Genomic DNA, 70,615 nt, shown 5'->3' on the forward strand with positions numbered 1-70,615 from the left:
TCCCTGTGTCTCACTGTCTCTCCTGCTCTCATTAAGCTTCTGTGGCAAGTTGAGGGCTTTAATCTTTTAATTTATTTCCCATGATGAGATGAAATGAAATGCTTCCATAGCTATGAATTCACTTGGGTCATATCTTCTCTACACGATAACAGTAGTTACTGCAGTTCTCCATCTTCTTCTTTCTCCCGCCTCTTGCTTCAGTCAACAACAGCGTTCGGATTCCACTAGGGTAAGCAGACAGACCCTTGCTCTCTCTCCCCTCCCTCTCCCTCTCTCATTTGTTTAACGGACAAGAATACAACTGGGCGTTGTGCAGGGCTTGTTATTTGAGGAAAAAACGAGGTTGGGGTCGACTCCTCCGAGCTGCCATAACAAGTGCAACGAGTGCCACCCTTGCATGGCGGTGCAAGTACCCACCCTTCCTAGTCACAGCGGACCCCGGCTGGGTTTAACCGCCACCGTTCCCATGGAGTTTTTCGAGTCATCGCCTTCAACCGCAGCTAACAGGTACTCCAATTACAAGCCACTGGGTTGGAAATGCCATTGTGGTGACCACTTTTTCAACCCTTAGAAGTTAGAACAACCTCTAGTGGAGATTTCATCCCAAAACGGAGATGGCTTCAAGACGTTATATAGATGGTTATGATTGTGAACTATATTTGTTCTTTTCTTTCTTTTTTTCTCTTTCCAAAATTTTCTTTTTGAGGGTCCCTGGGATTCTTTAGAGACAAAGAGATGTATATTGATGGTGCAACCATTTATTATATATATATATACATTCAAATTCAAACAATGTACAGAAGTTGTAACAGACCTTATGAGTCTGATTTTCACTGTTGCTCATGCATGGTAAATTTTCTTTTCTATGTTACTTGCGTCCGCATTGCCTCATTAGATTCTCATATTCTTCACTCCCCTCTCCTTATCATCTCGGGATTTACAGTCCATCACCCATCTGAATCTCTCCCTATGTGGGGTTACTGTAGCAACGTCCACGATAAAATGACCAAAATACCAGGACATGATACTAGTTGCCTCACACATTTCGAGGTTATTATGGTGATTTACAACCCCCGGACCCCAGTGATGATCAGAGATAAAATGGAGGGATGGTAGAGTCCGGGGTCTGAGCACTGTTCCTTTGTCTTGTTAAAAATCAGAGAGGAATCACATGCAGCAGAAGAAATAGCAGTGAAGCAGTCATGTAATCTTGTTCTCATCCGTACTGGATCCCCACATCTTGTGTTGTGCCCACTTTGCAGCAATATTGTTGCCTAGAAATGGACCCTTGTTAACACCCAAAAGTGTTTGCTCATTCTAACTTCTAAGGTGTTCTTTTTGACCAATATTGTGAACCTATGCCACAGAGTTTGGTCAATTTATGGTTAAACAATTGATTAACGAGCCTCCAAATTTGGGATCAAAGGATGGTGATTCAGCATCAAATGGGTCTCACTGAAAAGTTTGGTCTTGAAAAGGAACAGTTTCTAGTACCTTGGTTGTAATCATTGATGGCGTGGTTGGTGTTTGTATTGATGACTTTAACACTGCCTCTCCATCCGCTTTTATCACATGTATGATGTATCAGCCTTGTAAACCAGAGTCGTACGGACAGATTAAGCATTGTCGAAGGCTATTACTGGAGTGAGTTGAGTTCCAACTCTTTGACCGCTGGGCTTCGCAGGAGGAGGTTGTGCCTTCCCTTATGGATTCTCCCGTCTTCATTGGAGAGGTGGTCTCTTTAACATTTCCATGCAAATAACAGACTCATTCTTTTAAGGAAACAAAAAGAGAATAAATTAGATGTATTTTGTGATGGTAAATGGAATGGAAATGGAAGCTACTATTGGATGGGCTCATGGGCTCAAATTTTGGATGGGCCGTGGGGAGATTATGGGCTAGACATGTATGGCCCAAAAAGTGGGTAAATTTTAATTTAAAACCGTTGAAAGGTGGAAGGTCCGAAGGAGCCACACGAAGTGGATGAGTCGATCCGTTGGCGTGTTCACCAATGGCGGGCTGCTGTTGGATGGTGTCACAGCATCTTCTGCTCTCACCGCCTCCCAATCACGTGCCTCTGAATTTTTCTTCGGCCCTAATCTCTTCCGCCCCGCTCTCCTTTTCTCTCGGAAGCGGAAGCAGGAGCAGAGTCAGAGGCAGAGCTAGTGCCAGAGCCAGAGCCAGAGCCACTCGTACCTCCAACGCACTGTCAGTCTCAGCTTCGTCGACTCTCCAAGCTCTCATCTTCGACTGCGATGGCGTCATTCTGGAGTCGGAAGACCTGCATCGCCGAGCCTACAACGATGCCTTCTCTCACTTCAATGTGCGCTGCCCTTCCTCTCCCTCCCAGCACCCTCTCAACTGGGACAGTCATTTCTATGACCAGCTCCAGAACCGGATTGGCGGTGGCAAGCCCAAGATGCGCTGGTTCTCGTCCTTCTCTTTTCAACTTTCTCTCTCTTCATTTTCGGTTTATGTATTGATTGGTCGTGCTTTTATTTGATTAGGTACTTTAAGGAGTACGGCTGGCCTTCGTCCACCGTCTTTGACACCCCCCCGGAGGATGATGGCGATAGAGCCAAGTTGATCGATATTCTTCAGGTTCCTTTTTTTTTATTCCTCTGATGATTTAGGTTCTATTTGGTTGCTGATTAACTGCAGGAAAGGAAACTATAATTTTTTGGAGCTGGGATATTCATTCTAACACAAAATGTAATGTCCTTGTTTTATTTTCTTCCATTTCCCTAAATTCTCTTGGTAACCAAACAGAAGGTCAGGTATTGAGAGAGTGATTCTCACATATATGATTTGACAGATATATTTCTGTTCTTCTATTTCAAAAAGGAAAGGTGTAGTAAAAATGGGATCAATCTTGATGTTTGAGTTTATAAGCTGTTGCTATTTCACTTCCATTTTATAAGAATTTAAGAGCTCTGCATATGCATTTTCAATTTGATGATTGAATGATTTTGCAGGACTGGAAAACTGAAAGGTACAAAGAAATAATCAAATCTGGAACTGTAAGGACGTGTTATTATATTATGCCCATTTTTTATTCTGCTGAATTATTTATATTTTTGAAGAATTTCAATATGGGATGACACCATGTTGAGCAGGTGGAGACTAGACCAGGTGTTTTGAGATTGATGGATGAGACTAAGGCCGCTGTAAGATACGCATTTTCCTTGAAATTGCATTTTGTCCGTGATGTTACTTGAATTTCACTTATTCTATCTGTATTTCTTTACCAATAACTGGATTGGGGTGTAAGAAATCTGATCACTTTCTATGGATTCGTTTATTATATGGTATTAGTTTTTATTCAGTTGGTAATGGTTGCTTAAATGTGCTCGTAACTTTTTTTTTTTCTTTTTGAATTTTAGGGAATAAAACTAGCTGTTTGCTCAGCAGCAACTAAAAGTTCCGTCATACTGTGTCTTGAAAATCTTATAGGAATTGTAAGCCCCTCTATGATATTGCTTCTTATGATTAGTGGTTTTCATTTTTCTGCTTCAACACTGTTTTGTGTTTTCATTATTTTATTTTTCTTTAGGAGCGGTTTCAAGGTCTAGACTGTTTCCTTGCAGGTATACTGCCTACTTACTAAATGTGATGTTTCCATATCTAGTTCATTAACATGATGTGTGGGACACATTTACCATTTTTAGAATTTGGATATTTACATGCCTATTCTACTATTATTTGCCTTACATTGAGTAAAAGCATTTAGATTTTACATTTTGGTCATGGTAATCATGAATTATTATTCTCTCCCACACATGAATTTTAATTCCGGTCAGATTCTGAATTTTAATTAAGCAAAGGATCGTAACCCAACTCTCCCCACAATTTTGCAATGGACATTGAACAAGTAATAGCTTTCCATATATTTGGTTGATATTATAGTATATAGAGGCTCTATAGCATATCAAGATTTGAATATCCAACACTCTAGTTCATACTTTATCTTCAAGATTCATGAAGTTGATGTATGGAGATGTAAGGAATTTCTTGCATAGGTGATGAAGAAAGAACAAAATAGAAATTTGATATATGATATTTATGACTTAAATCGGTGTTTGGTGATGAAAAAGGTTATAGATGTCATAGGTGAATTAAGAATTTAATGAATAAAAACATCTTACAGATTGCAGATATAGCTAGTGTTTGACCCATTGAACCCACAATAAGCAGTGACATACCATTTTAATACCCAAATATTGTTGTTCCTTTTCTCTTGAAGGTGATGATGTGAAGGAAAAAAAGCCGGATCCATCAATATATCAAACAGCTGTGAAGGTAGATAAAAGAAATTTAAATTTTTGTGTGCAAGCTACTTATTTCTGTATTTACTTGGCAACTGTCATGATCTGATCTTTAAGCTTTTGTACCTCTCAGAGGCTAGGAGTGTCGGAGAAAGATTGTTTGGTGGTGGAGGATAGTGTTATCGGGTTACAGGTAGATTTTGTTTCTGTGAGATTATTAGTTAATCTTTATACTTTGGATTAAAGAGTTTCAAGAGCATGAATAAAACTGAAAAAAAAAAAAAGAAAAAAAAAGAAAAGTTTGCACAGTTGTGTATGTCTTGCAACTTTTGCAAGATAAAGGATGTTTATGCTCTCTCTGTTAGCAGAAGCAATTTGTGGAATCTTATGGGAAAACTTAGGCATTACTCGGTTGCAAATAATCTTAGATTCACAGCATACTGAAAAGAGTTGATTATGTAAATTTATTCAAATGATATATCAGAAAATTGATTTAACTGTGAGAATGCCCTGATCATGTTGGTACCATATACTATGTGTTTGGTTTGGTTTGTTGCACATGGAACAAAGTCCATAAACCATGATTCAGATTTGAAAACTCAAGGCAAACAAATTTACATCTGTAGGCAGCTACAGGAGCTGGGATGTCGTGTGTGATCACCTACACATCTTCGACAGCTGACCAGGTAAGGTTCTTCTCTGAGCAACTATCTTTGAAATGCAATAATTGAAATCATCATCTAGAAAGTTGCATTGTGGAATGACTGTTGTTTGACTGATTATAGGATTTTAAAGATGCAATAGCAATCTATCCTGACTTGAGTAATGTAAGGTATGGTAGTCATTTAACTTCTACATGTTATAAATTAGATTTTTTTGGTAACTTTACATTGATACCTGAAGTTTGTACCATTAATCCAGGTTGAAAGACTTGGAGTTGTTGCTTCAAAATGTTGTCCCTGCCAAGTAGTGAACTCATCACATCCCTTGAAATTGGTTAGCTGTGTAAATTATATTGAAGTTTGGCTGCTTTCCATTGTCAAAGATATCTTTCATCTATGTCTGTCTTTTTGTTAAGATGATCAGTTTGATTTGCCAAATTGGTGAAAGAAAAGGGTCAATTTTTATGTTCCTATATCTTGTATTCACTTTACTCCTTGTAATGGAAGGAGAAATTTAAGCATCAAATGATTTGATTGTAAAACATAATAAATTGTTCTCCCCCTCTCTCTCTCATGAGAATTGGTATGCAGCTAACATGGTACTCCTTATTTGCAATGAGAAGTAGAAAAGCTAGCTTATGCCTGAGTAAGGTTGATGTATGGGTTACTAACTTAAGTTGTCATGGACTGTCCTTGCATAAAAGGGCCAATGTGAGTAAGCTGCGCCATATGACTGGTGGGTGTCCTTAACATTGACTTACTAACCATTTCGGTTTTGGGAAAGTTAAAACAGATTAATCTATAGTTAGTATACTGTTTGAGTTGAAATTCTCAGCATTTTCAATGTTTGACTACATCGTTAGTTTGGATAAATCGTGTTAATCACATAGGATGACTAATGTTTGCAAGCACCTGATCTTTCTTACGTTGTTCGTCATAAAGTGCTGGGCTGTCTCCAGTAGTATTTAGCGCTGCCCTGTCCACTCTACTGCCACTCCTTGTGAATTATTCATTTTTTTTATTTATTTCTAATCCAAATAATCTGCTCAAGGTGTGATACGCCACCCCCTGACTATTGAGGATGCTGAGGCGTCAAGAGTCAGTAATTAGCTTGAAATTAGTTTTAGAGTTAGCGTTTAATGCATTGATATTGTTATGATAAAGCCTGTTGTTAAAAGGCTTCTTCAACACTCTTCTAGAAGTAATCAGTCTCTTTAAATGTCAATGAAAATCTCGAAGCTAAACTGAATTTTTCATTTCCATCCTCTGTTCTTCAATTTCTCATTTGGTATTGAAGTCATTCTAACCTGTGTCCAAACCTTTCCCCTTTGGATCCTCTTGTTCTTTATCAAAGTTCCTTTCTTAATCTTCAATGACATCTTCTTCAATCATTGGTTCTATGGCCTATGTATCGTCCGGTCTCCTTTGCAAGCATGATCAACAATTTCACAAGTTTTTGCATTTTCCTCGAAGTCTAAATCCTGCAACCTTGAGGCTTGATTGACACAACTATTGTTACAGGCGATCTTAGGTTCTTCTAGCTGTAAGAGCTTATAATCCTCCACCAGGTTAGCTAATTTGATGAATCTAGAGACGTTAACATGAGAATGAAAAATTCAAAAGACTAGTAGCAAGAACATGGTAATGTTATGACTTTCTTTATGTTTCAAAGATTGATCCAGTAAGAATAAATCCTTTGTTAGTTCACCTTAGAATCTAAGGTACAAAACTCAAGAAGTTAGGAATCCAAGCTTCCAAACGGTGCACACATCAAAATTAAAGTGAGGGGCTGTTTTTACAATTTGATTGTTATTTTGAGTTATGTATCCAAATGACTTTTTTTTTTCTTTCCTTTATGTACATTAGCTCCTGCTAATTGATTATGAAAATATTAGTAAAATCTCATCATACAACCATATTAGAATGATCACTACCTGCTAATTATTTATGACCTTATTTACACATTTCTATCCTTATTTATATCCCTCCAAAAGCTAACACTTTATCTCGTTATTGCAACCCATCATTAAAAATGAGCTAAGGGAAACGTAGAGGAATTAAGAAAAATGTATGACAAATATTAATTTTGATTATTTTTTTATATTAGATATTTATTTGGGTTAAATTTTATCTATTACAAATTTAACAAATATTAATTTCACGTTCACTTAAACTGCACAGGAGTTGAACTTGGTTGATAAAATGCTTAACTAGGGTTATGTGAATTTAAAGGCTAATTAATTTAGAAAAACACCGAGAGGGGGAATGGATTGAGTTTTGGATTTTATTTTATTTATAAAACACCAATTTTAAGAAAATTAAAGAGCAATAAATAAAATGATAGAGATGGAGAAAACAAACACTATATTTTATAGTAGTTCGACAATCGTTACCTATGTCCACTCTCTTTAAACTCCAATTGAGTGAAGGTTCCACTAATATAAAAGTTTCAACCAAGCTTCCAATATTTTATACTTGGATTTTCGACTCCAATGTGCACCACAAGTTCCCTTCAAGTATACCTTAATGTAAAGTTTTTAACCCTTAAAATTTTACTTCAATGACAATGAATGAAAACATTCTTAATTTAGCTCAATGAATGAACAAGTATAATGGAATTTAGGATGAATTAAATGGGTGCACTATGAAAGATTTGTAAGGAATGGTTTGATCCACTAAAAGAAAAGTTGAATGCAAGTGTTCTCTATCTAATAAATGAAATGAAATTCACAATTTATAGATTTTTAGTCTTGAACACAAAAAAGAATACAAACTAGCTTTTTTTAATCAATTTTCAATTCAACTGATTGACTAGCTGTTGGGAATTAATTGCATAATAGGTGATTGTTGGAACCTAATCAAACCTCGATCAGAAAGAGCTTCCCCTCAATTGGGAAAGGTCCCTCATCAATTGGGAATACATAGCTACTGGATGAGAGAAAATAAAATTTGCACTCATCAACCAGTCGTCGATGACTTAATCGAGCGACTAATTCCCTGATCAATTGAGCAGCTCCCTAGTCATTCTTCCTAATTCAAGAATGGGGAGTCTTTTAACCAAATATCCCTTATTAGTAAAAAAAAAAAAAAAAAGTAACATGTTTCTATAAATAGTTTATTAAATGATCTTAAAATTTGAATAAATCTTTTGAAAAGAAGGCTAGATCAGTTGCACTTGAGAAAAGTGAAGCAAATTATTTGATAGACTATAAAACAATACGCCATCCAAGAGATGAGTGGTGTATGAAGTGACTTTGATAAAGTAAAAAAGGGTGTTTTTGACAAGGAAAGACAATGATTTTCGAAAGAGGCATTCACCTAATACTTGCAAGTGATATTTTTTTGTTTAAATTTTAGAAGTAGGTTTCAAAACTTTATAAAACAGGAGTCCAACTTTTATAAAAATGAAAAATAATTTCCAAGTGCATTATTGTAGCAGGAAATGGCCCATTCACATATCTTTTTCTATGGTCCACAATTTCCATGAAGCAAGCTGGATGAGTTTGGTGAACCCCAAAATAAGAGGAGGGGGGGCTTGATGTTTAACTCTCAGATTCCTGAGGAAGAAAAGGGAACATATGATGATAAAAGTGTCCACCATGCGTGTATTATTGGTGCACAGCATGCCTTCCCCAGACACCTCATTTCTTGTTCCACTATTTGGAAATGATAATAATAAAAAAGCCAAAGTCTAACTTGGTCCCCTTCTGTCATTTCTAGTAGGCCTATTCCATAATGTTTCCCAACACCCATCTCCAAAATTGGGCTTTATTTATTTATTTATATATAATATAAAAAGTTTTTGAAGAATTGTTGGTATTTTTAATTATTTATTAGAAGTATTGTAAAAGAAAATCTAAAATAATCTTAAATCTCTTCTAAATAATTGCCTTTGATTTTTTAAATATTTAAGTGGTATTTGGAATACATTTTTTATTTTTTATTTTTAAGGTTGGAAAATAATAGTAATTTTTTATATAAGATACCATAATTCTTCTAAATTTGAAAAATGAATAGTTTTAAACACTATTTCAAAAGTATTTTGGCTCTATTCGATAATTCTTTTCAAAAACTGTTTTTGAAAACTGTTTTATAATATTTTATAAAACAAATATATATTTGGGAACTTGAAGTATTTTTAACATATTTTAAATATTTTTTAAAATAATTTTTATATTATGTGTTTTATTTTTAATCATTCTACATGTTTATATAATTATTTTCTAAAACAGTCCTAAGAAAATAATAGAAAACAACTAAAAATATTTTTTGAAAATATTTTATTTCTTGTTTTTAATAATGAAAAATCAAAAACAATTTTTTGATGATCAAAAATGTTTTTCTATTTTTTTTTAGAAAACAAAAAACTATTCGAAAACAATTACCAAACCAACCTTTTACTATCATAAATTTATTAAACATATTTTTAAATTAGAAAAATTGTTTTGTGTTATTTTTTTAAAAAGGGTAATTACAAGAAATTTTAGTTTTTTTTTTTTTTTTTAGGGGATTTCCTATGACACAAAAAGTTACTTTTGAGTACCATAAGTAAAGTAGCAATTAATAAAAGATGGTCACATGTCCTAGTAGGTCTCCAAAGTAGGGTCTAGCTTTAAAACATTTGGTATTTATTTTAACATTACCAAATATAATGTCATATTATTTTTATATTTTTTTGTACATTTAGTTAAAGAGCAGGTGTTGCCAACTCATAAAGTCGGTGTGGGCTTTAATTTGACTGTCCTGTCTCTATCCCCAGCCTCCATGCCTGCTTTTATGACTTCATTTCACTCAGATGTACCTCAAAATTTTGAGATCAGGTCCCTCAAAATTTTAATTTCTTTTCTATATTATTGAATTAAAATTTATAAAGTTAAAAACATCAAAAGGCAATTTTGAAGATAATTAAAACTTTTACATAAAATGTAATAAATCTTATATAAAAAATCTAGACTTATGTATTTAAAAATTATTTTCAAAATTTTAAAATTTAGGGTAATAAAGATTTTTTAATTCTTCACTTTTAATTTTTTTAAAGATTGTTATATTTTTTTTTAAAAAATAATATTATATTTTATATAGGAATCACTATCATTTTTTTTTTAAATTAATTAAAATTTTAAATTTAAACATAAAAGTTAGAAACATGTAAAAATATTTTTATGAATTTAAAATCTTAAAAAGGTCAAATTTGGGTGAAATAAATTTTTAGTGTTTCTTAATTATCACAACACCATCTTAACATGACGCCACCCATCCCAATCAAAAGCTAAATATTATGCATGTTATATGAAAGAATTATCTTATATATATAAATGGTTAAGCTTTATATTAATAATGAGCTTATTTTCAATTGGGTTATTAAAAAAAAGAATAAAAAAAGAAAATTAGAACTATTTGGTCCACATATTGCTTGGATAGTGGTACGCTACGATCGAATTCACCCTAAATCTTTGGTATATTAAATTCAACATTTTACTTCATAAACTTATTAGAAATTAATACTTTGATTTAAAACTATGTTAAAAAGACGATGAACAGAAAAATTATGTGAATAAACTTGAATGCAGAAAATAAACATATGATGTTTATATTCAAAATTATTATACTTCGTAGTTGTACGTTAAAAATACGAATAGCTATAAATATATTTCTTTAAAACCGAAACCTGAAATTAATGATTGATATAGTTTAAAAACATTTAAAAAATCTTATGTTAAAGTTATTAATTCAAAGTTGAAAATGCCTAAATTCAAAATAGTATTGAACTATGGAGCGTGAAAATGAATAAGAATTTCTAACCGAAGATATGGAAGATGAAGAAGTATTATTAGGTTTTCAATTGAAATACAGAAAAAAAAAAATTAAAATATATAACCGGGTAAAGATTGAAGTCGGCAGAGTAAAGGCTATTTAACCCTAAGATCATTTGCGCACATTGCCTACTTCCCAAAGAATCGGAATAGGTTGCAAGTGCAATTTGATAAAAGCCTGAGTTGAATGTGACGTGAAATTGAGGGAGTGGGGCGCCAATTCCCCACAGGAAGGACTTATATAGATCAAGAAAGAGACCCAAAGGCCGTGAAGGTAGAGTAGAGAAGCCGGAATTCCAGCAATGGCAACGGCGACGGTAGAAAAACCACACGCAGTGTGCATACCTTATCCAACTCAAGGTCACATCAGTCCCATGCTGAACCTCGCTAAACTCCTTCACCACAGGGGCTTTCACATCACTTTTGTTCACTCCCACTTCAACTATGCCCGTCTCCTCAAATCCAGAGGCCCTTCTTCTCTAGGCGGTCTGCCCGACTTCCGATTTGAGTCCATTCCCGATGGCCTCCCTCCTCCAGATAACCCCGACGCCACCCAGGACATCATCGCCCTCTCTATCTCCACTGCTAACAACTGCTTCATCCCGTTTCGCAACCTATTGGCCAAACTCAACGGTGGGGCGCCGGAGATCCCACCGGTGACTTGTGTGATTTACGATGGGCTGATGAGCTTCGCACTTGAAGCTGCTCAACAAGTGGGAGTCCCTGGAGTCGCATTTTGGACTGTCAGTGCTTGCAGCTTCATCTGCTTGTTACACTTTCCTCATCTCCTGGAAAGAGGTTTTACACCTTTCAAAGGTACGTATATAACTCCAAATATATACATTTTACTTCCCTGTTGCTTTTGTGGGTGACATAACGCATGTGGAATTGTTCAGATGTGAGTTGCTTAACAAAAGGGAATTTGGATACCATTATTGATTGGATACCTGGAATCCCAAAGATCCGTCTAAGGGACATACCATCTTCAACCCGAACAACGGACCCGAATGATGCCTTCCTTGAGTTCATCAAAGGTGAAATATCAAGAGCTTATAAGGCTTCTGCTAGCATCCTCAACACCTTCGATGCCTTGGAACGTGACGTTCTGGATTCCCTTTCCTCCATGTTGAATCGGTTGTACACTATGGGTCCAATGCATCTTCTTCTCAATCAAATCCAGTATGAAGACACCAAGCTTATCGGCTCCAACCTATGGAAAGAAGAACCTGGCTGTTTCCAGTGGCTGGATTCCAAGAAACCCGGATCTGTAGTTTATGTGAACTTCGGTAGCATCACAGTGTTAAGTCCAAAGCAGCTAATTGAGTTTGCATGGGGACTTGCTAATAGCATGCAAACATTCCTATGGATAATCCGACCCGATTTGGTGATGGGTGAGACCGCCTTTCTCCCGCCGGAGTTCCTAACGGAGATCAAAGATAGAGGCATGTTAGCCGGTTGGTGTGCCCAAGAACAAGTCCTGATCCACTCTTCAGTCGGAGGGTTCTTGACGCACTCCGGCTGGAATTCTACGTTGGAAAGCGTGTGTGGCGGCGTGCCAATGATCTGCTGGCCGTTCTTCTCCGATCAGCATACCAACTGCTATTATAGTTGCGAGCATTGGGGGTTTGGGACGGAGATCGCTTACGATGTGAAGAGAGAGGAAGTGGAGAGGGTGGTGAGAGAGTTAATGGAGGGAGAGAAGGGAAAGGGGATGAAGAAGAAGGTAATGAAATGGAAGCGCAAAGCTGAAGAAGCCACCAGCCCATGTGGGGGTTCTTCTTACTCCAATTTGAACAAACTGATTCAGGAAATTCTCCTGCCCAACAAAAGCATCACCTTCAATTAATTTCATACATGGCTATGGATTTCTAATGCTTCCTTATCTTTTGATGAAAAGACACCCGCTTCCTTTTAAGCAATTTATTAGGTGTCTTCTGCATCCACCTTGTTTTGATTTGTATTTTAAAAAAACAGAAAATAATAATATATCTGAAATAGAATAATAATATTTCTAAAATTGTAAAAAAAAAAAAAACATTTAAAATAAATTTACTATCTCAAAATTTAAAAATAATCTTTAATTTTCGAATATCTTTTGAAAGCATGATTTTCCCTAATAATTATAATGAGGCAATTAATTAAGAAATACTTTGTTCATGACCAACTACACCATTGCTTGAAGTTCCCAATTAACTAACGCTCATAATTCAAATTTGCTATCCACTATCTATTTGATTTGCATATTTATTTTTTGGTTACAAACATGCTTTATTTCTATAATCAATTAATATATCTATATTTCTTGGGATAAATATTAAATTTTAATTTAATGGAATTACCATGAGCATAAATTAAACTTGACCATTAGCAATATAGTACCGTAAAACCTTGATAAATGAACTCAAAGTAGTTATTAAGTTAATATTATCTCAATGATATGATCTTATGATTGAGAACACATACAATAAAGTACAGTGAAACTTTGATAAATGAATGCTCGATAAACTAAAAACCTCATTTAAATAATGAATTCTTCTAGTCTCAACTTGGGTCAATGTACTAAATTAATAACCTTGCTAAATGCATAAGATAATAATATTTTAAAAAACCCTTAAGAGTCCAAACAAATATAAATTAATAACTGATGAAGTATTAATTGAAGGTGGAATCAAAGAACCAATTAAATAAACGCCTCGAGGTACTTCAATATGATCGAGATGGGACGTATATGTTAGGTAAGTTTGATTCTTTCCTTAAAAAGTATGAGATTATATCCAATTGAGTGTCTTTGAAACTTCAATGCAGAATAGATAAGCAAAAAAAAACAAATTAAACTCTTATGCATAAGATTGATGATGGGTTTTTCAACCTTCCCACAACTTTTTGGGATATTACTTAGATGCTACTAGATACATTCTTAACCTAGTCTATCTAAGTTAGTAACTTTGACTTCATAGATGCAGATGGGTCATAAACCTAGTTTACACTATGTTTGCATATCCCGAGTGTCAAGCACATGTGTTGAAACCAAAGGTAGATAAGTTGGAACTAAGTTAAGAAGTTTGTTAGTTTGTAGGTTATCCAAAAGGAATTAGCAATTATTACTTTTATAGTCAGGTCAATTAGAATGTGTTTGTTAGTACAAATGTTAGATTTATGGAAGATGATTATCTGAAAAGAATAAGTTTAGAAGTGAGGTCAATTGGAAAAAACTAGATGAGAATCCAACAATAGCATTAAAAACTATGGATCTAGTACAACCATTTTCGAATCTATAATATAATATATTGATGACTTGTCATAGCAAGAGAGTTGTTAAGGCCATTCTAGAGGAACATGAGATTGATCCTACAAATTATGATGAAATAATGAGTAATGTGGATGTATATTTTTGGCAAAATCTATAGAGGTAGAGTTAGAACCTCATGTATTCTAACAAAGTCTAAGAGCTTGTAGAAGCACTTGAAGGGATAAAACCCATCAAGTGCAAGTGGGGCAATAAGAAGAAAAGAAGAATAGATGGAAAGACTAAGATATATAAGGCTAGACTTGTAGCAAATGGTTATAGTCAAAAACCTAGTTTCAATTACGAGGAGACCTTCTCATCAATTGTCATGCTTAAGTCTATTAGGATATTTCTATTCATTGCAACACATCTTGATTATGAGATATGATAAATGAATGTCAAGATTGCACTTTTTATTGACAATCTTGAGAAAAACATTTATATGATGCAACCAAATGGATTCAAAACAAAAGGCCAAGAACATATTTTAATTTGTTTTTAATATTTTAATTAGTTTAATTTGGGAAAAATCTCAATTCCATCCACTAAGAGAATTTTTCTTTGTGATGCAAATTATGGGGGGAAAAAAAAATTCTAAATAGCCTTTTACATCTCAAAACTCTGAAGAAGTTCATGTTCCCATTCTCTAGGGTTGTGAGAATTTATGCATCCTCTCAAGTGTTGAGGTACAATCAATTAGGAGCACATGTGGTGTTGCACCATGAGTGTGAAGATCAATATAGGTATTAAGACTTAGAAATAATATCTATAAGGTAAAATTATATATTGTTCTTTCAATGGTGGATATGTTTTTTGCCATATCTCACTTTGTGGTTTTACATCTACATAGTCTTAGGGAGATTGTGTTAGTGGTTTTGCATGTAAATTAAGTTCATTATGTCTTGTCAGATTGTGTGTTTTTTTTTTCACTTCTTAATATTATAAAATGAATTAAAAATAAAATAATTTTGGGCTAAAATAAGTAAATACCTATTCACCCCTTCTCTTATTGTATTGTAATCTAGATCTACAAACTTTCAAAGGTATTAAAAAAAAATAGATTGAATTTTTGGTGAGGAAGATTCTATGCAAAATATAAATAACTTTCAAAGGATTTAATCCTATATGTATATATATTTGTAAAATTATGGTACATTATTTGAAAGGCAAAGATTTGTTAATTTTGTTTGAGATAGAGAAAAAATTTATTTTCCGTATAGAAATCCCTGAATAAATTTTTATTCCTTGACCCAAAAATTAAGGAAAAAGGGGAATAGAAGGAAATTTGAGAAATGTTTCCCATTGATTATTATATTTGTTTTTAAATAAATTTGATGAAATCATTTAATTAATTTTTTTTTTTGGTAGATTCAAATTTCTAGGAGTTATTTAATATATATATATATATATATATATATATATATATATATATATTTATAGTTTTAATATTTTATTACAATTGAGAATTTGTTTTATAAATTATTAGATTCAATTCATATATAAGCATAACTAAAGTTTTAATGAATTTGATCTGATAATGGTCTCTAATACTAAATTAGACGGTAATATTACATATGAGGGATTAAATATTTATTTCATAAATAAATAATTAATTATAAAAGAAATATTTTTGTGATTGTGAAATGATGAGAGAGAAAAAATTATTAATGGTTAAAATACTTGTGTACTGATTTTGAGAATTTAGATGGCAAAAGGTGTTTGTTTGTTTGTTTTTGTTTTTGTTTTTTTTTTTTTAATTTTAAGGAAAACATAATTTAGTGATGAATTAATAATAGCAAAGAAACAAGTATAAAATGAAGAAAAAAAATGATTAATTAATAATAACAAAGAAACAAGTATAAAATGAAAAACATTAGGAAAGGAAAAAAATAGTTAAGAAAAAAACTATTTTTCTAAGGAAGTAATGAAAAATATGTTTAATGATTTAGATTCATATATTCTTGTTTATTAGATTGAACATAATGGAATATATTATGGTAATCCTTATGATGATTCATTTCTTAATAAGTTAATTTTAAGATAGGTATATATTGAGATAGTTTGGACTATATAAATATATTTGAAAAAAAACTTATCTATATAGTGAAGTGAGAATCATTTTGTATAAATGAAAGTAGGTAGGTAGCTTGGCTGGTTTGCCCGAGAGGTTAAGGGGGAAGACTTAAGATCTTCTGCACATAAGTGCGCGTGGGTTCGAACCCCACAGCCAGCATATATGATTTATTAGTTAATTTTTTTAATTGTTATTTATAAAGTTTTAAACTTTGTAAGGAATTATTGGGAATTAGATATTTAAAAATTTTAAAACTTTTATTATTTGAAAATAGGTATATATATATATACCTTCTCAAGGTTGATATTTATTAACTTTGACACAAACTTAATATTTTTTCAAGATTGAGAGTCCATGTAGATAGTAACTTGATGAATCATGATAATTGATAGTCTTACGTCATAATTCATTGTAGATCTTGTCTAATGTGTATTACATATACTAATGCACTCACCATGAAAAAGTCATCCTGATGATTAAGGCAAATCATCTCTCCAATTAAGAGGTAGTATACTACAATCTTAGATGAATTGCCTAAATCCATGAATTAGTTATGAACTACTCATCACATTGTAAGAAACCCATGATTTGGATTTTCTATGTAACTTTTAATACACTCAAGTTATGTACAATGCAAGTAACGTGAGGAGTGTATACTTAAATAACCAATTAATGTAAAATGGAATTATAAAGGAAAGCAAAGAAACATAAATAAATAAATTTATAAATGAATTTTTATTTATTACATTATGTCATGTTTTCTAATGCTCAATCCCAAAAAGAAGCATACTCTATTGAAGAACAAGTTACGAGATTAGCTAAGTTTCTTAAAGAACTTGCAAAACGCAATTAAGAATAAAATGTCAAGATCAATGCAATTTTCCATAAACTTGGGCTTATAGTAGGACTAATAAACAACACCACACATCCATGTCAAGATGTATTTTAACACGATCTTCAAATTTGTTATAAAAGAAAAGATGTCACAAAAGCATTCAAGTTTCTTCCCACGAGCTTGTTCCCACAAATCAATTGAAAAACTTCATTTTATAGACGATAAACAAAGCATTAGATAGTAGATTTCATATTTCTCTCACTGGTATAAAACCATATACATAAAGAATTGTGTTACTAAAAATGCAAATAAATTACAAACCACTAAAATTTCTATATTTTGATGGAATAGAAATCTAAAGTAACATGTGGCTCACTCTGATGAAACATGTAATGATACTGGAATGAAGGGAGACCTTTTATTTAGCTGTAATGATACTGAAGTAGCACAAAAATTATAAATTTAGCTGTAAATGGGTGTCACTCGTAAAGATTAATGTCTCCCATGTATAACTGGTAGATCATAGATTTTGGCTATTTACAAAAGAATAGTGTTCCTCTGTCATTTAATTTCTTTCATCTTCATGAGACCAAGCTTCTGGAAATCCACCTCAGATCTTCCGTATCTTCGTCTCTTAGAAAGATGCTCTAGCATGCACGAATTGAAGCAGATTTACGCTCATGTCATCACTCTTGGTCTGGCTCGTTTTACTTATATCACCAGCAGAGTGTTATCTTTCTGCGCAGTATCCGAAACTGGTGATTTGAGCTATGCGGAGACCGTGTTCAACAAAATTGTGGCACCCACCATCTTTGATTTCAATTCCATGATAACGGGTTTCTTGAATCGTTCCGAATTTGAAAAGGGTCTCTCTGTTTACGCCCAAATGCGAACCTTAGGCGTGGAGCCGAATGCTCGCACTCTCACTGTTATGATAAAAGCATTTCTCCGTTTATCTTCGATTAATCAGGTTCATTGTCAGATAATGAAGTTTGGGCATGGATCTGATCTTTATGCAATCAGCCTGCTAATAACCAGGTATTCGACATGTGGAGCGATGGAGCTTGCTCGCCAAGTGTTCAACGAAAGCTCGAACAGAAATATAGTTTGTTGGACAGGCCTCATTAGTGGGTATTGTAGTAACGGATTCGTTGATGAAGCTCGTTGTGTGTTTGATGCGATGCCGGAGAGAAACGATGTTTCTTATAGTGCAATGGCATCTGGGTATGTTAGGAATGATTGTTTCAACGAGGCGATTGAGTTATTTCGTGAATTGAAGAGTTGTGCTGCCGTGAAGCCGAATGTTTCTCTTTTGGTGAGTGTTCTTGATGCTTGTGCAGCTGTTGGTGCATTTGAGGAAGGAAAATGGATTCATTCCTATATAGATGAGAACGGTTTAGACTATGATCTTAAAATGGGCACTGCACTAATAGATTTTTATGCAAAATGTGGGTGCATAAAGACTGCTGAGGAATATTTGACAAGATGCCATTGAAAGATGTAACAGCCTGGAGTTCCATGATCTTGGGATTAGCCATCAATGGTAATAATGGGATGGGGCTTGAGCTTTTCCATGAGATGGAAACGAGGGGGCCTAGACCGAATGCTATTACTTTTATTGGTGTTTTTACTGCTTGTAATCACAAAACCTTAGTGAATGAAGCCTTGCGGTTGCTTGGACGCATGAGCAAAGTTTATGGTATCTTTCCCTTGATTGAGCACTACGGGTGCATGGTTGATCTCTTGGCTCGGACTGGACAAGTGAAAGAGGCAGAGATATTAATAAATACCATGCCAATGAAACCAGATGGAGCCATTTGGGGATCTTTGCTTAATGGGTGTCTGATGCATGGTCATATGAAGTTGGGGGAGAGGGTGGGGAAGCTTCTAATCCAATTAGAGCCTCAACATAGCGGAAGGTATGTCCTCCTGGCAAACATGTATGCCACTATGGGTAGCTGGGAAGGTGTTATGAGGCTTAGGAAAATGATGAAAGAGAGGGGCGTACTTACAGTTCCTGCTTGGAGTTTTATCGAAATTAATGGAGTTGTTCATAAATTTCTAGTTGACGATAAGTGCCATCCTCAATGGAGATATATCTATAGTGTTTTAAATCAACTTGGAAGAGAACTTGACACTTTTAATGTTATGAATGATGCACGCTCATGAGAAAAAACATAGCAGAAAAGTGAATACTATGTTTTTCAAGAGCCATCCAGTTCCACATCTTGTCTTGGATTCTAAAGATTGTTCGAGCTGGTGTAAAAAAGATCTTTCAGCTCAAACATACCAATTCAAACTCCCTGACTGGTTGTTGAAATTTCTCAACCATCTTCTTGGGTAGTCAAGTATTTGCCCTATATTTGACTTTGATGAATTTGGATACGATGCACCAACATTTTTTGTTTATCAGTAGATGGCGGCTGACTGAGGCAAGCATGGTTGGATGCATCTCTATGCCAGCAAAGCATTTTTCTTACGCAAGCAAACAAGATGAGTGAGGACTCGTCACTGTTATTTAACAAAAAGGGGAAAGGATATATGCTTCCAATAATAGAGGTGGAATATGCTGTAAATCATGCATCTTGAAGATTTGAAATCAATATCAACTGCTTGAATTGAAAGAGAGAATCACATCAAACATTACTTTTTCAAATGATTGATCAATTCTGGGTAGACTGACTGATGAAAGATATTTAATATCATCCTGTCTGGGTTCTCCATTCAATGTTAAGGAATGAAACATCTCTTCTTTAATTAGCACAGTACCAGGTAAGCTTTTCCAAACTTTGAAGATGGGAGAAGATGCAGCTAGAAAGCCTCATGCTGTGTGTGTTCCTTATCCATCCCAAGGTCATGTGACCCCTTTGATGCAGCTGGCCAAGCTTGTGCACTCAAGAGGCTTCCACATCACGTTTGTGAACACTGAGTTCAACCATAGGCGCCTGATCCGATCTGCAGGACCAGATTCTGTTAGGGGTTTAGTGGATTTCCGGTTTGAAGCCATTCCAGACGGGTTACCTCCATCAGATCTTGACGCCACCCAAGATGTTCCTGCACTTTGTGATTCGACCAGGAAGAACTGTTTAGCCCCATTCAGAGACCTATTATCTAGGCTAAATTCATCATCGGATGTGCCTCCTGTTTCATGCATAATTTCAGATGGAGTCATGAGCTTTGCCATACAAGCTGCTGAAGAATTAGGTATTCCAGAGGTTCAATTTTGGACTGCCTCAGCATGTAGTTTCATGGGATATCTACACTACCGCGAATTCATCAGAAGGGGCATTTTTCCATTCAAAGGTACATCTTTTTGTTTTTGGTGGTTTATATTTTGGTGAGTAATTTTTGCGTTTACAGTTGCTTAACTTACTAGTTGCTAAAATCCCCTCTCAATTATGAGAAGAAATTAATGCCTTTGGTGGATTGGGTAATTAGAAGGTGCATGTTGACTAAATCTTATCATATAATTCATTTAATCTCATTAAAAAATGATGCAGTTCTCATCATCGAAACTATTTCATGAGGAAGAACCTTTACTCTGTTGGGTTCCATTTTTCTCATCAGAAAAAGTAGTAATAATAATAATAAAATGTTAAAAAATGAAAATAAAAAACATTCTCCGGAGAAAGACATCTCAGAATAGATGCTACATGTTGGGATTGGGCTTCATAGTTTTGGGTGGTATGAACTGGGCTGGATTGGGATCGTAGTATTCAGAGGAGTCCGACAGTGGGGAAAAGGGCTTATGCTTGGCTGTGCCGTCACTGACTCACTATGGCAGGTATATGAATACCTTGGTGGCCCAAGCACATTTAGATATGTCATATGTACCTTTTGTTTGGCAAAAACCTTGATGGCTTTATTCACTAATGTATGAAACCATAAAGTCTTATATTCAAGCACAATTTCATCCTTGGTGTGCCTCAGATGAAAGCTTCCGGAGTGATGGCACTCTTGATACACATATTGATTGGATCCCTGGTATGCCAAACATTCGGCTCAGGGACATCCCAAGCCATATACAAACCACTGATCCCAACAGCATCATGTTTGATTTCATGGGAGAGGAAGCACAGAATTGCCTAAATTCTCCAGCCATCATTTTCAACACATTCGATGCCTTTGAAGATGAAGTGCTACAAGCAATTGCACAAAAGTTCCCTCGCATTTACACTGCGGGGCCACTTCCATTGCTTGAGCGCCACATGCTCGATGGCCAAGTAAAGTCGCTGAGATCAAGCTTATGGAAGGAAGACTCTACATGTCTTGAATGGCTTGATCAAAGAGAACCCAACTCAGTTGTGTATGTGAACTATGGGAGCGTGACAGTGATGACTGACAGGCACTTGAAGGAGTTTGCATGGGGACTTGCCAATAGCAAATACTCATTTCTATGGATCATTCGACCCGATATTGTGATGGGGGATTCTGCAGTCTTGCCTGAAGAGTTTCTTAAGGAGACCAAGGATAGAGGATTACTAGTGAGTTGGTGTCCACAAGAGCAGGTGCTCTCCCACCCATCTGTAGGCGTTTTTCTAACGCATTGTGGCTGGAACTCTATGCTAGAAGCCATTTGTGGAGGTGTGCCTGTGATTTGCTGGCCATTCTTCGCAGACCAACAAACCAATTGTCGGTATGCCTGCACCACTTGGGGGATAGGGGTGGAGGTGGATCATGACGTTAAACGCGATGAAATTGAAGAGCTTGTTAAGGAAATGATGGGAGGGGATAAAGGGAAGCAAATGAGGAAGAAGGCGCAGGAATGGAAAATGAAAGCAGAAGAAGGTACTGATGTAGGAGGCTCATCCTACACTAACTTCGATAAATTCATTAAGGAGACTCTCCATACTCCATAGTAGGGAGTGAGTGGCAAACTATCCAAATGCATTCAGTCTTGTCTGTTTATTGAAGGTATTAGAGCACATACAAGAAGTATAAAAACCTTCAGCAATATCCTACAATACTCAAATTTAGTTGGTTTGAAATGTAATATGCAGAGAGACATTTCAAAATGTGTTGGTTGGAAATGGTTAACATGCAATCTATTCCAAATTATTTTCAAACATATATATATATATGTTTTGAAAAGGAAAGAAAGAAAGAGAAAAGGATGCTGACTATGCTGAATTTGTCGTTTTATTTAATTAAGATCTTTGTGGCCTTCAACTCAATAATTGAAGGGAGAATAATACTTTAAGGCACGTGGGATTGAAAATTGAGAAAATTAATGTGAAGTGTTAGAAAAACTTATAAAATTGCCGAGTAGTTGGAAAGTTTGTCTCTGAAGGATATCAGTCATAAATGCCTAAAATACCCTTAAAAGCATCTTTTTTTTTTTAAAAAAAAAAAAAACATGGAGTTAATGTTTATTTTTATTTTTTTGGAAGCTAGCTAGCCATTTTTTGAGGGTAGCAAGCCACTAGTCCCACTAGTCAAACTCCACTTACATTGGTCCTAATTTGGGCCCACGTATCTAAGAAATTGGAAAAAAAACTATAATAAAATGAAAAATGAAATCTAAGTTTGAAAATTTGAATAAATCAACCTACCTATGAAATAATAAGATAATTTGTAAGGTAGTGCATACAGGGTGTTTATGTATAAAAAAGGTTACCTCTAATCAATATATCAAACATAAAAAATACCCATGTGAAAATATTTTACAGCTCTTCTATATTAAAAATACCTTCCAACAATATATTAAATAATTTATTTATATTTTTTATTAGGATATATTCTTTATAAGGGATTTTGTATTATTTTGTATCTTTAATAGTTAATAAATTAATTTCTCATATATATTTGTTTATGTTTTACTTTTTATATTATCTTTTTATTTTGACTTTCATATTAATAACTAAATAATTAGTTTTTTATAAGAAATATTTTCATGTGATGAAAAAAAATATTTGTTCTTTCTCATGATTGAAATATTGGAAATTGGGAGAACTATAGGTGGCAATCACGTTTTTTTTTTTGTTAGGTTTTATTTTTATTTTTTTTGTTTTTTATTCTTATAAATATATATATTTTTTACATTGTGATTTATGTGGTTTTAGTGTTGTGTTTTTATAAGTACTAGTCTAAAAACACGTGCATTGCACATGGTAATAAAATATCATTTTTTTAGCCTTTTAGAAAATATAATGAAAAGAATTAAGTAAAAGAGCTTATAAATAAATTTATATTTATATATCTTTGCATACTTTTTATAGATGTTGAAGGATTAAAAAATATATAGTATATTTTAAATTTAGGATGCTTATTTATTTACATAATATTAATACTTATGAACATGAATTTATAGTTAAACAAGTAACTTTAATTTATATTCAATCCCCTTTGTACCATTAGTATATTTACTTTATATAGTTAATGTGATACAGTGACACAAATTCTATACACCTCCTACTTAATATGTGTCCGTAGGTTAGCCATGTTTTTATTGATTTGATTTACAAAACAGTGGAATAATTTAAAATAATTTTTTTTCTCAAACATCATTAGTGGGATAAAGATTCAATTTGTTATGTGCAAATTAAATAAAATGTATGAGATAAGTGTGCGGTGGAGGAATATGTGACATGAAAATGTGCAATCCCTTCAATGATAAAAAAATTTTAAAAATTAAAAATCGATTCAAAATCCTTAACAAAGGGTAGTCTTATACACTCTTTGTCAAATTAGTATATTTGTTTTATACGAATAATATAACACCATTGTATATTGATGAAAATTTCATCTATATTGAAACTAATTGCAAAATAATCTCAAGATTGAGATGGAAAAGTTTAGTTAACCATAAAAAATATAAATAAAAGATATGTTAAAAATAGAATTTAGTCTAAACTTATTTTATTTTTCTTACAAAGAAAAAAAGAATAAAAACTTTATTTAATCATAAAAAACAAGGCATACTAATTTGCATAAAAAAATTTAGCCATAAAAAATATAAATATAAAATATGTTAGAAAATAGAAATTACTTTAAATTTATTTTTTTATTTTATTTTATTTTTTGTTATGAGAAAAAATAATTTTTTTTAATATGTGTTATTGATATAAAAATGACGGAAGATGTATCCCCAAGTCAATTTTTTTTAACGTGTTTCATTTATATAAAAATTATATAATGGTGTTTTCAAGTTACACGTTTAAAAGTGACAAAAAGGGACTTAGATTCTGAAATAATTTTATTTTAAAAAATTAATTTTAAATTTATCAAAAATCCACCCACGCTCCCCACTTGGCTTTAATGATAAGACAGAATAGCCCAGCATTCGGTCCCCTTCTTCCATGTGCCGAGAGGTTTCTTACCCCAAGGAGATTCCCAGCTAGCTGTGGATTTGTCTTTCATAATGGAAGAGCTTGGGACCGTCCATCTCTCACATCGAGATTGGGATGGGATAGTGTGGAAACACGTCATAGGGCCAAGTGGATGATAATTTAATGTGTTCAGTACTCCAGATTACTCACATACAGATACCACCACCGTACAGGCACCAGATAAAACAATACTGTAACCCATGTGACTGATCTGGCTTTTTTCACAGCAGAGAGTCAGATACACATATTCGAGGATTACAAAGACAGATAAAAAGATTCCACACATATTCTAACATTGAACACCGAGGCAACAAGACAAACCACTACAATATTGACATCCACCATCTTTCTGAAGTTCAGGATACTTGAGCATATTCCATAATCTTGCCGATCAACCCTTGTTCCATCCTCCAGCCTGCCGGGTCGTGGTATTATTTGTTTACATACTTTATTGAAATTAAATTCTGTCAGCATGTCACCGTACACCGTCCCTTCTCGTCTCTCTCATTGCAAGACCGATTCTAATTATTTTTGGTTTTTAAATACTAGTGACAACGATGGATGAGAGTCATGTGTAATACTATAATAAAGTAATAATTACAAGACCAAATCAATCTCAACCTTGTAATTGAAAGAGCAGGGAATAGAAAACGAATTCACAAGGGGTTGGGTTGATGACAGAAAACTAGTACCGAGGACCAACCCCACATGAGGATATCTCAATTATTCAATGGTCAGGAATCAGGATAAAAAGAAGATTTCCATAAGCACCAAAAAATATGGGAAGCCTTCACCATCCTTGATTTCCTAGCTGGCCCATTTCAATACCTTTGCTGAAAACATTGATGGACTCCATTAATGGAGCTAGAAAGCCTCATGCAGTCTGTGTTCCATATCCAACACAAGGCCATGTGACCCCTATGCTGCAATTGACCAAGCTCCTACATACAAGAGGTTTCCACATAACCTTTGTCAACACTGAGTACAACCATAGGCGCTTGCTGCGGTCCCGGGGACCAAATGCCGTTAAGGGCTTACCAGATTTTCGATTCGAGACCATACCGGATGGACTGCCACAATCAGACCGTGATGCATCACAAGATATTCCATCACTTTGTGATTCGACCCGGAAGACTTGTTTGCCACCATTTAAAGATCTATTAGCTAAGATCGCTTCATCCTCGGAAGTGCCTCCAGTTACATGCATAATTTCAGATGGAGTGATGAGCTTTGCCATAAAAGCAGCCAAGGAATTGGGCATTCCGGGGTTCCAACTTTGGACTGCCTCTGCATGTGGCTTCATGGGATATCTAAGCTATCGTGAGCTCATTAGAAGAGGAATTGTTCCATTCAAAGGTACTTCTTCTGGTCCATTTTTTGGGTCTATTATAAACCTATCATAACTATATTTATCATGAAGCAAAATAAGTTTTTGACAGTATATATGTAAATGGATATATGTTGAACCCATCCCAAGTTTTCCTTTTTAGGTAGGATTTTAATTGATAACTATCTTTCAAATGCCGACAAATGAAAACCAAAAGGGAAAGAGAGGATTTTGCCTATGGACTCGATAATGGAAAACGACCATATTTTCAGCAAGCTCATTAATTTCATAATTTGAGAGATTTTTAATAAGATTTGGCATACAAATATTTGTAAAAAATTATCATTTTCCTTTCTAAATTCGATGTGTCCAGATGAGAGCTATGCTACTGATGGCACTCTGGATGCGCCTATTGATTGGATTCCGGGTATGCCCAACATGCTGCTCAAGGACATACCAACCTTTCTCAGGACCACTGATCTCAATGACATCATGTTCGATTTCTTGGGAGAGGAAGCTCAAAATTGCTTAAAGGCAACGGCCGTAATCATCAACACTTTTGATGAATTGGAACATGAAGTCTTGGAGGCCCTCAAGTCCAAGTGCCCTAAACTTTACACTGCGGGCCCTCTTTCCTTGCATGCTAGGCATCTGCCCGAAAGCCCTTTCAAGCATCATAGCTCAAGCCTATGGAAGGAAGACCATAACTGTATTGAATGGCTTGATAAGAGGGAACCCAACTCAGTCGTGTACGTAAATTATGGGAGCATAACAACTATGACAGACCAACACCTGATTGAGTTTGCATGGGGGCTGGCTAATAGCAGACACCCCTTTTTGTGGATACTTCGATCTGACGTGGTGGGCAGGGACACTGCAATCTTGCCTGAAGAGTTCTTAGAGGAGACCAAGGATAGAGGACTAGTAGCAAGTTGGTGCTCGCAGGATAAAGTGCTTTACCACCCATCTGTAGGTGTTTTTCTATCTCACTGTGGGTGGAATTCTACCACTGAAAGTATTTGTGGTGGTGTGCCTCTCATGTGTTGGCCTTTCTTTGCTGAGCAAGTCACAAATGCCCGGTATGCATGCACAAAATGGGGGATGGCCGTGGAGGTGAACCAGGATGTAAAGCGCCATGAGATTGAAGCACTTGTTAAGGAAGTGATGGAAGGGGAGAAAGGGAAGGAAATTAAGAAAAATGCTATGGAATGGAAGAGGAAAGCATTAGAAGCAACTGATGTTGGAGGATCGTCTTACAATAATTTTGAAGGATTCATTAAGGAGGTCCTCCAAAACCATAGTGATTACCAGTAATTGATAAACCATTGGTGGCAACTGATTTCAGTGCTAGAGGAGTTGCAGTGAGTGTTTTAATAATTTTAAAAATTGTACTTCCCCCACCTTTGTTTGTATCCTTCTCTTATGGCACTGCTACACTCTCATACTCCTGATTCTGGGGATATCACACAATCTGAAGGTATAAATTACTTTCCCCACTATTAATTTCTTCATATTATAAATTAATTTTTATAAGACAAGTCACAAGACGGCATTTGCATCGTAACCGTTGAGGCAATCAAAGTCTATTTTAGCGGTAACAACCGTTGAAGTCAAATCTAAATTGCTGTTTAATTAGTAGAATTTTGAATCAAATTCACCCTTTAAGCAACACAATATGGGTTATAGGTATCTTTTAAGACCAAAAACCCACATTCCTCCTAGTTGCCTTAAAAGCATATGTAGATTCTTGTAAACTTGTTTAAATTTCGAGTCAAATTGATCTTTTTACCAACAAAATAAAATAAAATCTCTATAAATTAATGTTTAATAAATTGATAATTTCATTAAATTGATAAAATCTTCATATACCATTTTGGGTCAGTGTACTAAATTAATAATTTTTTTAATGCATAAGATAATAATTTTTTTTTTTTAAATCCTTAAAGATCCAAGGAAATATAAATTAGTAATCATGAAATTTATAAAAAAATAATAATAATAATAACAAACAAGACTTCATAATATAGTATTAACTAGTTTTTTTACCATCTTTATTTTTCTCAATTTAACTCTTTTTTAGAACAATTGCACATTTGAAATCTCTTTTATCTTCTATATATGGAATTAAGTTTCCACGCCAAATATTTTCATTTTAGAAGTCTTTCCATATTTTACAAATAATAATCATCTCTTCTTTTTAGAGTATTTTTTAAGTTTTTATATATTAATTTTTTACCATATTTATTATTTTGAATTTATTGACATACATGTATTAAGTACTATATTGTAGAAACATAATAATCACTCTAAATTTTAAAAAAAAATTATATTTATTGATAAATTAATAAATAATTTATTTATCAATAAATCATTAATCCCTTAAAATAATAATTTCTCATGGTCCCAAAAATATTATTTTGCAGTGATTTTATTATATAAGTTATAGGCATATTTTAAAATTATTATTTAAAATAATATTTTTTTTAAAACCGTTGTTGAGGCCCAAATGCATATTTTAGAGGCTAAAATCGGCCATCACCAAAACTCCAATTATTCAGCAATTCTTCAATACTTCCCGTCAATGGCATTCAAGTCAGACCCAGAAAATTTACCCACATGCATGCGTCACCTCTAGCTGGTCTTTTCCTTGATAGCAACAGAAATTCAAAGATGATATTCCATGAGCCTGATGGCACGGCCACCCACTAAAATACGGAGTTTTGACCCAAAATGGTACATTTTAGAAAAAAATTTCAAAAACTAAACTTGTTTTCAAAATAATATCCAATCTAATACATCTATACCACATAAGCTATCATGTCATAAAACCATAATTGGTAACCGGTTTTATTTTTCTAAAACGGTTAGAAACCGTAGTCACTAACTACGGTTTTAACTTTAAGTTTAAAGTCGTAGTTGGTGACTACGATTTTGACTTCTTTTAAAAATGGACAAAGTCATAGTCATTAATTGCGGTTTTAACTTTATATATATTTATATATAACTTTAATTTTTTTAAATAAAAATATTATATTATTTTGATTTTAAATAAACTTATTTCATTATTTAAAAAATAATAATATATGAAATTAAATAATTGATATTTTTAATTTGATATAAAAATATTTTTTAATTTTATTAAAATAATAGTGTGGACCTTGCATTTTGCTCGATGCATTCCCACTCGATCGACGAGACTCGCTTTTAAGTTGGTGAAAAATTAATTTTGAAAAGAAAAGTCGAAGTCGCCACTTATTTTTGTTTTATTTTTAAAGGGTAAACAAAATAAGAAAGAAAACTCTAAGTGTGACTTCTTATTTGGAAAAAACAGTCTGTGGGAAACCAAATACATGTTCGGGGGTCAGGTTATTTATCGGAAATGTATGATAAAAACCATAGCACCCCTTTAAGTCCCTAAGGTGAGGCAGATGTGGCAATTGATGAGAAAATCAATGGGTACCAATGAAATAATCAGATAATAAAGTGGATCATGCATCAGAATAAGCAAAATGAGAATGAGATTGTACCTTAGCAGCAATTAATAGTGTGCTATCATGGAAACAAGGTTAACTCAAGTATAAAATTATCACATGAATATCAAATAGCAAGACAAAGATCAAACAGTGTTCATTAAGCATAACAGCTGACAATTCATATGTAGGGCATCCACCAAAGCCCAATTTATTTTGCATGAATTAATATCACATATTCCATTATTTTGGAACTATGAAAAATTCATTCATGTTTATTAAAAAAAAATCAAGGAAAATGAAAGATAATTTTAAAATCGAAGAAAATTTGTGAATTAAAAAAATATTTGAAAAATGGAATGGAAGGAAAACTGGAGTTTTGAAATTTATTTGAAAATTGAAATCTCGAAAATATTTGAAAATTGGGATTTTAAAAATTAAATTTAAGAATTGGAATTTTGAAAATTATTTGACAATTGGAATTTTAAAAATTAAATTTAAGAATTAGAATGTTGGAAATTAAATTTTGAAAGAAATTAGAATTTTGAAAATTATTTAAAGATAGAATTTTTTAAATTGAAAATTAAATTCTGAAATCGGACTTTTGAAGAATTATTTAAAAATGGAATTTCAAAAATAAATGAATAAATAAATAAAATAATAATAATAACAACGAAAATAATAATGATTAAATAAATAAATGTGAAAATTGAAATTTTGGAAATTGGAAATTGAATTTGGAAAATCAGAATTTTGAATAATTATTTAAAGATGGAATTTTAAAAATAAATGAATAAATAAATAAAATAACAATGATAAAAGAAAATAATAACTATTAAATAAATAAATGTGAAAATTGGAATTTTGGAAATTGGAAATCGGAATTTTGAATAATTATTTAAAGATGGATTTTTTATATAATAATAATAATAATAATAATAATAATAATAATAATAATAATAATAATAATAATAATAATAATGAAAATAATAATGATTAAATAAATAAATGTGGAAATTGGAATTCCGGAAATTGGAAATCGGAATTTTGAAAATTTATTTGAAGGTGGCGTTTTGAAAACTACATTAGGAATTGTGGAATTTTGGAAAATTAAATTTAAAATTTTGAATATTGGAAGATTGAATTTAAAATTAGAATTTTAGAAAATTATTTCGAGAATTAAATTTGGAAAATTGAATTTTTTTTTAAAAACGAAGTTTAGGAAAATTGAATTTTTGAGAATTAAAGTTTTATAAATTAAATTTAAAATTAAAATTTAGGAAATTATTTCGAAAATGGTATTTTGGATAATTAAATTTAAAAAAGGAGTTTTGGAAAAGGATTTGAAAATTGGAACATATAAAAAAGTGAATTTTGAAAAGGTTATTTGAGGATATAATTTTTATAAAAATTACATTTTTATCATAAAAAAAAAATTAAAAAAAAAAAAAAAAAACCTTGAAAAGGCCAAATACTTGGCCCATTGGGGTCTACACCAAACAAACAAGAACTCAGAACAATAAAAAATCAACATACCCAGTAGCCTTTAATGAAGCCCAGTCTTACAAAGCCCAACCTGAATATAAGCTAATCAAGCCTAAACTTAATACATGGAGTTCAAAGCCCACATGGGACAATTTAGACCTAAAAATAAACTCAACCCACTGCCTTAAGAGTCCACCAATAAAAGCCCAATGCTCAAAATACCAACTGTGAGAATCAAAAGACAACATTACCTCACTTTTAAAACCTTTAGGTTGTAGTCCAATGGATGGAAAGTTGACAGAGATGGATGATGGTTGTACATGGACGATGGCAGCATGGGAATGGAGAAAATGGGTATGAAGAGAACATAAGCTGGCCATGCAGGCATGATTCCTGTGCATGCGGGTATGAAATGGGTGTGGTGGAAATGAAGGGAATGAGCCAAAAATGGGTATTAGTGAGAGAAGTGGGTATGATGATGATGTGCATTGGTGGGTAAAGGTTTCAGTGGGCATGAGGTGTGATAAATGGAGCATAGTGATAGGTATAATGTTAAAAACATAGTGAGATGAGGTTTCCATGCATGGACTAGGAAAACGAGTTTGAACGGATGAGGTGGTGGAATGATGGATGGAGGTATATGTATGTGGTGGATATGGGAAGAGTGAAAATGGGTATAGGAATGAAACGGGTTGTTGCAATGGGTGTAAAGGATAAAGAAAGGAGTATGGGGATGGGTTTGGAGGTTATGATAGATGAAGATTTAGAGAGAGGAATGAGTATGAGGGGGTTCGGTGGGTGTGAAGGTGGAGAGATGAAGGTGGCTATGGCATGCATGGTTCTTATGCATGAGTGAGACATGAGCAATGGGCAGCTGGTGAGGCATCTCGGGTGTGATCGGTAGCCACAAGTAGTGAGAGAAACGGGGACGACTATGCATGCATGGTTCTTATGCATGAGTGAGACATGAGTAGTGGGCAGCTAGTGAGGCTTCTTAGGTGCGATGAGCAGCCACGAGTAGTGAGAGAAAGTGCGAAAAAAATGGGCTAGTGATCTTGCTCATGGATGACATAGATGATGGGGGTATAGTTTGAGAAATGGGATAGTGGGGGGTGTTTAAAGGTAGAATGAGATATGGGTTTGAAAATGGGTATGAAGATTGATTAGGATGGGAAGGTGGTGATATGGAAGGAATTAAGTTGAGGTTTTGCAATGGAACGAATGGGAAATGTGGTAGGAGAAGTGGGTCAATGGGTTCTAAAAAGAGAGTGATATGCATGGGGGCTTTTGAAGGATGAGATGGGTAGTAGGGATATGGGTATGGTGATGGGAGCACGATTCTTGTGTGAATGAGTAAAGATGAATGCAGCAAGGAGCACTCACAGGAAACTGAAATGCCTCCACCCAAACTCTCATGCGAAAAGGTTTGTTCCTCTCTCAAAGCACAAATTGAACCTTCATGATTCACATAAGCAACTTCCTCACCCAAATTAATAACACCAAAACATCTTTATTGCCACTGTGATGCCTAATGAACCCAGACGACAACGTGACCCCAAATACCAAAGTTTCAATGCAATCCCATGGCCAACCCAGGTGAGATCTTCACACCCCGGACTTAGCAGAAATAGGGGAATGAACAAAATAAGATGGAAGCAAGGCAAAAACTAGAGAAATAACCCAAGGAAACTAAGCGAGTCATGAACATATACAACCTCATTTCAGGTGACATCCATGGGCCAATACAGATGGAATCATAAGGGAATAGGAGTGTGGTTCTGATACACCAAGTTATGGGAAGGAATAGAGCATCTGGAATAATTCTTTCAAGAGAAGTAAAAAACACCCAAAAAAAAAAAAAAAACTGAGCAAGCATACCTAGAGTCTCACAAAACAAACGAGTGGCCTACAACATTCACTCCAATCAGCAAATGAACTAAAAAAAACAGCAATAACCAGGATAGAATAGTATGAAATGAGAAAATACTAGAGAATGCTAAAATCATACTTGGACCGAACTGACTAGCTCCTCTCCTACTTCTTCTTCAGTTTCTCTCTAAGGCTCTTCACTGGTTCCCTCTCAAGCAACTTGAAAAACTCCTTAAAAATGCAGTTTTCTCTCTCTTTCTGATTCCCTTTAGAACAAGCTCCCCCTCAAACTCAAATCCTTCGACCGCTCTATAACCAGTCCCCAAAAAGAATAAAAAAAATCTTTCATGTTTCTTCATTCTCCCGCAAGTCGCTACCCGCTCTAATGCTCCAACCGTCACCCTCTGAAACTTCAACCACCACCATGGCAAAGTGGTCACGTCCAAGGTTACATGTCTCATGCATGAAGCTTCATGGAAGCTGGTCCTCCCATTTGTCCAAGGTGCTGCCAGCTCCTCCGGGTAATCAAAAGATACCTTTTGGTGCTATTGATAAAAGAAATAATAATAAACACTAGAGTTGGTTTGCAAAAAGAAGGGAGTCTACAAATAGGCACTATATTTAATATAAATATATTTAGTTAATTATATTTAAATATAAATAAAATATAAAAAAATTATGAAAGCCTATTAAAAAAAATATAAATTATTATATTAATTAAAAATATCAATTATATTTATTAAAAATATATTTTTATAAAATATTTTTTTTTTAAATGTATTAAAACAATTGACACTATATTCAATATAAATATAATTAGTTAATTAAAATTAAATATAAATAAAATATAATAAATTATATTTATTTAAAATAAATAAATTATAAATGCCTATTTAGAAAATAATAATAATATAAATTATTATATTAATTAATAATTTTTTATATATTATATGTAAGTGGTATACAATATCACATATATATAAAAGTTTAATTTAAGTTTAAAATTTATCACATTTTTATTTAAATATATAAATAAATTATTATCATATCGATATGATATTATGAACTTAAATTAAAATATAATAAATTTTAAATTTAAATTGAACTTATATACATATGATATTATATATCACTTACATATAGTATATAAAAATTATTAATTAATATAATAATTTATGTTATTTATTTTTTTAATAGGCTTTCATAATTTATTATATTTTATTTATATTTAAATATAATTAACTAAATATATTTATATTAAATATAGTGCCTATTATTTTAATAAAATTTAAAAAAAAATATTTTTATATCAAATTAAAAATATCAATTATTTAATTTCATATATTATTATTTTTTAAATAATGAAATAGATTTATTTAAAATCAAAATAATATAATATTTTTATTTAAAAAATTAATATATATATATATATATAAAGTTAAAATCGTCATCGGTGACTATAGCTTTGACCATTTTTTAAAAAAATAAAAATTATAGTCACCAATCACGGTTTTATGATATAACAGTTTATGTGGCTCAAACGCATTGAATTTGACATTATTTTAAAAACAAGTTTCGTTTTTGAATTTTCTTTAAAAAATATACTATTTTGGGCCAAAGCTCGCTCTCTCTGAAGCGCTGATTGATGTCAAGATGCAGTGATGGGCTGATGAGAAGTTTAGAACGTCGTGTACTCATCTCCTATTGACACTTGACATTTGACATTTGATCTCCGCATGGTCCGGGAAACTTGGCATATTCAGAAACAGATGCCCCGGTTTCAATGGAATTGAAATTAATTAATAGAGTGAAGGTGTTCTTTTTGTGTCGTGTGGTGAACTGTCACCCTTCATTTTCAGTCCATTGTCATGCCATGAATCAAAGTGAATGCCGTCTCATGCAAAACAGGAATCAAAATCCTAATCAAGTAATATTCGATATTTATATTAATGAAATTTTCATTCCTGATTCAATAACAAAAATATAATTCAAATGCATTAACAAATCGGAACGATTGTGTTTAAAGTTCTTCACATTCTGAAAATCAGGTCGATATTCATATAAGATGTATAATCGATACTAGCTCCCAAAAATTTATTAACAAAAATACTTTTTTATTATTCATTCTAATTTATTTACATGTATTTTTATAAAACCATTAAAAATATTATTTATTATATATATATAAGGCATTTATACTAGTTATATTAGATTTATTCAAACCCGTCTCTTATAAATGTATTTTCATTTTTTTGTTTATTTTTTTATATAAAAACATTATTTACACACATAAATAAGGTCAAATATAATATTCTTTTATATTTTCACACATGCGACAAGGTATTTATACTAAATATAGAATATCTTTATATTAATTGTATAAAGATTTTACAAATATACCCATTATGAATATATTTAATTTTTTTTATACCAAAATGTTGAAGCATAATTGTCAAATATATATATATTTTCATATTTTCAAACATATATTAAGATTTGTACGAGATATGCTATTTATGAATCTATTTGTAGTGTTTTTAACCACATTAAATTTTCAATTGACAAATTCTTCAAATTTCCTTCAAGTCAATCTTGGCATTCGTTACAAACAACAACACAACAAGGAGATGGTTGCAACATGAAGACCCCACAACCAAGTAGCAACTAATGGTTGAACTGCCAGAAGGTCTGCATGCTCCTATCAATCTCGCAACACTCAAAAAAGCATCAAGCATGATTAAAAATCATGAATATTGAAGAAACTCTTCTATATAAGTGAGGGAAGCTTTCTCAGAGGCCTTGGATTTCATCTTCAATCTTTTACTTTGCCAAAAATGGATCCAAAGGTTATGGGAAAGCCTCATGCAGTGTGTGTACCGTTCCCAGCACAAGGCCATGTGAACCCCATGATGCAGGTGGCCAAGCTTTTACACTCAAGAGGCTTCTACATCACCTTTGTCAACACTGAGTTCAACCACAGACGCTTGGTTCGGAGCAAAGGGCAGGAGGACTGGGTTAAGGGCTTTGATGATTTCCGGTTCGAAACCATACCAGATGGGTTGCCACCATCTGATCGTGATGCGACTCAAGATCCTTCTATGCTCTGTTATTCCATTCCAAAGCACTGTCCGGCTCCGTTTCAAAATCTATTAGGTAAGCTGAATTCATTGCCAGAAGTGCCTCCAGTTACACGCATAGTTTCAGATGGGGTCATGAGTTTTGCCATAAAAGCCGCAGAAGAACTAGGTATACCTGTGGTTCAATTCTGGACTGCTTCAGCTTGTGGCTTCATGGGATATCTGCACTATTCTCAACTCATCCAAAGAGGAATTGTCCCATTCAAAGGTAGTTTTTCTTTCTTCTATTTCCTTAATTTTAAGCCCATTTGTGACTCTTCCCTAAGGTTTCTTTCTTCTGTTTTCTTAACTCTGTGAATTCTTTGGTGCATGTGCAGATGAGACCTTCATTAGCGATGCCACTCTTGATACACCTATAGATTGGATACCAGGCATGCCAAACATCCGACTCAAGGACATCCCAAGCTTTATTAGAACCACAGATCCCAACGACACCATGCTTAATTACTTGGGAGATGAAGCACAGAATTGCTTGAAAGCTTCAGCAATCATCATCAACACGTTTGATGCTTTCGAACATCAAGTATTAGAAGCAATAGTGTCAAAGTTCCCTTCCATTTACACTATAGGCCCGCTTTCATTGCTCACTTCTGTCGCCCCCAAGAGCCAGTTAACTTCATTTAGGCCAAGCTTGTGGGTGGACGATACAACATGTCTTGAATGGCTTGACCAAAGAGAACCCAACTCAGTTATTTATGTGAATTACGGGAGCGTGACGGTGATGTCTGATCAGCACTTGAAGGAGTTTGCATGGGGGCTTGCCAACAGTCAATACTCATTTCTATGGATAGTTCGACCCGATGTTGTAATGGGGGATTCCGCAGTATTGCCTGAAGAATTTCGTGAGGAGACTAAGGATAGAGGATTGCTAGCGAGCTGGTGTCCACAAGAACAAGTGCTCTCTCACCCATCTGTTGCTGTTTTTCTAACACATTCTGGGTGGAATTCTACACTGGAAACTATATGTGCAGGCGTGCCAGTGATTTGCTGGCCATTCTTCGCAGAGCAACAAACCAATTGTCGATATGCATGTACAGAGTGGGGGATTGGTATGGAAGTTAATCATGATGTAAAGCGCCATGACATTGAAGCACTTGTTAAGGAAATGATGGAAGGGGAAAAAGGGAAACAAATGAAGAAAGCAGCTAGGGAATGGAAGAAGAAAGCAGAAGAAGCAACTGGTGTCGGAGGGTCATCTTACAATAACTTTGACAGACTCATCAAGGAAGTTCTGCACCATGGATCATAAATAAACCAAGTAGGGGCAAGGCAGAAGTAATCTGCAGCATTTGAATCATATTTACCATGTTGAAAATTTTTCGACAGTGAAGATTGTTTTTAATATTTCGAATTTGAATCCTGGATTTGTATAATTATATTTATCAAATTTGAATTTGTTTAACGAATATTCAAAGAATAACATGGATTTGTGAAGATACTTCTTTAATCAAACTATCCTAGGACTCATTATTCACACGTATCCTTAGGTATTGTTACGGAAATTGAGAATAGACAATAAGAAATAAATAATAAGAAGAATACATAGACATATGTGAAAAATCATGGATAGAAAAAAAAAAAAACAAAAATCACTATATCAAACATTGATATAAGAAGGGAGAGATTCGAGCAATTATTACATAGACATATAGAAATTATAACTCTAAATCTTATACATATAACATATATAGAAACATATAAGAGAATAATAAATAACTTCACACCTAAAATCTGGCCTATGGGCTAGATCTCTCCGCTATCATCATAAAACTCTAAATAAATCTTATAATTTTAGCTTTATCATATATAAATATATATCCGTATCATAAATTTTTTAGGTCAAACCAAATAAATTTAAGCCATCAAACTCTACCAAATATACCTCCAAAAATATATTTCTTATCCGGTAACGCTTGTGAATAATAATCCTGAGCCATATGTATAAGCTTGTTCGGATAAAATTGTGGCTCGCGGGGGAGCTTATGAGGCGATGGTTCACACCTTCCCGAAAATCGCCACCACTCCTGTCCTTTTTTCTGGGATATGAGTCATATGACATGTACATGATGCCTTGTCAGCCATCCTATTGATTATTATTTTTTGGAAAATGAAGTCATTGGGCCGGAAATATTGACGATTGACGGAATAGTTCCAATCTAGGATTACCATTTGGACCTTACGTGTTTAGTGGATATTTGCCCCTCCCTGAAATCTCAATGGGTGGTCGAGTTTCAACTAAAGAATATTAAAACAAAAAAACAAAAAATAAATAAATAAATTATTTTTACGTTTCTTAATTTATTTACTTTATTTTTATATAAAAATAAATAATTTTAAAGTATGTGAATTTTAATTATATTTAATCTTTTATATTATTTATGATAAATTAAATATGACAAAAATATTTGTTGAAGTTTAACGTATAGCATGAGGATGACGGCCGCAAGAGAAAAGTGCTTAATTTGCCACCCATCTTTAGGTCTTTTAATAACGCATTTGCAGGTGGAGTTCTATTACTGAAAATAGGCAATTCTTTCCATCACAACCCTCACAAAAGGAACAATACAAAGAGAACACAAGTCATTACCATGCAAAGAAAACGGTAATTATGAATAAGAAAACGGTAACTCTCATAATTTTCCATAGTGATCGAGTTCATGCAAAGAAAATCTGGCAAGACATATTATATATAGGCACCGAGCACTATCCACATTCCACATTTTAGGAGAGTGGTTCGTCTCATGGCTTTAGTCATTACCATGTGTCCAACAATTGCATTGCTTGCGTCCACTTATACCACAAGTCATGCATTGCTTGCTTTTACTCGTGGCAAGTATAATACTCGGGTTTTTTAATGACACATCAGATACAAGGATTAGAAAATTTTTCATAAAAATTATTAGTTAAATGGTCAAAAAAGAGTGGTGAAGATCACATGTTAATATTTAATTGGAGAGAGATTTTAGAAATGTTGGTCAAAAGTTAATAGTTTGAAAAATTTTCCACATCAAATGTAAGAGTAGAAATTTTAGGAATTAAATTTAGATTTGGCGAAAAATTTAAACATCAAATAATTAAGATTAAATTTTGAAATTTTGAATGTTAAGTAAAATGTGAGAATTAATTAAATTATTATTGAATAATTATCAAAGAATCATAGTAAGAAAAACTTGATAAAAATTTATATTATATCAAATTGTTATAATGGATAATTAAAAATAAATTAATTGAATTTAATTTTATAACGAATCAATTTAATTTTTGTAATTGGAATTAAACTTTATAGAATTATAAAGCATCAAACAAAATTGAATTGAAATTAAATTAATATTAAATTAAATTGAATTGAAGTTAAATTAAGATTAAATTATAATATATGAATGTAGAAAGATAGACACAAATAAATTAAATTAATTAAATGTGAATTTAGTGAATTTAAATTTTGAAATTTTGATGCGATCTAAGAATTTGACAAATGAAATAAATTATATAAAAGTTATACCAAAGGGTTGACAATTTGATTTTTATAAATTGAATGATTAATTAAATTATGGAATTAATTTTTAGAATTTTGAAGTAAAAAATTTTTAGGTAATTAAAGTCAAATTATTCTTTTTGAAAAGTAGACTTGTAGTAAATTTAATTAAAAATACAATGGTATTTTAATGAGACATAAGATCATAAGTCAAGTATAATTTATAATTGTGAAATGTGAAATAAAAAGTAATAATTTATTTTATTAAAACAAAAGGACATGTGTGATATATATATATATATATATATATATATATATATATATATATATATATATAAACTAGCATGGAAATGAGTGGATTGTTGGGTTGTAGTACATCGTCATATAATTTTCATTTAGGTTGTTTTTGAAAACCCTAAACATGCAAAATGATTTGGTTTTGATTTGAAAATGTTAAATGAAAAGTGAATGAAAGTTTAATGCAAAATAAAAAATTTAGAATTATTGATATTTAATTGTTGTTCTTATGATAGAATTTACCGGATTGTTGTAGCTATGAAAAAATGTTTTATTGGAATATTGGTTGATATAACTTTATAATTGTTGTCATGTTAAAAATTATATAAATTTATTGGTGATATATTAGTGTTGAAAATAATGGAAATTATTTGTTGAAATTTTGAGCATTGAGATATGTTTAAAATGATTGTTTTAAAATTATTGATATTATTATAAATAAATAAAATGATGATATAAATGGGGTTTTTGTTAATATTTGAATTATTGGAAAATTTTCCCTAATGTTGTGGACCTTGTGGTGGCTTAATCATGGGAAATTATAGTATTAATTGTTAAAATTATTGATATTATTATAAATAAATAAAATGATGATATAAATTGAATTTTTGTTAATATTTAAATTATTGAAAATTTTTCTCGAATGTTGTGGTGGTTTAATCGTGGGAAATTGTTGTATTGGTTGTTAAAATTATTGATATTATTAGAAATAAATAAAATGATGATATAAATTGGGTTTTTCTTAATATTTTAATTATTAGAAATTTTTCCTGAATGTTGTGGTGGCTTATATAAGTGTAGGAAATTCTTGTATTAGGTGATCAAATTTTGAGATTTTTGGGGTTTTTCTTAGATATTTGTGGTTATTTAATTGTGAAAAAATCGTTGTGTGGATTGTTGAAAATTATGAAACATAACGGGAGTAAATAAAATTATGTTTTGAAAAATTATGGATGTTAAAATATGATTTGATTGCATTTCATATGCATCATGATTGTGTGAAGAAAAAGAAGAAAATTGAAGAAAAGGTTGTGTGAATCACAAATAAGAATGAAAAGACCCTGAAAAAGGCAAAAATGAAAAGAAAAGATAAATGGGAAATAGAAATACCTCATAAAGGACAAATTAATAAGGGAGTGAGATCCTTATGATGAAAGACTCAAAAGTTTATCCCAGAAAAACTCTAAATGGGTAGTGTCTTTGGGTACGGATGCATATCCTTCGGTAAAAGTTTGAGAACAATAGTGCATTACATGATTGTACATAAGTATTTGCATCACGTTGCATTTGGAAGAAGGATTGATATTATTTATCAATTGGATGTTTGAATATATTATTCGAGACTAAAATGACTTGTTTATTTTGGTGAATTTAGAATTATTGATATGTTAGGCATGTGATTGAATAAGAGAAGTGATAATTTTGATTGGTTTAAGTGTGTATAGTTGTGGTTCATTTAATGTATTCGATATAAATGTAATATTATATTTTAACATGCAATTGTGTTTTATTGACCTAGAATTTCTAACTCATTTGGAATGTAAAATACCCTACTGAGCAACGTGGAAATGTTCACCCCTTTATTTTTTTAAATTTTTAGATGCAAAAATAGTTTCTAAAGAACTACAAGAAAATCATGAAGTGTTCCAAAGAACCCCATAGAGTAAAAGAACAATAATGATGGTTGTTTTTCATTTGTATTATGTTTGGCATATAGTAATTTGAATTATAAGGGCTTTTATAACTTAAACTATATTTTATTAGTTTGTAAAATTTTTTATAAATATTTGGGTTATCATCTTGGATGGTAAGATGATTGGCGGGGTTATTGTACTTGTGAATGGGTGTTAGTCTAATTGTTGGTTTTGAAAAAAAATAAAAAAAAATCAGATTATTAAAATTGATTGTCACCTTGGATAAGCGTAACCCTTAAAGGTCAAACCTTTGACTTATGGTTACGAGTCAAATTCTAGATTGCCCAAAATTCGGGACATCACAACACCTATATCATACTCAACAATTGTCTTAGTTATGTCATCTTCCTAGGTCTTGTTGCACTATTGCATGCTACTTGCTTTATCTGTACCTTGTCAAGCCCTCTTTTGAACTACATACTTATTGTTGTAACCTTGTTCTTATGTGCTAAGCTCTCTTCTCAACTCATAACCTACATTTTTTGCATTTTAGTCCATGTGAACCAGCCTTGTTGATTCCTTTCTTTCGAGGAATGCATCATTCATGTTGTGTGTCATAACCATGGCTCATAGTATTTTGCCCATGGATTGACTCATGGCATTACACTCATGAGTGCTTGCTGTTTCACTATCCCCTTAATATGATATGCTATTCAATCTCAAAAGATATTGGATTCAAGAGTGTATAAATGTAGCACAAAAATTATTTATTCAAAACATCTCATAGTTCATAGTATAAAAAATAAAAATAAAAACTTGATTTGGAAGAAAAAGTGTCTGTTTTGGTTGAGATGCTTCAATCACTAAAGATCTTCCTTCATAATGTTATTCTTTCATATGCAAGGTTATGTAGGCAACCTCCTTAAGTAGAGACCAAGAAAGAGAGGTAGAGAGACGTCGCGACTCCTTGGGTTTTCTTTTTTAAAGTTTGTCTTCATAAAGCACAAAAATACCTTATACAAACCTTAGGGCAAGACATAAAAACTAAACTACCTTCAATGACCTAACCCTAGGCCCCGCCAAACTATTCTACAAAGATAATGTCAAGTTCCGGATCCTTCTCAATCGAATCACTAGCACTTGGCAACTGTTGATGCTAAGCCAACTGGAATTAGGTCTGTGTAGCTTCGCTGAAGTCAGACAGACTTCTTCCCTTCTTCGTACTTCTTGAAGAGTCTGTCCAGTTGTATTGGAACCAAACGGACTTCTTTCCTACACAAAATGATGTTCAGATAGGTGGTCCGGGCACGCCCCTCCGAAGGCTAAGTCAGACAAGAGTAACTCCAACTTTTTTTGGAAGAGAATGAGTATATGTGTGCGCGCGTACCTTGTTCTTGCCTTTTGAAGGGTTTATATAAAGTTGATGACACCGTCACTATAGTGTTGACTATACACTCTAATCTTTTCTGTAATGATAATTGCCCTTAGGGCAATTGGGCAATCATCTCAGTTAAGGACAATTGGTAGGTGTCATATGTTGACGTGTCAAGATCTCGGATCTTGCAGTTGTCTGTATATTTAGCCTGTCAACATTTGGAATTATGTACAACAATTAATTAACGTAAACTTATGGGCTAAATGGAGTCTCGTCAACCACTCGGATGTCAAGTGTGATTGATCATGCATGCCAGAAATCTTAAAAGCTTGATCGAACAGTTTCTTCTCGTATGAGAGTCCAGACTGTCGATTCCGTCTGGCCTTATGGGATAAAGGAATCCTCTCACTTTTAGTATCAGACAGAACTTATCTTGATTTAAACAGAATGATCTCAAATGGGTTACATACTTGCGGTCAAGGGGTCTTGAACTTAGACACGTGGAGGAACCCCCCACAACAACCAGGTTCGAAATTCCGTCCAAAGGACGGAACACAGAAACCTAAGCAGTTTTACAACGTTGTGTTGTCCTTTCCTATTTTATGGCAAAGAGCGGTTCAAAGATGCGTTCTGACTTGTGATTAATTGGTCCGGCTCCATTTTAAATTTCAGGCTTCAAAGTCTCGATACACATAAAAAAATCCACCAACCGCCTCATGTGAAAACTTGACACACTTTCTGCATAGTCCAAGCAAACTTGCGTATTCCATGCACATGGAACTTTGAAAAAAATGTAATAATTTAATATATATATATATATATATCAAAACCCGATACCATTGTCAAAAAAACCCACTAGGTCTTGTTAGTCAAGAGATGAATAGTTAGTGGTGCATTGGCTCTCCACCTAACTATTGACTCACGGTCATGCATTCTATCCAATATTTGTGGTCAAATCATATCCGTAAGTTGCCGACAGACAACTTGGAACTCGTGAGAAATATATAGCGCCCTTCATCAAGCCTTCCCAGAATAGATTTCCCACATTTCTATGTTCAATTCTATTTCGAGTCCATGTTTTCACGGTTTGCAAAATCTTCAGTTTTATTCCATTTGTTAGTACTGAACTTGTGGTTGCAGTGACACAAAAAGTCTGCTTTCTCCTATATATCATTCTCAAATTCAGCTATTAGGGTTGAAGAACCTGTTTTACAAATTACAAGTACTATATATAAAAGGGAGGTAAGGTTTCTCGGAGGCCTTGGAACTATTGCAGTTTCGTCCCTGTTGCTTTGCTAAAGATGGATCCAAAGAACACAACCAGAAAGCCCCATATAGTATGTGTACCATTCCCAGCACAAGGGCATGTGATTCCCATGATGCAACTAGCCAAGCTTCTACACTCGAAAGGCTTCTGCATCACCTTTGTCAACACCGAGTTCAATCATAGGCGCTTGGTTCGGAGCAAAGGAGAGGACTGGGCTAAGGGCTTTGATGATTTCTGGTTCGAAACAATATCAGATGGATTGCCACCGTCCAATCCTGATGCCACCCAAAATCCCACTATGCTCTGTTACCACGTTCCAAAGCACTGTTTGGCTCCGTTTCGACATCTGTTAGCTAAGCTGAATTCATCGCCAGAAGTGCCTCCAGTTACATGCATAATTGCAGATGGGATTATGAGTTTTGCGTTGAAGGCTGCGGAAGAGCTGGGTATACCTGAGGTTCAGTTCTGGACTGCCTCAGCTTGTGGCTTCATGGCATATCTGCATCACGCTGAACTCATTCAGAGAGGCATTTTCCCATTCAAAGGTAGCGTTTCTTTTCTCTTCCTTTTATCTTTTAAGCTCATTTGTAAAACTCTTCCCTCAGTTACAGCACTTGCATTCATCTTCTAACAATGAAATCTTTGGTGTGCCAGATGAAAACTTCATGAGCGATGGCACTCTTGACACACGTGTAGATTGGATACCAGGCATGAGAAACATTAGGCTGAAAGACCTCCCAAGCTTCATTAGAACCACAGACCCAAATCATATCATGTTCCATTTTGCGCGTACGGAAACACAAAATTGCTTAAAAGCCTCAGCAATCATCTTCAACACTTTCGACGCCTTTGAACATGAAGTGTTAGAAGCAATCGCCTCCAAGTTCCCTCACATTTACACCATAGGCCCGCTTTCGTTGCTCAGCTCCTTCATGCCCAAAAGCCAATTGACTTCGTTTAGGCCCAACTTGTGGGCGGACGATTCGGCATGCCTTGAATGGCTTGATCAAAGAGCACCCAACTCAGTTATTTATGCGAATTACGGGAGCGTGACGGTGATGTCTGATCAGCACTTGAAGGAGTTTGCATGGGGGCTTGCAAACAGCCACTACTCATTTCTATGGATTGTTCGACCCGATGTCGTAATGGGGGATTCCGCAGTTTTGCCTGAAGAATTTCTCGAGGAGACTAAGGGTAGAGGATTGCTAGCGAGTTGGTGTCCACAAGAACAAGTGCTCTCTCACCCATCCGTGGCTGTTTTTCTGACACATTGCGGGTGGAATTCCATGATGGAAACTATATGTGCAGGTGTACCTGTGATTTGTTGGCCATTCTTTGCAGAGCAACAAACAAATTGTCGATATGCATGTACAGAGTGGGGGATTGGTATGGAAGTTAATCATGATGTAGAGCGCCATGACATTGAAGCCCTTGTTAAGGAAATGATGGAAGGGGAAAGGGGGAAGGAAATGAAGAAAAATGCCATGGAATGGAAGAAGAAAGCAGAAGAAGCTACTGGTGTTGGTAGTTCACATTGCAATAACTTCGACAGATTTATCAAGAGGCTATCCACCATGGATGCTAAAAAATAAACCAAGTGGCGGCAAGGCAACATAGCAGCAGTTTGAAGTCACAAGTCACAGCCATCTTTGCCATTATCTACATATCTGTTGATTTTATGAACAATTAGTAGAATTAAAATGAAGTTTCCCATCTTTTTCATTTTGCTTACAGAATAATTGCCCTTCTGCAAAAAGACCCCATTGTTAGTTTTTTAATGTCGCCCACGTGGCATATTTTGTTATTAATTCTCTTTTATTTATTTTAAAAGATAATCATGGTGTGACGTGGGCTTATTAATTACCTTTTATTTAATTTAAAGGACAATTATGGTCAATAACATCTTTTATTTAATTCAAAAGACAATAATCATGATTTGCCGTGTGCTTATTAACTACCTTTTACTTAATTTAAAGGATAATTATGATCAATAATATTTAAATACTAAAATTCTACTCATCAATTGAAGGCAAGGATGAAAGTTTCCATTTTTTTCGCCGAAATTTCGGGTTTCGGTGGCCGGCGATACGAAAGAGGGGGGGGGGAAATGTCGATGAGAGATTTCGCCAAATTTCGGTTAAAATCGGCGTAAAAATCGCCGAAAAATGGAAGCAGGCGAAATCTTCCAAAAATCGCCGGATACTGCAATTTATCGGCGAATTTTCGGTTTGTATCGCCGATTTTATTTCCGAATTTCGGGAAATTTCCCGATATTTCCTACCAGTCCAGCCCGCGCACAGGATACAAAATCTGATCATGATTTGCAGGCAATGTGTTTTTTAGCCTGGCTCAAAAATCGTGGATTTAGGGTTCGTGAAATTTAAATCCAATGGCACAAAAGCAAAGCGACCCCTAGAACAGATCCAGAAAACACAGGAAGCAAAAAAAAAAAAAGCAATCTTTCTGGTTTTCCTTGGGGGTTTTGCATGGATTTTCTAGGAAATCAAACGAGGATGAACTTTCCCGGAAAACGAATGGGGGATGGATTTTCTTGGGAATCAAACGGGGTTGCAGAAAAATAAAAATAAATAACAATATTAGATTAGTACCTGGGAGGATTGAAAGTGGTAGAGGAAAATAGGGCCTTTTTAGGGATTCTCTCGTCTAGGGCAACTTCAGAAATGGGCTTCTTGATGCCCGAGTGAGAGAAGTGGGTGGCCCTTTTTATTTTTAGATTTAGTAGAGATTAAAAAGGAAGAAGAAGGAAACATATCATGAGAAGAATTTTCCACTCTCTATATATAAATAATTATTAATTATCCATCTTTATTTTGATTAAAGTATCGTGAATTAAAATTTCGATTTTTATCGATGATATTTTATAAATTAAAATTAATTTAATAAGATAAATTATTAATAATTTTAATTATTTAAATAAATTAATGTTAATAAAAAAAAGTTATTACCACATATTTTTAATAAAATTTTATAAATTAAATCCCAAATAAAATATTTTATTAATATTTCAATTTGGACCCTTGTGCATCTGAGGGTCCAAATTGAAACTGGATGTGATCCAATGGTCAGAATTGAACCTCAAGCTATGTAATAATATGTATAAATTATTGATATTTACTAAAATAAGTTTTTCATGAAACTTCATAATGAGTGTATAAGTACAACTAATATAATATAATTATGTATAATATCGCAAATAGTATTATATATATCTATATATATCAAATTCTTTCACCAAAACAACTTTAAATTGTCTATTATACTTTTAATTATATTAATACAAGGTTTTTTTTCACATTTCCATGAGTTTTGATCAATTTTTTGCTTACAAAATTTTTTTTTCAAAATATTCATCGATATTTCTCCGATACATCCATAAAATCAAGTTACTAATATATCCATGATTACCGATATTTTCATCCTTGATTGAAGGAACATGATCGGAAATATTTTACCATTTCTCTACCCATATATATATATATATATATATATATTACAAAGGAATATCAAACTAAAGCAATCAGATAAACCAAGATATGTTTGATTACTATTTTTTAAAATTATTGTGAGGAATAGTTTTTATGTTTTCAAAAAAAAAAATGTATTTGAGAACTGAATTCTGAAAAATAGTTTTTATTCTAAAAAAAACTTGTTTGATTGAGTTAATAAAAAGGTTTTTTATAATAAGTAAAATAAAAAATATATTTGAAAGTTATTTTTTAATTAATAAACTATTTTCTTCTATTAACTTGATATTATAAATATATAAATAATTTTCATATACACAATTTATTTAAATTAAAAAAAATATTTAATTTTGAAATTTTTACACCAATTATAATTTTCTTAAATAAATGATGACTTTGTCATCATGTGTAAATATATTAATTTCAATAATTTAAGGAAAAAGAAAGGGTTTGCAAGTGGGGGTGTGATGGTTGGGTGGAGCTCACTTTTGTGGAAACACAAAAAACAACTAAAAAAATACAAAAATAAGGAAAAGAAAATATGAAAAACAATATATTCTTGAAACAATGAAAACATTTTTTTATTTTTCTCAAAAAAAATGGTTTTTGAGAATACAAAAAAAACAAAAAACAAAAACACATCTGCTTCCCCAAACAAGTTTTTTTGTTTTCAAAAACAAAAAATAGTTCTTGAAAATAGGAACCAAACAGGCCTCAAATCTTCTCTAATTTGTTTTCTTTACAAGAAATTTCTCTCATGCATTAAGATATGTTTTTTTTATTGTTTTTTTTATAAAAATCCCAAATTTCTAAGATTTGGAATTAGGGTTATGGTTGTTCCGTAAAAATTAGAGTTATGATTATTTTATAGGAATTAAGGTTAATCATTGTTCTGCATAGATAAAAGAAACTCTAATATCAATTTCTAAATGTCATTAATTTTTCAAAAAAATAAAAAATGAAACTTTAAATGCTAATAACTCTTGAGGATATATATGATAGCATATTGCAATAACTCATTTTGTGAAAAGTGATACACATCTCAGTTATTTATTTTTTTTTTTTTTGGATGTGTTTTTGTGAAAACTCAAAACTACGTCTTGCACAAAAAAAGTAATTTATATTTGATACAGAATTCCATTTGAAAAACTAGGAAATTGATACTCACGGTTTAAAATTTAAAATTTATCTAAATAAAAAAGAAATACAACAACAGACCAAAAACTGATTATGATGTGGATATTTATTTAGATAAATATAGAGTAATTAGCGGAACAAACGTCGGGGTGGTGGCGCAGTTGGCTAGCGCGTAGGTCTCATAGCTTCGAGTGATCCTGAGGTCGAGAGTTCGAGCCTCTCTCACCCCAGACTTTTTCGATATTGTTTTTACAATACCCGCCACTCATTTCACTCTTTATACCCCACTTTTTTTTAAAAAAAAATTTTAATACCCATCATTCATTCACCATTTACACCATCATATATAAACCATCATTTATTTAATATAAATTCATTATATATATAGATAGATATATAATATGAACCATTTATTCCTTACCATATATTACTCCTTAAACTACTCCAAGATTTTATTCCTCATAGGCAGAAATTAGTTTTAGTGTTTTTCTTTTCTATTTGATTGGTATCTTTCATCACCAGGTAAACCATCCATAGTTGTCTCATCAGTAATCAGGGGATAAGTCTTTTTGTTTGTAGGCATCCACCTCCAACCGATTGTAATCATAAGTCATAACTCATCTTACCTCCCCCTTTAGCTTCAGTGGAATAATGAAATTACTAGCTTCATCATCTTCACCATTTTAACTTCACCCATCTTTGCCATCTAGAATTTATTTGATACCAAACACTTATTCCCGGAAACAGGCCACTTCCATAACACAAATGATGGTAAAACAGAGTACTGAAACATCTGATAAAATCCTAAAACCCAGTCATCAACAACTTGAGAATAGACCTGGAAAATAATAACACATGAACCATCCTCAATTACCAACTTATGGTAAACATGAAGATTGCAACAATGTAACAATTGGAAAACCTGCTAATAACAAAACAAATTATCAGATAATAAAATCTGATTTGTTCAAATTTATGTCCAATCCAAAAGAATTAAGTTATGAGAAAATTGTCCAGATTACAGATGCAGAACATGATCAAAGCAAGATGTTATCGATTTCATTCTTTCTCACTTCCTTTTATCTCCTTCCTATGAGTCTTTTATATGGGACAAAATTATCATAACATGGCATTACCTACAACGCTACAACTACAAACACCCTACCCCTCCACTCCCAGTTGCTACCCATCCCCAAGGACCATCATCCCAGAAACTGAGAGAGAGAGAGAGGAGAGAGAAGAGAGAATAATAGAGGGAGGGAGAAAGAAAAGGGAAGTTCAAACAGCTTAACTGCTGTATTTCCCTTAACATGCACTGGATCCCAAGAAGTCCATTCACCAAGGGAGGGTAAGTTGGCGGATATCAAATTGATGGGGATGCAAATGGTAACCATCAACAACTACCTCCTGCTAGTCGCAGCCTTGCCCTTGCTGAGATTGGCAAGTTCCTCAATGAGCTTTTTCTCTTCACTGCTCAGCCTTTTTGGTATTTCGACTTGCACACGAACCAACTGATCACCTCTCATGTTGCTTTTATTCAGTAGGGGAACACCTTTCTTTGCCATTACCAACGTTGTATTTGGCTGTGTACCAGCTGGGATTTTCAAATCGACCATGCCATCCACTGTTGGAACCTTGAGTGTAGTACCCAAAATAGCATCAATGTATGACACCTTACAGCTGTATAGGATGTTGTTGTCATCACGTTTAAGTATAGGGTCTGGTATGACTTCAATCATTACGAAAAGGTCACCTGGGGCTCCACCTCGTCTTCCAGCATTACCTTCAGATCGAACCCTTAAACGGCTACCAGAGTCCACACCAGCTGGAACTTTCAAACTTATCCGCTTTGTCCTCCTTACCCGGGAATCACCAGAACATGCAGTGCAAGGGGTGGATAACTCCCCAGTCCCACCACAAGAAGAGCAGGTCATCACCTGTTGAAAAACTCCTAATGGAGTCCTTGCTGATGAGATAACCTGGCCCTGCCCTCCACACGTGCTACATGTGGTAGGAGTGGTCCCTGGTTTAGCACCTGAGCCATTGCAGGTTCCACATGTCTCCAGTCGGGTTATCTCAATCTCTTTTTCAACCCCAAAAACTGCTTCATTAAACTTTAAAACAAGGTTGTAGTACTCATCCTCGCCATCAACAACTCTACTCCTGGAACTTCTGCCGCCCATGCCACCCATACCACCCATACCACCCATGCCTTCAAAGAGCGACTCAAAAAGATCAAATGGGTTGCTGAAATCCTGGCACAGGGAAGCAATGATCCCAATCAGAGAGTAGATGTGAAAAAACAAACAAATAATAGATTCTGAAAGCATTTTCTTTTAGCACTATTGGAGATCTACTCACCCCCATGCCCATACCAGCACCTTTAAGTCCTGCTTCCCCATACCTGTCGTATAAGGATCTTTTCTCATCATCTGACAAAACCTGCACAAGTAGCTTGCCAATAAACCAATTGTTTTATAGATAGCAATCAAACTGTAGAAGCTAAATCATGAATCAAAAGAACTTTTACCTCATATGCATTGCTAATTTCCTTGAATTTCTGCTCCGCATTTGGTTCTCTGCAGCATAGAACAGAATGATTTCAAGAAAAAAAAATTAATAAAAAAAAAAAAAAAGGCAACACAGATTAAACAGATCCTCATAGAATAAAAACAAATAATTGGTAAATATGATATAGAATATCATTGTCTTCCAAATAACTGAAACAACTGCCATGTAGGGGCAGAAAAGAGCAAATAGATTGTTCACATATGGATCCATATGAGGCCCACTAAATAGTAAGGAGTTTGCCTAGATCAACATGCTGCCTTCATGAGAGCACTTCTTGTAGCCTAGCTCATAATAATATGTATCAGCCATTATATCAAACATGAAAGTAAATTCTCTGAATGAGATGAAGGTGTAAAATACCATGCCTACTTCACTTCTCAGAAGTAACAAGCTATAACATCAAGCAATTGGAATGGACAACCCTGATGATATTAATTATATATGATTAAGAAATGGCTTTTCAACTCACTTGTTCACATCTGGATGATAACTCCTGGCAAGCTTTCGATAAGCTACAAAATGAAGAGTACACAGAGTAAGGTTATATTAGTGTAAGGATATAAAGCAGGCTATGCAAAAACAATTCTTCAACTTCAGTTTGTAACACATAAGAGAGAGAGAATATGATAATTAATCGAAATAGATCTTTATCTTTCTTATTTGGTGTGTTATTAAATCACATGGTATAATGGGTATATTTATGGATTTTTATCTTTCATATTTTTCAGACTTTCAATGGAAGGATTCTTCCAACAATGCAAAGCTATCAATTTCATCAATCAAGACAACACTTTCAATTCCATGCTTTCTCTCCGCAGGTCAGATACACACCAAGCAAGCGGAGTGCACACATGGAACATTAAAAATGGTAAACAGAGGTATTTGTAATGCCAATTTAAGTAAAACAACTGTTATTTTGTTGAGTAAGAGCACGCACTCAATTATTATTAAACTATCCCATACAATATTTAACATGCAAAATGACAAAAATAATCCTCCCTCACCTTTATGATAAAAAATAAAAGAAAACAAAAATAGTAACTACATAATAATAGCCATATTACTTTTTCAGCTTCCTCTCCGGTGTGTTACCTTCATGCCCCTAACCTTTTGACTTCCTAACTTCTCTCATATGTCATACGCTCATGCATGTACCTACCTAGTAATAGTTAAAGGAGGTTATTTAAGTAATTTTAAATATAGAGTTAGCTACCAATTTATGTGTTCTTCAAATAATAGGTAATAGATTTGAAAATTTCCCCTTCGGAAGTCACCAGACCAAGGTTCAATCTAAGTCTATAAGCTCATAGAGAGCCTATTTATACACCGGATATATAATATTCAGCACACATAACTATTAGGAAATACAATACTGAAATCATATTAACAGAGCCCCAATAGGATTTAAGTACATTCCATAATCTTGAAATGTATATATAACAAGAAAAATATAAAAACAAATATTAAATCTAATATTAGTGTTATGGAAACAAATACTAAATCTAATAAAAGGTAAGCTAATACCATGTCTTGTAGGCTTATAAACAATATGAAATTACACAACCTAGCACACCATATTACACTGCTTCAGCCCATGATTTGTCTTCACCTTCAACACTTCCCTCAATATTTCATAAAGTATAAAACATGATTATTTTGACACAATATAAAAGTCAAGGTCCATGGAAACTATAATTGCTTTGCTCTACTACCACCCTTGAAAAACTTGAAGTTGGCTGCCACATTGTTGCAGCCCCTCCCCACTATAACCACTGCACACGTGATGGAAGGAGGGTGAAATTTTGGAAGGATAAATAGTGTGGGAGGAGCCCTTGTGTGTGTCCTTTCCCTCTTTGTATGCTTTGGGTGACAGATTTCTGGGGGGGTGGCAGGGTGCGGGGTGCATTGGAATCCGCATTTGTCTAGACAGTGAAAAGGGAAGAAAACGATAGGATGGTCTGGAAAGACTAAAAAAATGGAGTTTTATTTTTTTTTGTCAAATCTCTTTATTCTATTTTGAAGCCGGCATAGTTTAAAAAGGCAAAGAATACACCTAAGGTGCAAAAATCTCATAAGCCTTAGACACATGGTGCAACACAAGGTGTGCGCCTAAGCAAAGTGAAATACAACCTAGGAGGCATATCAATTTTAGAAAATATGATCCAAAATCCAATCCAAAAAATTTAAGACTGAACATTTATAAAAAGCATTTAAAACAAAAAAGTAATAAAATTATATGAATTTTCATATATAGATAAAAAATTTAAGAATAAAAATGTTATATAAATTTCACTATATATAAAGAATAAAAGTGTTAAAAAAGAATAAATGAATAAATAAATAAAGTAGACGAGGCATACCTCTCCAACAAGGCCCTATATAACTAGGAAATGGTTGAGCCTTAGGCTAAGCACGCTTTAATCATGCCTTTAACAACAACGAGCCAAGGAGATCAATTCCCTTTCCAACGAACATAATTTGGAATTAATAAGTCCCATCTAAAACAAACCTTTTTGCTTGGGAAGCCAATTGGGGAAATGTATTGATGTTAGCTCAACTTCAGAGGCAGCAAATAAATATTTTCTCTATAAAGACAAAGAGGAATCAATTGATCACATTCCTTCATTGTGCTAAATCAAGGGTCTTGTGATAGTTGTGATTCTCCTTATTTGGCGTAATTTGGGTACTCCTTTCCAGAGTCAAAGAGATTTTTCCAAGTTGGCATGGATCTTTATGGGAAGGAAACAGAAGAAGGTATAGAGAGCTGCTCCTCTATGCTTTTTCCCCCTTTTTTGATGATTTGGAAGGAAAGAAATCAAAAAACATTAAAAAAAACCATGAACAATATGATCAAAAGTTGAAATGTTCATTCCTAAGTAATCTTTTAGTATGGATTAGGTTCTACATAAAAGAAGGTTCAATGCCTCTGATTGATGTTGTAGATTTTGTTGAGATCATGCTGAAAGAGACAGTTAATTTTTGCGTTCTCCATATTTTGGCATTGCCATTTGGCACCCGTTAGAGACATCCTGTGTACTTTGGTATATTGTTTTTTTTTACCATATCAATAAATTTTATTGCCTATCAAAAAAAAAAAACACTGGGTCAAATGGTTGTATTGATCATGTATTGGCCCTAGAAGTTGGGTGACACAAACCTCACTAGCCTTAAACACAATTAATAAAGTAGGCTTGAAAAGACACCCCACATAACTATTGAAAGTAATCTCTTTAGGCTTACAAAATTAAGTCTGAAAACAGTGTACATGATGATACACAAAAAGGAGAACTTGAACACCAAGAAGAGCAATACATATCTCAAACAATAGGAATTCTTCATCTCTTCCATGAACAGTGATCAAGGACAGATTTGGTCAATCCAGATCCCATTATTTACAGTGACAAGAACAAAGATTTATTTTTTACAGGCAACAAGAACAATCACAACAGAATGGAAAATAAAGCAGACCAGCTCAAACCAGATGCAATTGTCAGGGACACAAGCATCCACAGTTCAAGTTCTAGACAGAGTGAAAGGAAGAAAACCTTGCAACAGACTAGATTTTCCATTGAGAGTATGAGAAAAAGAAGTCCTTTCAAACCAAATCAGGTTCACAGAGGAAAAGGGCATATTCATGCCAGATAAAACCAACAGTACAACAGGGGAAGAGAAAAAGAAAAAGGATGTAACAGTTAAGAGAGTCAAGAAAAATCAATAAAATGAAACGAGGCTCAATCAACTATTACTTCAATCAAAGAAGTTGTTTGCCAATTATCAATTTCAAACCAACCCATGACCATACCTCATAAAAAAATTTATGTTTCTACCCTCGCCCCCAAATACACCAGTTAAACACATGGAACAATACCCCATAATTTTCTCTTCCTTGTATGCCCTCTTAAGCATGTCAGAACTGCATTAAGTGTAAAAGGCATCACTACTTGATCCTGACAAGAGAGTGGAAAAGGCCTAAAAATGTAGCAACGGTACAACACAAATAGATCAAGACAACTCTGCACCTCTTATACACATCATACACCAGTTAGGAATCAACCAATTCCTGGTTAGCATATGATGCTTTAGTAAACACTTATCTAAGGCCATGGTCAATCTATGAAAGGCACCACCAAGTTCCAAACCTTTTAAGATGGAAACCGGAGCTTCCTTGAAAACCCTAACTAGATGAAGTATAAACTGATGAAGAAGATTTCCCCTTCATTGCAAGCCACTCAAGAGTATCATCCTCCCTCTCCATACGTCAGCAATATAGATTAAAAAAAAAACAAAATAAGGTAATTAAAAATAAAAATCTCCCACAAGCTAATCAGATTACCTAAATTGACGAAAGTTCTCTTATGAGCTTCAAAAATAAATAGGTGGACAGCATTTTTAAACTAAGGCAACCAAACATCCTCTAGCACCTAGGAACCATGTTTAAAACAAATATGCGCATTTTTCTAGCTCAATGGACTTTCACATAAACATAAGCTCAAATCCAGAGTAAGATTGGAAATAGAAATCACTATAAAAAAATGACTTGGCCAAGGAAAAAGAAGACACAAACGCATAGCATCAAAATTACGCAGAACATTCAAAGCAAATAAAGGAGCCAGAAGTGTATATACCGCTTTTAATTTCAGATTTGCTAGCATTTTTAGACACTCCAAGAACAGAATAGAAATCCTGCATGAGAAAAACCATTAGTACCAGAATCTGGCTTATGCAGCCATTGATTAGTATTGCAAGCAGAGTGCAGAGCAAAAATTAATTTGGAACAATAACGAGAGCAACAAAGTAACAAATTTCAGAGACCCTGCACAGCCCCATTGCCATCATGAAGCAAAGAAACGCTAAAGCATTGTACTCACACTATCAGCTCTAACAGTGAATCGAGCCCCCCTACGATTATGTGACGTTTGAGATGACCCCGCATAAATGAACGCATGCAAGGAACCCTGTGAGAATAAGCTTGAACATGCGGATGCCAAATAATTGATCTTGCTTGAAGCACTGCAGGCAAGACAAAATAAGCAAAAATAAATTATTCTCTATGTAACTGCAAGCACACATTTAAAATTCTAAATTAACAATGAACAATTAAGGAAAGAATCCAAAACTCAATCTTAGCCACAAATGTTTACCAGAGAGCCCAAGGAAGAAAGACAATTAAAGCGAATAATTGCACATGACAAATAATTCAATAGCATGTGCCTCAAAGGACTGAAAATTAAAGGAAACCAGAGATGACATATATCAAAATCAAAAGATAATGATCCGATCATAATAAATCACCATTGAGAAGACTAATCCCAAAGAATTTTATTCCTGTAGACACCTAATGTTTAGCTTAGAATCAAATAAAACCCATCTTAACAAGCAGGGAAACTAAGCAGCTAAGACAGCTCAATGGTTCAAAAAGCAGCTTCATAGTTTTTGCCAGTTTCAGCAGTATACTGGGAGAGTACCCAACTACACTTGCATAGTGCCCAAATGCCCAGAATTCAAACATAATCTAGCAGCAATTTTGTGACACTGGCTAATCCTTTCTCTTTAGCCTTTTCATGAATCAGCTATTGACAGCTATATTCCATTAAGCCATAGACCATCAGGGAAGAAATTGGGGTAGGGGGAATAAGTGTACTTCATCAAGTAGCAACTTCCAAGTGCGAAGCAACTAAGAAAAAACTAGCTTGACTTAACAACATAATGCTTTAGGCCATTATTGCCCCCTTCATTTATGCATAAGAAAAGCCATCAATTACCTCAACTCCTGACATTTGATGGCTAGACAGATTAAATCCCTTTAAATATACCCAAACCCACATAAATAACTCCATTAACATAGCTAAACTGACAAGCAAGAGGGGAACTTTAAACTCAGAATATTGTTTTGTTTTTATACTCTTTTTTTTTTCTTTTTTTTGGTTCCCATTGGGACTTGAAGAACCTCCCATGAACCCATTCCAGATTATTTTTTTTTATAGGTAAATTTAGATTATTGGATTATGGAAATTAAAGTGAAGAAATCATTGTGTATAGGCTTCTAGGAACCAAAAATTTCCTAAGGGGTTGCAATTCAATTGATTCCGAGGTAGAATCTATTTGACTTACATTAAGGAAGTTTGTAATTAGTTCAGACCATACTCATAACACAATGAACCTAAAAGGACAGAATGTATTCCCTAGATTGTATGTATTCTGATTTCAGAAGTGGCAGACTCATTAATGGTATGCTGACAGAATGTGGCGTCTTCAATCACAGAAGAAAGTCAGCGAGCATTTCTATCTGAGGAGTAGTTAATAGTGGCTCAGACATTCCGACCTGCTTGCAGCATAATCACAATGCAAAAAATATGGCACAGCACATCAAACCATGTCTTATAAAACTCAAGCCAGCAGATGCCTATCCTGTTGTGACAAACTAGCATTTTGTTACACTTCTAACTAGTGAACAGTTGAATTGGAATGCTCACCCATAATTGGATCTTGGAAGCTTGTTTGTGATCGAAGATCTTAGCATAAACTGAGGACGAATGCCCCATTGAGCGGGCCAGGTAGTTCCACACGGTACAATGGCCATCCAATCTGTTGTCAGGCAAGGGTGTGTGTTAATCAACAAGTTATCACCACTATCATTCGAAAAGCTCTTTGCTTACAACTCATAATTTAGTGTATATTGAGAATGTATATATTAATCATACAGCAATTGGAACAGATTATTGCCCTGTACAAATGAATTAAAAGGACTGTATGACTGAGAATAAACAAGCATTTAAGAGTAATTTAGAATTTATAGATACAATTGACTTTGCTGTATGACCCAGAATCCATTTCATTACAGAAGTACACCAATGGAAAGGATGACTAACAATCATCAAAACACAAGGGTGATAGATGTATAGTTGAATACACGGAGAATAAACTAGACAGCTCTTTGTTTAAATGGTGATTAAGGCAGATCAATATAAGATGTCTTCAAAGGCACCAAAATGAAACCAAATAAAATCAGGAGCATCTACATTAAGAAATATGAATTTATTACTTATTGATATACATATTGACACAAGAAATGCATTCCATAGGATGCATCCCATAATTTCAGCCATTTTATGGTCTGACAACTAACAAGATGTACAAAGAACAAAAAAAAAAAAAAAAGAACATTTTCTTTTCTTTCCCTTTTAATAGGTAAATAAGGACTGTATTAATAAGAAACGAGGTATTCACAACATATACAAAGTAAACAAAGGACCAAAAAAGAAGCGTGAAAACACAAAAACCAGCAACCGTACCCTACAAAGAGCTTAACTAATCCACAAAATCTAACAATGACAAAAAACCATCCCCCATATATACAATCTAACTTGGTCCCAAAAAAGATATAAGAAAGAATTTTAATTGTTTGGTCCAAGTTTTCACAATCAAAAACAAGTTGGTGCATCCTATGTATGCAGGGAGTACACAAGAAGTGCCAACTAGGCCAAAAAAAAAAAAAAAAAGTGGTACAGACTACAAAAACAAACTAAAAACCACTATAAACAATTTAGATCATCAATAAAGTCCAATAGAGAAGCACAATCCCTCCCCAACATGATTCCAAAGCAATCCATAAGTGACCTTATAAGGAATTATTTTAGCTTAAGTCATTGAGTGCCACCCCATCAAAGATCCTTCTATTTTTTTCTCGCCACATCCTCCAAAACAAACAAAGAGGGGTCATATTCCACATCTTCATCCGCCCCTTATCCATGCCTTTCACCTTTCAACCCAAGAGGAGCTCTTTCACAAATTTTGGCAATGTTATCAAAAGCAAAAGGCGATGTCAAAGCAATAAGACTCCTTTTAGCCTAAGGCAAAAGGAGAAAAACACAGTGATAGCCTAATTATAATAAGGCAATAAAAAATATAGATATATTTACCTATTCGATACTTAACCAATATAAGTGTCGTCTTTAACAATCAATACTATTTATTTTCCATCCCTCATGATGTCTTATAAAATTAACAAAATAGTAATAATTATTCAAAGTGTTAAATATTATACGTCACATCATAGGCAACATCATATTAGAGATATTCATTCTGTCTAAATGGATATTCTTTTCATACATCTAAAAATCATAATGAAAAAACAAAATGAGAGAATGAACATCGTAAGAAAGTTTTGGGCATCATCATCATAATCATCATTGAAATTAAGATTGTCATCACTTTCATCAAAACTAGATTGATAGCCCTCCATCTCATTATCTCTATGATTGATAATATAATATTTCATCTTATATTTTGGTTAATCCAATGTTAGATTGAATGAAACTATAATCCAAGTATGTTTAATTTTAACTTATGGTCAAAAGCGATCACCTCTATGTGTTGCACCTTATCCCAAGGCGATCACCTAGGCGTTGCCTATTTGAAGCCACCTTGCCTGGGTCTTGAAGAGGCAACTTTCATCTACCTCACCTAGCCTAATGGCCTAGGCAACCCAAGCGATCGCCTTTAATAACACTAGATTTTGGAAATACCCATTGAACCCAAAGATTGCTAACAATCAATCCCACATCTTTCTAGTTCTTTCGCAATGGATGACTACATGGTGTGTTGATTCCTCATTGGCTTTACAAAGACTGCATTTATTGGTTATCATAAGAGCATTGATGGTAAGGATTTTCCCCCATGGTCAAGCCAAAAAAAACCTCTCCTGGGGGCACAGGTGCCCTAAATTTCTTTAGCAAGGAACAAGACTAGATTCTCATCATGTAAGGATTTATAGAAAGATTTCACCCTAAACATCCCCGTCCTCTCCTCCCTCCATGGTAAGTTATCCTCCCCCAACTCTAGCACTCTCCCCTTGTGGATAAGCTCCATGAATTGCATCACAACTCCTAATTCCCAGTCTTGAAAATGTCTCCTGAACAAGAGGGACCAAGAGCCTTCTCCTTCCCTTCCCACCCAAAAGGCTGCTACCATTTACCATCCGAGTATTTGCCTAAAAGGTGCTAGACTGTTTACCATCTGAACGACTAGAAATTTAGCAAGAGGAATAGAACAAAAGAGCGGCAACTCTAAAAGTACCTTAGGGGCCAGTGTGCCTGCGTCTATGCATGTTACATGTGTACATGTTTATTAGAAAATAAAATGCTAAGATATTTTTGAGGATTAAAAGATGTCAAGGCATAATGAAAAGAACATATTCCTTCTAAAAAAATGAGAACGGTCTTATTATAATCGTAGGTGACCTTAAATGTCTTGTTGTGACATGAGTTAAATGCCATCTCATAGTCTTAAGGATTCTAAAAGATAAAAATTAAGAATAGATGAGATCATGGTTAAAGCACCCATAGTCACACTCTACTTCATGGAAGCAAGCAGTAGAGAAGCATTTCATCCTCACTCTGCCATTTCAAGGATGGGTATGGGAACAACTCATATCCATCTCTAATAAGACAAAATATTGTATTTTCCGATTTGTCCACACCAGCCGACAACTCCTTTCTAGGACATGTTTAGTCTTCGGTTTGTAAGCCTATAGAAAACTAGCACCTTCCTTGCCGCGACACGTTCAATCTCCGCTTTGTCTGCATTAATTGGCATCAAATTCCCTGTTTTGGTCGTGTTTCCAAGACTCTTGCTCCACGGCCTATACAAAGGTAATGATTATTATAATTTAAAACTACCGAAAATACCGGTTTCACATGGTGCTTTTATAACTCTTTCCATCCTTTGATTTTGGAAACCATTCATTCACATATGCATAGCACGTGGAAGCCAACAAACAACAGTAGTAGTACAAGATCATAGTCGCAAAAGATACATGAAGTCACCGGTATAAACAGATTTTCCATATCCCACCAAAACACCACCAACAATCTCTTGCAAGAGTTCTCAAACATCATCAGAGGAGATGTAAGTTTCCACCATGTCTACCTACCTAGCTGGAGTGATGAACACAATTTTCAACTTTCCTTATCTGACCCGTAGAGAGAAAAATAACACTAGCCACATTTGTTTAAAACCAAGTTAATTATAAGAGCTTCTGCCAATCTCCCTGGTGTGTATAACAACAATATTTTTCTCACCAATATTCATGTATCAATTCATCAGCAACTGTGGAAACCAAACAGCATAATGGAATTACACTCAATACACTATACCATCAACAAAAGCACCCAAAATGCATAATCAGTCTACTTGCCCCTCTTGAACTCTATTCATATTACTCTACTCGGGAATCTGAATTGCTGGCTATTAGGGTTCCGCATCCAACAAAACGAAACTCACAAAAAAACCTCAAATAAAAACAGATAAGAAAAATACTCGCAACAATCAAATAGGAAAAAAAATCATCAGCAAAAATATTAAACAAAACAGTCAAATTCTACGTATCAATTGGACAAATCTTTCAGAGAATCGAGAAGGAGTGAATGAAAAGCAAATGACGGAAACGCCCAAAAAAAAAGCAAAAGAGAATAAAATTAGGGCATTTAGATAAAATCGGGTGCGACTGACCTAGAACAGCGAGAGAAGCAAAAATGCAAGACGAGGCTGATTCTTCTACTTCTACTTCTTCTTCTTCGAATCTCAGTCACTCGGCGCTCTCTCTCTTCTCTCTGAGAGACGTTCAGATAGGTTTTCAAAGAGAGAGGGTTCGGTGAGGTGAGTAGCAGAAGAGGAGCCCTCGAGGATGAGGCTGTGAAGCAGAACGTTCTCGTCCCAGGAGAATGCCTGTCCAAGATGTTCCGCGTGTTTTAGAACTTAACGGGAAATGTTTACGTGTCCCTCAACCCTAATTCTTTTCATGCGTCAGCTCTTTCTCCGCCGTTCGATTTTGGATCTACGTCTGATTGGCGATACCTCCAATACATAACAAAGTAAATAAATATTTTCATCCTCAAAAAATAAAATAAAAAAATAAAAAAATTACATTATTCATATATTTTACTAATATTTTTAAAATAATTTATTCTACATATTTATATGCCTTAATTTATTTTAAAAATAAATAAATGTAAGAAGTGAAGTAAGGATATGATTGAAATTTTGAAAAAGGTGGAATGAGATCAAAATGTCAAGTTCAGGCGATTTGGTCTTGGAATCTTGGCCTCAAACCAACTAGACAGCAACTTGGAGTGTGGATATTTTCGTCCGAAAGCTCTGCCTCGCCCCCTGCTATTTATTGGTTGCAATTCTTGTCGATTGGAGTTCTTATCTTCTAAAACTTAAGAACCTAAACAAAATATAAATAATTATAAAATTTTTAAAATGAAGTAAAATCATATCTATATATATAATTTGTTGCGATTCTTATAATGAAAAATTAGAGAAAATAAAAAGAAAACACACAAAAAATTATAAAAAAAAATGAAAAGAAAACATACCGACTTTCACTATATCTCAAATTAAGGTTTTATAAAAAAAATATTTATATTAACCTTTAAGTAATGAAATTCAAAAAAATACCCTTGTTTCGCTCCTATTGTTCCACTCCGACATTTGCCCCTTTTTCCTTATATGTCTTTCACTCAATATGAGTCATATATTACAACATAACTTAATAGTAAAAATTAAATTTTAAATAAGTCTAACATGAGTTGATATGTTATAAATTATAATTGGATGAATAATTTGATTATTAAATAAATCAATTTAGATCAAATTTATTTTATATGAATAAATTATATAGATCAATAAAATTTGATCAAAACACGATTATACTCAATTCATCAACTTATGAGTAACATATTAAATTCAAATTATATTGAAAAATATTGTCAAATTTATCCTTTATATTTTGCCCAAATCCTAAGTTCCTCAGCTCAAGAAACCCAACCTGAATATTAACTCGAGAAACCTAACCATAAACCTCAAAAATGGTCCTAATCTCATTTCTAAAATTTATTTTAGATTCATTCCTTTTCCATATTTTATGAGCCCTTTCTGTTTTAAGTTTGGCCTAAGTTTCAAGCTCATTCTAATCCTTCATTTTTTATTTCAATCCCTACCATTCATTCAAAAAAATCCTTAAAAACCTTTCTTTCCCTCTTCGACCGCTCACCTTGTTCTTCTCTTTTTTTCCACTTTTCTTGTTTTTTTCTCTCTTATTTCCTTTCTTTTTCTCTCTTTTCCCTCAAACCCCACACCATCCTTCCTCTCTCTCTCCTTCCTTCCAACCATGTTGCTCGTCAAACCAGCATCGTCGTCTGCCAACCATTGGCACCAGTCACCAGCAACCACTCACCCCCACCCCCCTTCTCTTATCATCCATCTCTCTTTCTTTCCTCCTTCTCGGCCTTTTTCTTCCCATATTTTTTCTTTTTTTCCCTCACCACCATACCATTCCCTTTATCTCTCTCTTTTTCCCACTTCTTCACCACTACCAACTACGGCCAACTACATCATAGGTCACCAAACACCACCGACGTCACTGCCATATTCCGACTAACACATCCATCTCGGACCCCCCCTCTCTTTCTCCCACTTTTTCCCTTTCTCTCTTTCTCTCTCACTCTCACTCTCTTCACCATGTCGCAATACCCTACCTCATCTCTACACTAACCTCGCCTCCATTAACATCTCCTTACTACCACAGTACCACCTATCGACTCCATGTTCGTGCCCATTGCCACAATTCTTCATCCATGGTTTTAGGAGACAATGTAAGGATCCTTTGATCTCCATAGGAGTTTATTGCTTTAAGCTTTGTTTGTGAGCTTTAGGAATATCAGTTCAATTTTGTTAGGCTTGGGCTATTTAATTTTAATTTCATCATTGGGTTTAAGACATTTTGTGGTATATTTTGGATGTCATTTTGGGCTTTGCATATTTTTCGATATTATTTTAGGCTTTAATTGCTAATCCTAAAGTCATCACATTTGATTATTGGATTTGGGCTTGGATATTTATTTTACGATTTTGGGCTCATTATATATTTATTAATTGTTAGGCCTAAGTTTTTATTTGCTTTAGGCTCGTATATTATTGATTTGGGCTTTTTTTGACCCATTTGGGCCTATCTTACCTTGATGAGCTCCATCATATGGACGAACGATTTGTAGTAGTTTCATTTATTTATTATTATGTATGTTTTTTTTTTCCTTTGTTTTCTCCACAATTTCATTTCATTTATTTTCGATCAAATTTGAAATTTCTTTAATAAACTGTTTTTAAAATAAAAACTGCAAAAAAAACTTTTAAATAAAAACTACAAAATATGTCTTTAAATAAATAAATAAAATTGTTAAAATATTTTTTAAATAAATAAATAACCTGAGCAAATGCCTTTTCAAATAAAAATTGCAGAATATTCCATTATAAAATCACTTTCGAATAAAACTATAAAATCACTTTTTTAAATAAAAATTGTAAACATCATTTTTCAATAAAAACTATAAAGTCTTTTTTTTTAATATAATCTCTTTTTAATAAAATTGAATTGAAATTTTCTTTTTTTAAATAAATTAGTGAAACCTTTTCTTTGTAAAATCGTTTTTCTTAAATAAAAAATTATTTTAATATTTTTTAAAAATAAAATAGTAGAAGTATTGTTTTTAATAAATAAATAAATCGTAGTAAATAAAATCAAATTGGAATATTCTTTTGTAAATAAATTTGTAAAAATATTTTTAAAATAATTTGTAAAAAAAAAAAATCTTCCTTTTTAAATAAAAATTGAATCAAAATATTTTTTGAAAAAAAAAATTGTAAAAATTAATTATTTTTCTAGAAAGGATAAATAAAAATCATTTTTTGTAAATAAAATCTAATTGAAATTTTTTAATGAAATTGCATCTAATAAATTTTTTTAATAATAATGAGTAAAAATAACTTTATTGAAAACAAAATTTGAATGTAAATAAATCAAATCATCTTTTTGTAAATAAATTGAAATTTTGTAGATGAATAAATTGAAACCATTAATTGAAAATTGTATTCAATATAAATAAATTCTCTCAAATTTTCTTAAAATTGTTATAATATTTGGAATAATAAATATCATTTTTCTAACTAATCTAACAAATCAATTTGTGCAATTCTTCTACCATTTGTGTTGTATTATTCTTGTAATTTGCTTTTGTCGTCCTATCTTATTGCATATTTCTATTATTCTTTTCTTGGTATCCACAATTAATATATTAATTATCATGATTCCTTTTATTTGTTTAGTAGATACCTTTTGAGGCCTAAGGATGACATATTACTCATTGATAATGATGTAGGAATGTTATATTTAATAAATATTTGGTTATCTACTCAATTCCAAAAGAAAGATCTAAGTGAGACCCAATTTGTTATTGGAATCAAACAATTATGTAATAAAAAGAACAGGAAAGTTGGACTTTCATATATTGTGTATCTGACCTAACATATGTTATACAATAGGTATAGTGAGTAGACGTTACTGATCAAGAGTATTGAAAATGGTTAAACATATACTCAAGTATTTTAGGAGAACTAGAGATTATATATTTGCATATTAGGGCTATGAGTTAATACTCATAGGATACACAAATTTAGACATTCAATTTAATAAAGACTTTTAGAGGTCTACTTCAAGCTATGTGTTTACACTTGGCGGTGTGCTATTAATTGGAGAAGCATCAAGCAATCATGCATTATTAACCTCATTGTAGAAGTTGAATGTGTAACAACTAAAGAAGTCGTTTAGCTAAAGAAGTTTATGATGGACCTAGGGTAGTGTCCATGGTTATACCTCCCATGGTACTGGTTTGCGACAATAATAGCAGTCACATAATTTAAAGAATTGAGGATCCAACGGAAGGGAAAACACATTAAAAAGAAATATCATCTCATTAGGAAGATAGTACCAAGGGGTGATATAATAGTACAGAAGATTACGTCTAAGAATAACCTCGTAGATCCCTTTACTAAGACCTTACAAGGACGAGTATTCGATTCTCATAGAGATGCTTATAGTGTTAGATGTATTCCTAGCCTAATATAGGTTTAATGGGAGGTTGTCTGGTTTTAAGCACTATATGGTAAAACATGTTGCAACATTTGCAATATAATGTATGATTTTTATTCTTTCATTGATATCGTGTGCATTGATAGTTTTTTTTCTCTATGCTATTTTGATGGATACTTAATTTAATCATTTCACATCGTACATAGTTTAGGTCTAAATAGATAATAGAATACATAATTGTGGGTTCCTTATATATTGATATTATTGTTCACAATAGTTCATGAACTTAGGTACTTTAGTAGTGTTATGGTATATATGCTACCTCCCATGTAGGTGGAATGACTTATTTTGGTTATTAGAATGGGTTTTTAAGTTAATATGTCAATATGTATGATTTTACATTGAACAAGACCTATAGAGAACATGTTTATTGCTATTTGAGCGACGTGTTCTCTTAGTTACTATCTTATAGGAGTTCTTAACCATGAGGGGTACTCAGGCTAATATCTAGATTAGTGATCACTTTGAGTCACATACGAGTGAGACCCACATAAAGGTTATATATTCTTGTGATCTTAGGTGATTGCTTATTCAGCATGTAGTTTGTATATACCCAAGATTGGCCCCTTAGTATCCTGTTAAGAATAGTATATATATTCCTTTCCAATAATTTTAAGGTGCATGATCGAGGTAAATCCTTGGCCAAGGTAATTCCACTTGATTAATGAAATTGATGTTTTATCCTTCTAGGATATGGTAACATCAATTGATTATGGCAAAGGTGAATCTATAACTCGAAGGTAAAAATGTAGTTTATTGGTAGATAACACATATCAATATTTGAATTACAAATATCAGTTTATGGGGAATAAATATAAAAATTAGTAGGTTATAGGACAAATATTAGTTTCATGTAGTTATATATGATTAGTGGAGTGCAGTCAATCCACTTTAGTGGAGTGATAGATTGGCTATGAAATTATGTTTGATTAATTTCATGGGAGCCAAAATTAGTTGTTGAATTAGCTCCCAGTCAAGCTATCTTTATAGGTGCATTTTTTTGTGCACAAGATTTAAGACTCTATGGGAATTAATTTGGAGACTGGATTTGTTTTGTAATAGGGAAGTCATTTTGGTCTTTTCTCCATTTAGTATATAAGGGGAGATAGAAGGATTAAAATATGAACTTTTTTTTCCCCCATTTTCACCTTCCCTCCATCGGAAAACAAAATTAGAGAGTTTCCTCTCAGTTCCAAGAGTGAGTCCAGCTTAACTCTCACAAAGCATCATCACACACTCGATGATACACCACGATAGGATCTATTAGAAGATCGTGGATGTTGGAGCTACAGTTCATTCTCTACCAATGGGAATTTGGGTTGCTCATACCTAGCCACATGCATCCCTATATGTTTTCTACTATCATAGTCGAGTAAGAGGTTCTAGTAATTGTATTTTAAGTCAAGATATAATTTAGAAACAACAATTAATGGTCTTCTCTTTTTGCCTTCTCATTTCTGTTTATTTCATAAAAATGTAAATATATAATAAGATAGTGTGGTTGACGTAAAAATACTTTATATGCTAAATTCCCAAGAACAAGAGTATTTGTGAATGAACCCAAAAACACTTCTAACGGGAATTAAAATATGTTTCACAATATTTTTATTTAAAGTGTTTTCTCTGTAAAAGCTTTTTTTTTTTAGAAAATCATTTATTAAGTGCTTTTTTAGTAAACACTATAAGTTATTTTTCAATTTTTTTAAAGCGTTTTTTAAATTTCATCAAACACCTATTTTTTTATTTTATTTTACGATAGAAGTGTTTTTAAAAAACTAGAGAATATTTTCAATTACATATTAAATATAAAATGATTTTTAGAGGATTCGTACTCATCGTAAAAGTCACTTCAAGTGATTCTTTTTATTTAAAAAGTGATTTTAAAACACTTGCCAAATATCTTTTTTTTTTTTTTAATAAGGAATTGTTTTTCATTTATAGGAAAATTTCTACCCTCTTCGAAATCACTATCATGCTTTAAAGAATTTAAAAGGATTGTTTATTAACCTATAAAGAAAATAAAATGTACACATAGCTACAATAATCCTTTCCTTTATATTCTTTCATAAAAATAAAAGGCCTTTATTTTTCATGAACCCTGTTCCCAATTTGTAGCATGACTAATCAGCCCTTGAATTTTCGTTGTTTGATCTGACTATCACAGAATAGGAGACCCTAACCTTCAAATTGAGACTGGCGGTAGTACTGATAAGGCAATGAATCCTCATCTATGCCAGAAACCTTTCCTGAGAAAAAAGATATAAACATGTTTTTGATTCTCAGGAACATATTCTCCAACAGCTTGGGCTTTCTTGAATTCTTCCTTTGTGGGAATCTTTCTTTTTTCTGGACACAATACCAACTGAGTGATCTACCTCCTACCATCCCATTCTTGTAAGTGAATTCTTATTCTGCTTTATTTCAATCCTTCCAATGAATAGTTTGGAATATAGCAGTCCAGAAAAATGTTTTATGGTAGAAAATAATTATAAAATAAAATAAAACAAAATTCTTCTTTGCGGATTATTGCTGAAAGCTGTTGCAGTAAAGGTGTGCAAACGTTTGTTCACGCTAAAGCTTGAGGGGGTACAAAACAAACTGAGAAGCTCCTTGGTGATAATGTTCGACTTTGTGTATCATTAGAGAGAGAGAGAGAGAGTGACAGAGAGAGTCGGGTAATGGAACAGCTTCTTTGTTTCATCTTCTTCCATATCTTCATCATAGTTTTGGCACCCCAGCTCGCGTTAGCGGCAGACCCTGCATGTCGTGACACGTGCGGCTCTCTCTCCGTGAAGTTCCCCTTCGGCACCGGCGTCGGCTGCGGCTCGCCGAGGTTTCAGCCTTACATATCTTGTTCGCAGTCGTCTGATGGCGGAGATCAGCTCCTCTTGAGAACCCACACCGGTGTTTACCCGATAACCTCCATATCATATGAAGCTGCCGCCTTCACCGTCACACCGCCACTCATGTCCAACTGCACCTCCATGCAGCCGTCGCCGAATCTGGGCCTCGATTGGGCGAGCCCCTTCCAGCTGGGCCCATCAGCATTCATCCTCCTCTCCTGCCCTCCGTCACTCACCTCCAAAGCTTCGCCGCCCATCTGCGATCCTTCTCTCTCTCACCTCTGCGCCTCCATCTACACCTGTCCCTCCGTCGTCTCTCTGGGCTTGCCGCTGTTTCCCCCCACCAACAGCTGCTGCGTCTACTCCCCGGCCAACTTCAACACCAAGGGTGAGCTGGACCTCCATGCCCTCAAGTGTGCCGCTTACGCGTCGGTCGTGACGTTGGGTGATTACCCGACCGATCCTACCCGGTGGGAGTATGGAGTGGTGTTCAAGTATACGCAGGGGAAGTTTGATAATTACGGCATGGACACTAAGTGTTACGCTTGTGATAGCAGCGGAGGTGTGTGTGGATACGCTCCTCCGAGTAATTCCTTCGTCTGCGTTTGTGGGAATGGTTTCAATACTAGCTCCAATTGCAATGGCTACAGTTTCGCTGGGATTTGGAGCTCCGGTTCTCGACCCACCCGTGAGTTTATTGATTTTTTTTATTCACGTATTTTTACTTTACTTTATATGAGGTAGTTTAATGTGGGCAGTGGTTTTTGGGATAACCACGTATTCTGTATACTGATGCTAAAGATAGTATAAAGGAGTTTGTCTTGGGGCATAAAGGCAGCTGCATTAGGTGGGGAAGAAGACAAAGAGCTTTGGCGGAAGTTACAAAGTAGAAATTGAAGTAAAGCCATACGTTTGATGCTCATCTAGAGCGTGATTCTAATTTGTAAATTATTGATTTTTGCAGGGAAGGCTTGGTGGGGGGTTTTGGCTTGGTTGGGTGTTTTGGCTAGTCTGACTATCGGTATACCAACTTGAGCGAAGATGTGTATAGAGTATAGACCATTAAGCAGACTGCAGAGTTGTACTCCTAATCTCCTAGAGCCGATGCTACCTAGCCTTCTTTTTCTTCTTTGGTTTTATTCTGCATTGTATTTTTGTATTTTATTTTCTTTCAAGTTTTAATGGGATTCTGTTGAGCTTTTGATTTGGAAAAGGTGAGGAACGAATAAAGGTGGCAATGCACTAACCACAAAAGCATCTAATGAGTGCATGAATATGTCCACCTAACACCTTCACTACATATTGATGCCATTGGCCATGGTTAGCCAACCAAAAACAATGGAGTCCACATCTCATCAAGTATTAACAAATTCAACTCACCCTTTAACGCTACTCTTTCCCTTTTTTTGAGCTAAGTAATAGCTGTTTCTCACTACTTCACAAGTTACACAGACACAAAAGGCTAAAATTCAGTTTCAATGTTATTCACTTATCATGCAGGGGTTAAGGGAGAGCGGTGTTCCAGTACTCCATTTTCAGAAGCAGATCCGCACATCCAATCCGAAAAATAAGCCAATGCAACTGATCTTATATATTATATTTGACTATTACAAATGAATCCACATAAAATAGGAGAGGGGCTCCAATGTATTCAGGGCATAGAGATTAGCTTCACAAAATTTGCAGGTCTCCACCTGCCAATCCCTTATATCAAATTTGACAGGAACTATAGCTTTTAACATTTCAGTATTCTTCTAATTAGTTGCTACTACAAACTTTAAAATACAAGCCATGTGCAAAATACCCTCCTTAATCCCATAAACTGTAGGCAAGTTGGATATGTCGACAGCTCCTGAGCTGTCTACTTTTCCTCTAAAGCTTTACAATCTATCTTGTTGCCGTCACTGCTTTTTCCACTTTGAGGAGGAAGAGGATCCATGAGAAATGACTTCAGGTACTTGCACAACTCTTTGGGCTTCTCAGCATTGATTGCA

General features: G+C 33.8%; 9 protein-coding genes, 2 non-coding genes and 1 pseudogene across 12 annotated transcripts in view; 10 read left to right on the forward strand and 2 right to left on the reverse strand.

Annotated features, from left to right (window-relative positions):
- Window positions 1-1,964: 1,964 nt before the first annotated feature.
- Window positions 1,965-5,501, forward strand: LOC117918671 (haloacid dehalogenase-like hydrolase domain-containing protein At4g39970). Its single transcript, XM_034835487.1, has 11 exons — window positions 1,965-2,427; window positions 2,508-2,601; window positions 2,976-3,020; window positions 3,117-3,167; window positions 3,384-3,458; window positions 3,554-3,587; window positions 4,244-4,299; window positions 4,399-4,458; window positions 4,892-4,951; window positions 5,051-5,097; window positions 5,187-5,501. Exons 1-11 carry the CDS (start codon window positions 2,012-2,014, stop codon window positions 5,233-5,235), a joined length of 987 nt encoding a protein of 328 aa, XP_034691378.1. The 5' UTR covers window positions 1,965-2,011; the 3' UTR covers window positions 5,236-5,501.
- Window positions 5,502-10,907: 5,406 nt separating this feature from the next.
- On the forward strand, window positions 10,908-12,659 carry LOC117918670 (7-deoxyloganetin glucosyltransferase-like). The gene is made up of 2 exons (XM_034835486.1): window positions 10,908-11,556; window positions 11,637-12,659. Exons 1-2 carry the CDS (start codon window positions 11,043-11,045, stop codon window positions 12,584-12,586), a joined length of 1,464 nt encoding a protein of 487 aa, XP_034691377.1. The 5' UTR covers window positions 10,908-11,042; the 3' UTR covers window positions 12,587-12,659.
- Window positions 12,660-16,176: 3,517 nt separating this feature from the next.
- On the forward strand, window positions 16,177-16,259 carry TRNAL-UAA. Its single transcript has one exon. It is a non-coding gene; the product is annotated as a tRNA-Leu (tRNA).
- A 1,162-nt stretch (window positions 16,260-17,421) lies between these two features.
- LOC117919423 lies at window positions 17,422-19,362 on the forward strand (annotated as a pseudogene).
- A 140-nt stretch (window positions 19,363-19,502) lies between these two features.
- On the forward strand, window positions 19,503-21,993 carry LOC117919424 (linamarin synthase 2-like). The gene is made up of 2 exons (XM_034836621.1): window positions 19,503-20,238; window positions 20,866-21,993. The coding sequence occupies exons 1-2, from the start codon at window positions 19,731-19,733 to the stop codon at window positions 21,792-21,794; spliced, it is 1,437 nt and encodes a 478-aa protein (XP_034692512.1). The 5' UTR covers window positions 19,503-19,730; the 3' UTR covers window positions 21,795-21,993.
- A 3,030-nt stretch (window positions 21,994-25,023) lies between these two features.
- Window positions 25,024-27,123, forward strand: LOC117917367 (linamarin synthase 2-like). Its single transcript, XM_034833611.1, has 2 exons — window positions 25,024-25,619; window positions 25,964-27,123. The coding sequence occupies exons 1-2, from the start codon at window positions 25,109-25,111 to the stop codon at window positions 26,902-26,904; spliced, it is 1,452 nt and encodes a 483-aa protein (XP_034689502.1). The 5' UTR covers window positions 25,024-25,108; the 3' UTR covers window positions 26,905-27,123.
- A 7,946-nt stretch (window positions 27,124-35,069) lies between these two features.
- LOC117918978 (linamarin synthase 2-like) lies at window positions 35,070-36,908 on the forward strand. Its single transcript, XM_034835978.1, has 2 exons — window positions 35,070-35,759; window positions 35,869-36,908. Exons 1-2 carry the CDS (start codon window positions 35,249-35,251, stop codon window positions 36,798-36,800), a joined length of 1,443 nt encoding a protein of 480 aa, XP_034691869.1. The 5' UTR covers window positions 35,070-35,248; the 3' UTR covers window positions 36,801-36,908.
- A 6,358-nt stretch (window positions 36,909-43,266) lies between these two features.
- LOC117917443 (linamarin synthase 2-like) lies at window positions 43,267-45,434 on the forward strand. The gene is made up of 2 exons (XM_034833731.1): window positions 43,267-44,144; window positions 44,254-45,434. The coding sequence occupies exons 1-2, from the start codon at window positions 43,634-43,636 to the stop codon at window positions 45,189-45,191; spliced, it is 1,449 nt and encodes a 482-aa protein (XP_034689622.1). The 5' UTR covers window positions 43,267-43,633; the 3' UTR covers window positions 45,192-45,434.
- A 2,933-nt stretch (window positions 45,435-48,367) lies between these two features.
- TRNAM-CAU lies at window positions 48,368-48,451 on the forward strand. The gene is given in 2 exon segments: window positions 48,368-48,405; window positions 48,416-48,451. It is a non-coding gene; the product is annotated as a tRNA-Met (tRNA).
- Window positions 48,452-49,147: 696 nt separating this feature from the next.
- LOC117918568 (chaperone protein dnaJ A6, chloroplastic) lies at window positions 49,148-61,524 on the reverse strand. Its single transcript, XM_034835317.1, has 8 exons — window positions 61,302-61,524; window positions 57,266-57,377; window positions 55,661-55,802; window positions 55,418-55,475; window positions 51,262-51,304; window positions 50,752-50,800; window positions 50,583-50,663; window positions 49,148-50,476 (listed from the first exon to the last, which is right to left on the reverse strand). Exons 2-8 carry the CDS (start codon window positions 57,370-57,372, stop codon window positions 49,622-49,624), a joined length of 1,335 nt encoding a protein of 444 aa, XP_034691208.1. The 5' UTR covers window positions 57,373-57,377; window positions 61,302-61,524; the 3' UTR covers window positions 49,148-49,621.
- A 6,524-nt stretch (window positions 61,525-68,048) lies between these two features.
- Window positions 68,049-69,918, forward strand: LOC117918845. Its single transcript, XM_034835779.1, has 2 exons — window positions 68,049-69,309; window positions 69,586-69,918. The coding sequence occupies exons 1-2, from the start codon at window positions 68,457-68,459 to the stop codon at window positions 69,654-69,656; spliced, it is 924 nt and encodes a 307-aa protein (XP_034691670.1). The 5' UTR covers window positions 68,049-68,456; the 3' UTR covers window positions 69,657-69,918.
- A 266-nt stretch (window positions 69,919-70,184) lies between these two features.
- The window catches only part of LOC117918844 (2-hydroxy-6-oxononadienedioate/2-hydroxy-6-oxononatrienedioate hydrolase-like), a 3,865-nt gene continuing 3,434 nt past the window's right edge, over window positions 70,185-70,615 (reverse strand). The window contains exon 4 of one of the 2 annotated variants that reach the window (XM_034835776.1): window positions 70,185-70,615. This exon is cut by the window's right edge and continues 48 nt beyond it. In XM_034835776.1, coding sequence (XP_034691667.1) covers window positions 70,483-70,615 — 133 coding nt within the window. In that variant the 3' untranslated portion in view covers window positions 70,185-70,482. The other variant, XM_034835777.1, reaches the window with a different exon arrangement.

Source organism: Vitis riparia, chromosome 7, assembly GCF_004353265.1.
Source record: "Vitis riparia cultivar Riparia Gloire de Montpellier isolate 1030 chromosome 7, EGFV_Vit.rip_1.0, whole genome shotgun sequence".
Classification (NCBI taxonomy): Eukaryota; Viridiplantae; Streptophyta; class Magnoliopsida; order Vitales; family Vitaceae; genus Vitis; species Vitis riparia.

Bases quoted from the DNA above. Each gene is read 5' to 3' on its own strand.
- LOC117918671 (XM_034835487.1), top strand. From the start codon at position 2,012: ATGGCGGGCTGCTGTTGGATGGTGTCACAGCATCTTCTGCTCTCACCG. The intron at 4,300-4,398 runs GTAGATAAAAGA...TGTACCTCTCAG, and splicing joins TATATCAAACAGCTGTGAAG to AGGCTAGGAGTGTCGGAGAA. The intron at 4,952-5,050 runs GTAAGGTTCTTC...GACTGATTATAG, and splicing joins CATCTTCGACAGCTGACCAG to GATTTTAAAGATGCAATAGC.
- LOC117918670 (XM_034835486.1), top strand. From the start codon at position 11,043: ATGGCAACGGCGACGGTAGAAAAACCACACGCAGTGTGCATACCTTAT. The intron at 11,557-11,636 runs GTACGTATATAA...GGAATTGTTCAG, and splicing joins AGGTTTTACACCTTTCAAAG to ATGTGAGTTGCTTAACAAAA.
- LOC117919424 (XM_034836621.1), top strand. From the start codon at position 19,731: ATGGGAGAAGATGCAGCTAGAAAGCCTCATGCTGTGTGTGTTCCTTAT. The intron at 20,239-20,865 runs GTACATCTTTTT...GGTGTGCCTCAG, and splicing joins GGGCATTTTTCCATTCAAAG to ATGAAAGCTTCCGGAGTGAT.
- LOC117917367 (XM_034833611.1), top strand. From the start codon at position 25,109: ATGGACTCCATTAATGGAGCTAGAAAGCCTCATGCAGTCTGTGTTCCA. The intron at 25,620-25,963 runs GTACTTCTTCTG...CGATGTGTCCAG, and splicing joins AGGAATTGTTCCATTCAAAG to ATGAGAGCTATGCTACTGAT.
- LOC117918978 (XM_034835978.1), top strand. From the start codon at position 35,249: ATGGATCCAAAGGTTATGGGAAAGCCTCATGCAGTGTGTGTACCGTTC. The intron at 35,760-35,868 runs GTAGTTTTTCTT...GTGCATGTGCAG, and splicing joins AGGAATTGTCCCATTCAAAG to ATGAGACCTTCATTAGCGAT.
- LOC117917443 (XM_034833731.1), top strand. From the start codon at position 43,634: ATGGATCCAAAGAACACAACCAGAAAGCCCCATATAGTATGTGTACCA. The intron at 44,145-44,253 runs GTAGCGTTTCTT...TTGGTGTGCCAG, and splicing joins AGGCATTTTCCCATTCAAAG to ATGAAAACTTCATGAGCGAT.
- LOC117918568 (XM_034835317.1), bottom strand. From the start codon at position 57,372: ATGGCCATTGTACCGTGTGGAACTACCTGGCCCGCTCAATGGGGCATT. The intron at 55,476-55,660 runs GTGAGTACAATG...TTTCTCATGCAG, and splicing joins TCACTGTTAGAGCTGATAGT to GATTTCTATTCTGTTCTTGG. The intron at 50,664-50,751 runs GTAAAAGTTCTT...CTACTTGTGCAG, and splicing joins AAATTAGCAATGCATATGAG to GTTTTGTCAGATGATGAGAA.
- LOC117918845 (XM_034835779.1), top strand. From the start codon at position 68,457: ATGGAACAGCTTCTTTGTTTCATCTTCTTCCATATCTTCATCATAGTT. The intron at 69,310-69,585 runs GTGAGTTTATTG...TGATTTTTGCAG, and splicing joins CTCCGGTTCTCGACCCACCC to GGAAGGCTTGGTGGGGGGTT.